This window comes from Camelina sativa, chromosome 17 (genome assembly GCF_030686135.1).
Source record: "Camelina sativa cultivar CO46 ecotype springtype chromosome 17, ASM3068613v1".
NCBI lineage: Eukaryota > Viridiplantae > Streptophyta > Magnoliopsida > Brassicales > Brassicaceae > Camelina > Camelina sativa.
In genome coordinates, this window is record NC_141896.1 from 15,172,243 (window position 1) to 15,244,331 (window position 72,089).

General features: G+C 40.5%; 2 protein-coding genes, 1 non-coding gene and 1 pseudogene across 5 annotated transcripts; 3 read left to right on the plus strand and 1 right to left on the minus strand.

The window, feature by feature from the left end:
* LOC109129926 (putative long-chain-alcohol O-fatty-acyltransferase 9 pseudogene) overlaps positions 1–5,267 on the plus strand; it is a 6,882-nt pseudogene extending 1,615 nt beyond the window's left edge.
* LOC147923779 (uncharacterized) lies at positions 1,498–3,598 on the plus strand. The gene is made up of 2 exons (XM_087494287.1): positions 1,498–3,329; positions 3,370–3,598. Exons 1-2 carry the CDS (start codon positions 1,498–1,500, stop codon positions 3,542–3,544), a joined length of 2,007 nt encoding a protein of 668 aa, XP_087350413.1. The 3' UTR covers positions 3,545–3,598.
* Positions 5,268–47,688: 42,421 nt separating the features above from the next.
* On the plus strand, positions 47,689–47,794 carry LOC147923780 (small nucleolar RNA R71). Its single transcript, XR_015587867.1, has one exon. It is a non-coding gene; the product is annotated as a small nucleolar RNA R71 (small nucleolar RNA).
* A 6,707-nt stretch (positions 47,795–54,501) lies between these two features.
* On the minus strand, positions 54,502–56,271 carry LOC104757785 (uncharacterized). Of its 3 annotated transcripts, none has more exons than XM_010480576.3 (3): positions 56,050–56,271; positions 54,966–55,792; positions 54,502–54,875 (listed from the first exon to the last, which is right to left on the minus strand). In XM_010480576.3, the coding sequence occupies exons 2-3, from the start codon at positions 55,780–55,782 to the stop codon at positions 54,796–54,798; spliced, it is 897 nt and encodes a 298-aa protein (XP_010478878.1). In that variant the 5' UTR covers positions 55,783–55,792; positions 56,050–56,271; the 3' UTR covers positions 54,502–54,795. The 3 variants fall into 3 exon arrangements, with proteins under 3 accessions (XP_010478878.1, XP_010478877.1, XP_087353485.1); XM_010480575.3 differs by having other exon boundaries at positions 54,502–54,881; XM_087497359.1 differs by lacking the exon at positions 54,502–54,875 and having other exon boundaries at positions 54,913–55,792; positions 56,050–56,229.
* Positions 56,272–72,089: the final 15,818 nt, after the last annotated feature.

Genomic DNA, 72,089 nt, shown 5'->3' on the forward strand with positions numbered 1-72,089 from the left:
GAACTCTAGAACGTGTGTAATCAGCCTATATATGCTGATCAGTTAGTCTCATTGTAAAAAACACCCTTGATCATTTTTAAAGTAATAGAAACGTTTTCTTCTTTACCAAAGTTTGAGTCTTTGTATTGCTTTGTTTCTTTAGTTCTTTGTGAGTGATTCACTTAGTGCTTCAGAATCCTGCGGATTAAGTTTGTTGAGTGATTCAACATCCTTCATTCATTCATTGATCGAGCGAGTCGATTATCCCACCGATTGAGCGAGTCAATCACCCATCTATCCATCGTACCCCCCCTTGATTCACGAGAGAGTGCTTCAGAGCCAGCTCGTGAATTCCACCTTCCGCAAGATAAGCTTGGAATCTCTTGATCCTTGTGTGATCTTAAGTTGGAGTGATTCCAATCTTATATCATCTGGTATCAGAGCTTCAAAAGCTCCTATCCCCAAGGTTGTATCTTTTCAACCTATATCATTTTAATTTTTGTTATTTATTTATTTTAATAAAACCTAAAACCAAATAAAAATTTTGTTTCTTGCTTTTTGTTCTTGTTTTATTGCTTCAGTTTCATTAAACAAAAAAAATTATTATTTGCTTTAGTTTATTATTTTGTTTTCGTATTTATTATTTTTTTTTTTAAAAAGAAAATTCTGGTTTCTATTTTGTATTTAATCTTTTTTTTTCTCCTTATTTGTTTGATTTACTTTTGATACATCTTTCTTTTGCTTGTGCAAGATTCTTCTATCACGAAGACCAGAGCAAATATGAAGTCCATTGAATTTTATTCAGATGAAGAAATCCAGAGAGAAGAGCCCTATCAAGTCACGTCGGATGAGGAAGATAACTTTGACGCTATCTCTTGGCAACGAGATGATAGTTCAGTTTCTGATTCAAGTGATGAACCAGATCGTGAAGCACCAGACCCAGAACCACCCGACTTATACAACACCAATACAGGCTATTCTAAACCATGGATTAAATTTAAAGATGATTTTTGTAGACATGGTTCAAAATCTCCACTGACCAAAATTATGTCTTTTTCAGGAAATGATAATTACATTAGGAAGGGAGACAACATGGAGTAGGATAGAGGAACAACAATGGGCTACCATTATCAATGTCTTAAAAAGAGAGAACAGAAGTCCAACCATCACATTTTTTCACACCAAGTGCCTACAACCTCACTTCAAGCAAAACCGAGAGACAAGTTATGTCGCACAAAGCCACAAGTGGTACAGGAAGTGACTCATGGAACATCAATTCGACCTAAACCACCTCCAAGTGGTAGACGTGATCCCCTATCGGAGAGAGACGCAAGGGCCACTAAGCTAAGAGGAGATGAGCTTAAACATGGCGTTAGTAGAGATCCATTGCTATCCAATCCCAACCAAACTTACAAGACCAATTTCAGGTTATCTCTAGACAATGGTTATGAATATTTTGGACCTGAATGTTTTGAGTTTGCAGGATGTAAAAGAGATTATCTACAATGGGAACTCAACATGGATAAGTATTTTAAATACTATTCCATTCCCAAAGAAGAGAGGCTTGAATACTGTCTTGAACAACTCATGGGAAACGCAAGGCTTTGGTGGAACCAAGCAGAAAAAGTTAGACGAAGGTTTAAGGAGCCAATACTCAAAACGTGGGGACAACTAAAGCTGCTTATGAGAGAGAGGTATGCACCTAAAATTCTGTCCCAGCCTAGTCAACACACTTACTCTTCAAAGGAACCAAGCCAAGAGAAAACTACACACCGGCGTGATAGTTCCAATCAAAACCCGGATCAAAATTCCGCCAAGGTAAGTGGCAAGAATATTGAGCTTAATTTTTATCAACAACTTGACCACGTGATGTACTTGCTTTCATCCAAAAGGTATGAGAAAGGTACAGGTGCAAAAGGAAAATCGGATCCCATACCTTCTCTAGAACCGCAAGACAAACCCAAGAAAGAAGAAGCCACATTGCTAGAGTTTAAACTGAATGTATCTAGCTCAAATGATTATTTATCGACATCAAGTTTAGAAATTCCCAATTCTAGATTAATGCGGTTGTCTTTGCCAAAGGTTATTGATGCAGGTCAATGTCTTAGCATGGATGACACATCTAAAGAGGTAGTCTACAAGGTAGCAACTTCAAAGGAAGTTGAGAATGACACAAGTTTTGAGGAACAACTTTTGGAAACAACATCTTCACAAGATTACCGAAATAAGGAGTATGAGCAAGCGAACCTTAAGGCACATGTGGAGATAAAACCAAGTTCAACACCATCTGATCTTGCTTCTAAGATCATCCCCATTAAGGCTAAGTTGATACCAAACAGTCTACATGGTATCCTAGTAAGTGAAACATATGATCTTGTTCGATATTGGAATAATTTGACAATTGATCGTAGCTTCAAACAACTTGTTTTAAATGATTCAACTTCAAGTATAATGCACTTGATTTTATCCTTAAGTGTCAAGCAAGATAAAGGTACCACAAACGTGTATAGTGATGAGCGAGAGACCACATCCAACATGATCTTAAGTTTTGAGCAAACAGAGAAGCTAGAAAGGCGTGATAACATGGAATCAAATCCAGAGCTTAAGTTGAGCAAGCTAGCCACTAGAGAAGATGAAGTTGACACAAACAACATCTTGTTTCAAGAAGAACCACCAGATCAATCATTAAATCAACCAACCTTGTTGATTTTGAATGATACACTCATCGATGAACTATGTCAAGTAAGTAACCCATTATTTCAATTTACTTCTATTAATTTGAATGATGTGATTATAAACTTGTTAGGACTTAAAGAGTGTGAGAAAAACATAGGTTATTTAAATAAACCTATGGAACCAATTTCTTGTATAGTAATTGATACAATTTGCAATATACTTAGTGTTACACTTTGTAGAAAAGAAATGGTTCAAACCAAAAATATTTTACATGTTTATATTGATCCCATGACTGTAGTAATGCACTTGTTCTTCGCCAAAAGTGTCAACAACATTGCAGGTACAAAAGAGGATCATAAAGGCGATTCACCGGAGATAAAGAGACCCATGAATATTCTACATCAAAACCGGGGTAAACCAGCGCCATTGGTGGTCACACCACTCAATAAGGAGACTAGGAGTGTCCCGAAATCTTGCTTAATTAAAGAGGAGCCACCGGATCTCAAAGCTCAAGCGCAGATCCAAAGAGGAGCTAAGCACGCTACACAATCAACCATGATACCGGATCAAAACCGAGGCGTGATCCTATCTTTCCTGCTCAAAGGAGAGCAACTTGATGCACCACACATCACAAAACCAAAACCATACCGAGGTAAGACCCTAAACTCCCAAAATCGAATGAAAGCTAACTTGCTTTCTCTTGGTGCAGATTGTACAGTTTCGAGGACGAAACTTTTTCAAGGGAGAGGGTATGATGCGGACATTAGAACTAAACCAAACCGGGAGCATGGCGAACCAACCAGTCCACACACCAAACCAGTCCACGAAGAGCATCTTGGAGAATCTTTTCCCAAATGGAGTTCTGATCAAGCACAAAGAGAAGGGTTAATTATTCATCATCAAATTAACCCTAAGGAGTACAATGGTTCAAGAGGGATCAAGCATCAGCAAGTCAAATCACCTCATTGTTGGAATATGACTGTTGCACTTTTTTTCCCTTGTCTAGGGTTTTTCCCACTGGGTTTACCTAGAAAGGTTTTTAATGAGGCAACACCAAGTCATCAAGGAATCACTTACCATCCATCTGATTCAAAGATGGCACAAGAAGTCATAGCTGAAGTACTTGTTGAACTACTTGCTGGACCTGCTGAACTACTCGCTGACAGACATGCTGAACTACTTCCTAATGGACTTGAACTACTCGCGGATGAATCAGACATCGTTGCAAGTTATGAAGAGTTTCGGCCTTTTGACACTTGGACCAGTCCTAGAGGGAGCCCACACACCTATTTGATTCACCACAAGTCTCCAGCCCATGGAGAACAACCCAAGAGAAGACCCAAGTCCAAGCCACCCTTTGAATCATGTCCATTGATCTACTTGGAGCCAGATAAGGAAACTTTCATTTACATTCACTTGGACGTGTCCCAAAGCTACATATGGAAACCAAGAGAACCTCTAAAGCCACCAGAGAATATTTGGAGGATATTCACAAGCAATAATAGCCATTGGATCAGGCGGATTCAATCTTATTATTACTTGCTCTTTTTGACCCGATTGTCATCAATGCACAACGACTACTTCCTAATCTAATCATGTGCATAGTCAAGTTTCCACAAGTGGCCAGAAGTTTCCAAGACGTCACAACTTCCTCCCCAAGTTAACGAGATACAAGACACATCTTCTTACCTTATTTGGATCAATTCTACACTTAATGGTCCAACGATCATATTTTCAATAATTGTTGTGATTTCTTTCTTGTTTTAGAACTCTAGTACGTGTGTAATCAGCCTATATATGCTGATCGTTAGTCTCATTGTAAAAACACCCTTGATCATTTTTAAAGTAATAGAAACGTTTTCTTCTTTACAAAGTTTGAGTCTTTGTATTGCTTTGTTCTTTAGTTCTTTGTGAGTGATTCACTTAGTGCTTCAGAATCTTGCGGATTAAGTTTGTTGAGTGATTCAACATCCTTCATTCGTTCATTGATCGAGCGAGTCGATTATCCCACCGATTGAGCGAGTCAATCACCCATCTATCCATCGTACCACCCCTTGATTCTTGAGAGAGTGCTTCAGAGCCAGCTCGTGAATTCCACCTTCCGCAAGATAAGCTTGGAATCTCTTGATCCTTGTGTGATCTTAAGTTGGAGTGATTCCAATCTTATATCACTTTGGAATCTCATGGTCTCGGCTATCCTCCGGTCAGGCGTCTACAATCCTGTGCGGTGCGCTTGACATCCCATAATGAATTCCGGTTGGGCTAGATTCATGGGGTATTTGGTAGCGTTCCTTGTCTCCGGTCTGTTTCATGAGCTTGTATACTTCTATATAACCCGTGAGACTCCTACATGGGAGGTCACTATGTTCTTTGTGTTAAATGGGGTTTGCACGGGGACGGAGGTGGCTGTTAAGAGGACAGCGTTTTTACGGCAGTGGTGGCCAGTGAAGTCGTCAGTGTCACGGCTTCTCACGATGGGCTTTGTGTTTGTCACCGGGGGTTTTCTGTTTTTCCCTCAGTTTATACGGAGTGGCATGATGGAGAGACGCGCCAATGAAACCTTGTTTTTCTTTGATTTCGTGAAGCGCAAGTTTTCCATTTTTAGGTTGTAAACTACTGATCGCAGTTCTCTCGTTTCTGCATGTGCATGTGCATTGCTAATGTCATTATTTCGTAAAATTGGGGAACAAAACTAAAAGAACCATGTAATCTTATTGTATTTTTAAACTAAAACTAAAAAAAAATGTAAATTAAAATTGTTGTTTTATCTCGTTATTAATAATATTATGTAAAAAAAAAAAAATATTATGTAAGTTCCAACTTGTAATATCAAAAGTGATGTGCAGCATATCTTTTGGTTTTAGCGTTGCATGCAAAATCATTTTTGATGTTAAAGAATCGTGCTATGTTTACCTCTAAAGCTAATTTCGGTCATTCTTCAAAGCCAAAGAGAATTGTTCATAAAGAACAACACAAAAACACAAGTTTCTTAGATAATAGTTTTTTCATATCGATTCTACAATAGACGAGATGCTTAAATACACAAAACATAAACTGACTCCTAAGAACGTGAATAGTGGGCAGAGAAACACATTCCCGCTAAATATTAAAATAACTAAATGCTTGGCCACGTCAACTTCTTCCTTGAGTTGTATTGGATCTCATCATGGTATAGATTCAAAACTGCCTAGTAATAAAACAAAGATCTTTCTTAGGTGTAATTGCATAAAACGATTAAGTTGAATCAGGGCCCCGATAATTTATGTATATTGTTACAATAAACCAAGCCAAACTGAAGATTGGTACTGATGCGATCGACGGACACGGTCGCAGTACGGACGAAAAGGTCGCTCTCAGGCCGATCGAACTAGGAGAGATTTTTCCTCGGACAAGACTCGATGAAACGAGTCTAGAGAGGAAACGAACGAGGGAAACAAGAGATGAGCGAAAACAATTGAGCGGATTGGAAGATCAGACTTTTGGCCTCGATCTGGTCGAATGGCTACGGTAGGCTGCGAGCGGCTGCAAAGGGCTACGAACGGTTACGATGCGGAACAATGGAGGTTGCGAGAGGTTGCGATACGGAACAATGGTGAACTCAAGAATTTTCGAAGGAATGATGATGGTTTGCGAAGGTGGATCGAACAACGACACGCGTGGATTGGCTCGCCACACGATACGGCCACTAGCGAACGACGAACCCGGTTCGAAGTTAGCTAGGATTCTCTCGATAGTTCAATCCCGGATTGAGACTAAAGAAAGGAGTGAGACAAGATCAAAGAATCTCTCTTTGAGGAAAAGTTTTTATTTCATTCAAGTCTAAAGGCTACAAAATGTCTAAGAGAGGGTTTAAATAGCTAGGTTAAGAGAAGGCTTAAGGACACGCGGACTCGCGATGGTCCGCACACTTGTCCTTTGACGTGTTCTCTTTGAAATAGAACACGTCGCTCTCTTTGACCAACAAACTTAACCACAAACACTCTCAACGTTCAAAAGAAGATTCTAGAGTTCAAATTAAAACGCACAGCATAAGTAAAAAAAAAAAAGAAAACCGTATTTGGCCTTGGCGTAGGAAACAACTTGGCTTTGGACGTTGTGCATTGAAGCTCCTCGCCTCGTTAAAACTTTCTCCGGTAAACCACTTGGAAAAAAGCCAGAGTGAGGAAAAAGAGCACGATTCCTCACTTGCAATGACTTGGTTGGCTTCACCCTTGGGTAAGAGTGAAGGCCATGCGAACTGTTTCTTCATTGTCTTTGGTTGGGTCGCGGTGTTGGACGAACGCTCGGACAAAGAGGTTGATCCTCTACTTGGTGGCTTTGGCGGAGCTCCTTGACCTTGTCGTGGCTCCCGGGAGGATCGCTGGAACCTTGGCCGTGCTCGGTGCTGGAGTCTCGGTTGCATTCGACGCGTTTTGGTCGCGTCCGGTGCGTCTCGGTCGTCTCGGTCGGGTTCCAGTTCTGTGCTCACATCATTCCCTCCCCCTTGAAAAGTCTTTGTCCCCAAAACTTCTTCGTCGTCACCTACATCAAATGGAACGAGGTCAGTAACGTTGAAGGAAGTAGATGTAGTATACTCACCTGGTATTTCGAGTCGGTAGGCATTGTCATTGATCTTCTCGATGACTCTGAATGGTCCGTCTCCGCATGGGCTAAGCTTGTCCTTTCTCTTCTGCTGGAACCGCTCCGGCCTCAAGTGCAACCAAACACAATTGCCTGGTGTGAACAACATCGGTTTGCGTCCGCGGTTCAAGAAGCGCGCATACTGTTCGGTCCTTCTCTTGATGTTTGCTCAAACCTCCTCGTGCAGCTTCTTGACTAACTCTGCTCTCGCGGCTCCATCTTGATTCTCGGTCTCGTCCGGTGGTAGAGGTAGGAGATCCATAGGTAAAAGCGGCTTGAATCCATAGGCAACTTCGAACGGAGACTTCTTTGTTGAAGAATGGACAGCTTGGTTGAAAGCGAATTCAATAAGGGGAATGCACTCGAGCCATGAACCCTTGTTGCTCGCGATCGCCATCCAAAGCAAGGCTCCTATTGACCGGTTCACAACCTCGGTCTAGCCGTCAGTTTGCGGATGAGCGGCAGTGGAATATAGGAGCTTGGTGCCAAGTTTCTTCCACAGTGTTTGCCAGAAGTGGCCAAGGAACTTTGGATCTCGGTCGGAGATGATAGTGCGCGGTAAGTCGTGAAGTCTGATTACTTGACTGAAAAAAAGGTTCGCCAGTTGCACAGCGTCGTTGTTCTTGTTGCAAGGTATAAAGTGCGCTATCTTCGAAAACCTGTCCACCACAACCATTATATTGTCCTTATGTGCTAAGAGAGGTAGGCCGAGGATGAAATCTATCGACAAGTCGATCCAAGGTGCTGTTGACACTGGTAGAGGCATGTAGAGGCTGTGGAGGTGAGTTGTTAACTTTGAAGCTCGACACACTAAGCAGCGTCCGCAGTGTTTCTCGACCATGCTGCGCATCTTCGGCCAATAGAAATGCTCTTGAAGTACGGCTAGCGTCTTGGTGATACCAAAGTGTCCGGACAAACCTCCACTGTGAGCTTCTCGAACTGGTAACTCGCGAATGGATCCGGTGGGGATACAAAGCCGTCGGCCTCAAAACAAGAACCCTTCATGCAAGTAGAACTCGGTGTAGATTCCTTTTCCATGGTTCTTGAAACAATCACCAAACTCCACATCATTAGCGTACGCGTCTTTAATGCTTTCGAACCCCAAAACTCGAGCGTCCATTGTAGTGATCAAGGCGTGCCTTCGTGAGAATGCGTCGGCAACAATGTTCTCCTTTCCCTTCTTGTATTTGATCACATATGGAAATGATTCAATGAACTCAAACCACTTCGCGTGTCTCCTCTTGAGGTTGGTCTGGCCGCGCAAGTGCTTCATCGCCTCGTGATCGGTGTAAATCACGAACTCTCGAGCCAACAGATAGTGCTGCCAAACCTCCATTGTGCGGACGAGGGCGTAGAGGTCCTTGTCATAGGTGGGATAGTTGAGCGTGGCGCCACTAAGCTTCTCGCTGAAGTAAGCCACCGGTTTGCCTCCTTGAGTGAGAACCGCACCGATGCCTACACCAGACGCGTCGCACTCTACTTCAAACGTCTTGTTGAAGTCAGGCATGGTAAGTAGTGGGGCTTGAGTGAGTCGCCTTTTGAGCTCCTTGAACGCTCTCTCTTGTTCTTCTCCCCATTGAAACTCCCGGTTTTTCTTGATTACTGCGGTGAGGGGCGCCACGACCGTACTGAAATCCTTCACGAGCCTCCGATAGAAGCTTGCGAGGCCATGGAATGATCGAACGTGTGAGATGCTTGTAGGCGTAGGCCACTCCTCTATGGCGCGAATCTTCTCTCCATCTACCTTGAGACCCTGCAAACTTACAACAAAATCTACAAACACTAACTCATCAGCAGCAAAGACGCACTTTTTCAAGTTGGCGTACAATTGCTCTTCGCGGAGGGTAAGTAAGACAGACTCAAGGTTCTTAACATGATCCGACAAACTAGTACTATATACGAGAACGTCATCAAAGTAAACTACCACAAACTTATTAATGAAAGCTCTTAAGACGTGATTCATAAGGCGCATAAATGTAGAAGGAGCGTTAGAAAGACCGAATGGCATTACCAACCATTCGTACAAACCATGTTTTGTCTTGAACGCTCTCTTCCATTCATCACCCTCCTTCATGCTAACCTGGTGATAACCGCTCTTAAGATCGATCTTTGAGAAGACGCTTGAGCTGCTTAGTTTGTCGAGCATATCGTCCAGCCTTGGAATGGGATGTCGATACTTGATGGTGATATTGTTGACGGCTCGACAGTCAACGCACATGCGCCATGAACCGTCCTTCTTAGGCACGAGCAAGACAGGAACTGCACACAGGCTCAAACTCTCTCGGACGTAACCCTGGGACATAAGCTCGGACACTTGGCGCTCGAGCTCTTTCACTTCCTCCGGGTTGACTCGATACGCGGGCCGGTTCAGGAGTTGAGCTCCGGACACGAGGTCGATCTGGTGTTCAATGCTTCTGATCGGTGGTAAACCTTCGGACAGTTCTTCCGGGAACACGTCAGGGAAGCGCCAAAGAACGTCTCTTATCGTGTCCGGTATGGCGTCTATCAAACCTTTGAGTCCTGCGACCAATGAGTCTCGAAAAACCATCAGTAACACTTGGTTAGAGTCCTTAAGGGACTTCCTAACAACACCATATTGAATCAAAAAGTTCTTTTTATCGTCCGAATCTTTTGACAATTTTGATTGCATTTCATGAACTTGCGTGGGGCTTAAGGGTTTCAAGCAAATACGTTTATTGTCATGGACGAAGTAATATTGGTTGATGTGGCCGCAATGAGTGGTTCTCTTATCAAACTGCCATGGTCGCCCCAATAGGAGGTAGCTAGCATGCATAGGAACCATGTTACATAGAACTTGGTCCTTATACGGACCTACACTAAACGGGACCGTGACTTATTCCTTCACATGAATCACGGTCTTGTCATTCAACCATTTTAAACGATAGGGTCGAGGGTGGTTTGTGGTTTCGAGAGATAATTTCTTGACTAGACTGGAGCTTGCGACATTAGTGCAAGATCCACCGTCTATAATCAAGCCACAAACCTTCCCACTTACAGTGCAACGGGTGTGGAAGATGTTGTCGCGCTGGCTTGCGTCGTTGGCGGTTGCTACGCTGGTGTTGAGGATGCGTTGGATCATCAGGAGCTCCCCAACGTCTGGCTCAGCTATGGCCTCTTCAAGCTGTTCCTCGACTCGATCTTTCACCTTGGCCTCTTCTCCGTCAGACTCGAGCTCCCCGAACTCGGTAATGATCATCGTGCGCGCATTTGGACACTCTCAAGCGTAGTGGCCTCTCCCTTGACATTTGAAACACATAATGTCGCGGCTCCGGACGTCAGTGGTGTTACGTCGCGGGTCTTGACGCTCGTTGGTGGCCGGCTCTCTCGGTTTGAACCTTGTGTCGAGGTTGGTCGCCTTCGGCTTTTCTTGGGGCCGGTTTGATGTTGACGCATTAGGAGACCAGTTTGGAACTCCTTGAGCTCTGGTTCGACTTGAGGCGACGTTCTTCTTCTTAATTTGTCCCTCAATTTGCACCGATAGATGCAACAACTCCTCGAAGCCTTGATAAGGCTGGCGTTCGACCTTGCGTGCGATTTGGTCTTGTAAACCGTCCAAGAATTGCGCCATGAGAGACTCTTCGGAGTCTTTGACTTGTAGACGATTGCGCAAATGTTTGAACTCCTCGAAGTACTCTTCCACCGATTGCGTGCCTTGTGTAAGCCTTCAGAACTTCTTTTGAAGCTCGCGGTGGTAGAACGGTGGAACATAACGCCTTCGCATCTCAGACTTTAAGACCTCCCAAATGGTGATTGACCGGTCTCGGTTACGGCGTTGCTCAGCTTCAAGTCAATCCCACCAGGTAAGAGCGTAGTCGGTGAATTAAGCTACAGCGTACTGGACTTTGCGCAACTCTGGGTAGTTGTGACACGAGTATAAGTGGTCCATTCGGCTCTCCCATTCAAGATAGGCCTCCGGGTCAGATTTTCCGGCGAACGTGGGCGCTATCATCTTGTGAACAGGCTCGTGATGTCTTGGAGCTTCATCATATGGGTCATTACGTCGATGACGTCGTCTAGGCCTTGGCTCATAATCCTCTTCGGACTGGTCGCTTTGCTCCGGCTCTTGGCGTTGACGCCGCATCGGTAAGAGTTCTTCCCTTGGTGGGTTTAATAACTCAAGACGGTTCATACGCTCGGCTAGTTGTTTAATGCCGTTGCGTAAAGCTGCGAGAGTGACTTCTATCTCGGGTGGAGGTAGAGGATTCGCTGTTGGTTGCTGATCGGCCATCGTACGGACGGTCAACGGTGAAGTGGAGCTTCTCACGCGGCTTGCTTGAAATTAAACCTTGACAAAACAGAAAGCGAATATCCGTGAGTATCTTAAGTTCAAAGGACCACAAAGGAGATTTTTATTTCGTCACCAAATGATTGAAGACAGCTCACAAAAATTCAAACCTATGACTAAACAAAAGCAAAAGCAAAAGTGCAAAACGACAAGAAATGCTCTATGACCAAAAACAAGACTACGTAACAAGACTCTAGCTTTATCGACTTAAAGAAACGCCTAACAACACAACACATGCACCAAATTAAACCAAATGACTAATCGGAATATGCGGAACGAGATAAAGCATACTAGACTACCAAACAAGCTCAAGATCAAAACTTTAAACAAAAGGGATGAGTTTTAAAAAGGTACAACCTTGCAGGAGCTTTTGAAGCTCTGATACCAGCTGATGCGATCGACGGACGCGGTCGCAGTATGGACGGAAAGGTCTCTCGGGCCGATCGAACTAGGAGAGACTTTCCTCAGACAAGGCTCGATGAAACGAGTCTAGAGAGGAAACGAACGAGGGAAACGAGAGATGATCAAAAACGAAGGAGCGGATTGGAAGATCGGACTTTTGGCCTCGATTTGGTCGAACGGCTACGGTAGGCTGTGAGTGGCTGCGAAGGGCTACAAACGGTTACGACGTGGAACGATGGAGGTTGCGAGAGGTTGCGATACAGAACGATGGTGAACTCGAGAAGTTGTGAAGGAACGATGATGGTTTGTGAAGGTGGATCGAACGACGACACGCGTGGATTGGCTCGCCACACAATACGGCCACTAGCGAACGACGAACCCGGTTCGAAGTTAGCTAAGTTTCTCTCGATAGTTCAATCCCGGATTGAGACTAAAGAAAGGAGTGAGACAAGATCAAAGAATCTCTCTTTGAGGAAATTTTTTTTTTTTTCATTCAAGTCTAAAGGCTACAAAATGTCTAAGAGAGGGTGTAAATAGCTAGGTTAAGAGAAGGCTTAAGGACACGCGGACTCGCGATGGTGCGCACACTTATCCTTTGACGTGTTCTCTTTGAAATAGAACACGTCGCTGTCTTTGACCAACAAACTTAACCACAAAACACTCTCAACGTTCAAAAGAAGATTCTAGAGTTCTAATTAAAATGCACAACATAAGTAAAAAAAAAAGAAAACCGTCTTTGGCCTTGGCGCGGGAAACGACTTGGCTTCGAACGTTGTGCATTGAAGCTCTTTGCCTCGTTAAAACCTCCTTCGGTAAACCACTTGGGAAAATCCCAGAGTGAGGAAAAAGAGTACGATTCCTCACTTACAATGACTTGGTTGCCTTCACCCTTGGATAAGAGTGAAGGCCATGCGAACTGTTTCTTCATGGTCTTTGGTCGGGTCGCGGTGTTGGACGAACGCTCGGACAAAGAGGTTAATCCTCTGCTTGGTGGCTTTGGCGGAGCTCCTTGACCTTGTTGTGGCTCCCGGGAGGATTGCTGGAACCTTGGCCGTGCTCGATGCTGGAGTCTCGGTCGCGTTCGCCGCGGCTTGGTCAGGCGTCTCGGTCACGACCGGTCCGTATTGGTCGTCTTGGTCGGGTTCTGGTTCTGTGCTTACATCAGGTACGGTTGCTGATTTTAGAGAACTGGAACTTGACAAAAACTCGGCTAAACTGGAAGAAACCAACTAATCTAAACCATCCACGACCAAAGAAGTCATCCTCCACCTCCTCAACTGTTCCAGATTATCGATCTCCCTGCCATTGAAAACAAACATGTTCTTTGATCCGTCAGAGGTACACATCGAATTCCTTGTAGTTTGATATGTTCTTCTATATTACTGTATATCTACGTTATGCTTACCTTGACTTTAAGGATCATATCTACGTAACTACGATATGCTCAAGTTATTTTAATTTCCGTAACCTTAACTTTATAATATGAGTTTATATTTTTCTAGGTACTTTGTTGTGGCAGTAAATTGATCTCCATGTAGTTCAACTTCTACGTGATTCTGGATGACAAACAATATATGCATGCAGAACCAACTGTGATTCCATGGAAAACGGTCAATTTCTCTATGAACTATATGTTATTTTATCGCATTTATATATGATATACACATATTTTATCCTGTTTAAGCAAAGTTTATCCTTCTCTTTTGCATTGTTTATTAGGATAGAAATTGCATGACATTTGCATGTTTGCTTGCATAAACATGTGATTTAGGACCTTTTGGAGCATGGAAATAAGCTACAAGAGAAGATAGAATATCCAGTGAAGCTGATCAAGGCCAATAAAAGGGATAAAGCAAGTGTTCAAAGTCACTCGACCAGACACACAACCGAGCAGGTAGAAGGACCCGACCAAGAGGCAACAAGAAGCAGAAGGCACTCGGCCATGCACTCGACTGAGCAAATGGTCGAGCACTTATCTAGCCACCTTTGTATTTTGTCTTGTAGTTAAGTAGGGCTACCCCTTCCTCCTATAAAAGGACATTGTACCCTATGGCTGTGAGAGAGAGAGAGTCAGACCACAAAAAGCACTAAAAAACCTAGTTTTACCTTATTTAGCATATCTTGTTCCTTTTGCATCTTTTAGTACTTTTAGCACTTTGTAATTCTCATAACTTTGGATATGTTGAGAATTTGATCTTGCTTCTTTGTATTAAGTTGTAGATCTCATCATCATCTATCTATTTATTTCTCATCATTTTCTGGGTTTATGTTCTTCATCATATCATGTGTAGATCTGAGTAGTGAACTAGGATCTTAGAGATGGGTTAGGCTGATAAAGAGTTATGATTATCTAGACTGTTCAAGCTTGTTTGTTTATAAATCTCTTCCAGATTAGGTGTTCTCTATGATATCTTTGTTCTGAGAAGTTAAGGATATATCTCAGGTTTCCTTTCATTTAAAAGATGTTTAGGATGCTAGAATAGAATACTACTGGAGATTACTGTGCTTAACCTAAGAGATTAGTTATCTAGGGTGGTTTTTGACAAATAATGATCTGGATCTTTAATGCTTGTTTATCCATGTATTAGCTAGTGAGAACTAAGTCTAAGAGTGTTTAAACCTGATTACCATTGTCATGAGAATGGATTAGTAAGTATTGGAGACCATTGTCTAGGGATATCTCTTATTGATTGAGTTTTGTTGATCAGTCTAGGTAGTTATAGCTTAATACCAACCCATGAATCCCATCTCTAGGACATGTTTTATATATTGATTGTCAGTTTTATTGCTCATATCTGCTTTCTGTCTTGTTACATTACATTCTAGGTTGTTTAATAATCTATGTTCTTCTTTCTAGCACCACTCGACCCTGTCACTCGACCACACTCTTACTTAGCTTGGTCGAGTGCTTGCTCGAGCACCATCTCGTTTACTTTGTTTATGCTTTTCATCATTCCAGTTTCATTTCCTTGCACTTGTTTCTATTTAGTGTAGTTTCTGCATTGTTCATCTTAGTTCTTATTGTATTTAGTATTGTTTAAGTAAATGCAATGCAGAATGTTAGCATCAAAACCACATTCATATTTGGCTTAAATGCAATGACATTTCTTATTGTATTTAGTACTGTTTAACAATCCTAATGACAGATATGTAAATGCAAATTAAGCCAAATATGAATGTGGTTCATTGCACTTACATATCTGTCTTTAGGATTGTTAGCATCAAAACCACATTCATATTTGGCTTAATTTGAATAAGTGTTCATATCTTGATTGTTTGCATATGAACCTTTATGGATTGACATCTCTTATATTACAACAACATAAGATAAATGAAACTCTTTGCATCCCATCTGATCATCATAGGCTAAGTCTGATTGTTTGTTATCATTCATTCATTCATAGGTTAAGATAGAAGAACTCATATCTCAATACATAAAAAATTTATGCGTTGATATTCCTCCATTAACTATGACAAGATTTGAATAATATCCTATTTGAACTATATAAATCCGGTTTAAAATGACAAATTGATAAATGGTGTTATTATTCCATTAACATGTGATGACTAGGATGTGGTTTTTGCATATTAAGATGCCACGTAATACCACGAAACGACGTCATTTCAGCAATTTAAACAAAATATATGAGAAAAAAAATAATAATAGCCATCTGGTGTCGGTCGACACCCTTCTTTCAGTTACGACGGATGATGCATGCTTTGTATATTGCCTGGCTTGTTTTATCGATTGCTGTTTGTGGCATGTAGGGATCTTATTGCTTGTGTGTATAACCCAGTAGATGAGAGGATTGCCTCACTGAGTGTTTATAAAATACTCATGCATCTCAATTCGTGTTTGTGGTGCAGGTAGAGGCAAAGTGTGATCGTGGAATGAAGGCAATGAAGAGGAGGATGTTTTAGGGACTCGATTGGTTGTTGTCTGGCATTGCTAGGTTGCTAGAGTTGGATCATTAGAAACATTGCTAGGTTGCTGGTTCTATGTATCCTGCTCATTGGTATTTGGATATTGTTATGCTATAATATTGGGTTAATATTGGATTATTAATGGATATTTATTGGATATTGGTGTTGGATATTTCTGTTGTTGATTGTGATTGTGATTAGGTGGCTAGTGGGTATGGGACCACTAGTTGTAGTTTATTTATTATTATTATTATTTATTATTTTATTATTAAAAAGAAAAAGTCGGGTCCTTTCAGTTTGGTATCAGAGCCCTTACGGTTCTAGGTTTGGGTTCACTAGGCTTTGGGCTGTAGATGTTTGGGATTTGCATGTCTTGATTGATTATGTGAGTTAGTCAAATGTGTGTGGCATGGAGTCCTAGAACATCCTCTTCGAGCCTACAGTGTGATTCCACGGTGAGTTTGTATTTTTGTGTATTTGTGTTACGAAAGAGTTTGCTTGTTAGCCTCTGTTCTTGGAAGTGCAATGGTTAAAGGTGTTTGAGTTGTTGGTCGTGGATGGGGACGTGGTCGTCGTCATGGTCGGGCGGGTCCCGAGGCTAGCAAGTGTGTGGTCCAGAGTTCCACGAGGAGATACGTCAGAGGGTCGCAAGCGTATCAGGAGGGACCAGATGGGGTTAGCCGGTGAGCGTGCCGGGGGTGCTGGGAACCCAGGTGTGGGGTTGCAGCAGGTGGAGCCCAGGGTCGAGATGATCGCTTGGTGGATCTGTTGACGTGCTGTTGGAGCGGTTACCGAGAGGGGTAATGGCGGGGTGCAGCCAAGGGCTGTGAATGTTGAGGACTTTCCTTCTTATGTTAGGAGGATGGAGCAGTTGTAGACGCCGGTGCAAGATTCTTCTCGAGAGGTATCGAGCCTAGAGAGGCGGATAGGTGGACATTTGCAGTTGGAGCAGATATTTTCTCTGTTCGGTGGGTAATCCAGTTGGATATTAGAAGTTGAGTGGGCAGGTGTAACATTGAAATGTTATACTCGGACCACAAGAAGTACTTTTGGTCGGAAGATGTTTATAGTCTTTAAGGATTGTTGCTCCTGAGAGGATGGTGGTTTCCTTGAGGGGATGAGTAGTTCACCTGATACCGAGATCTTAAGGATTGTAGTCCAAGAGTGAGACGGTATAACTCGAAGACGCTGGTCTGAGAGTGAGAACGGTTTGGGCTGAAGGTTGCGACCTAAGGGTGGAGGAGTTTGGAGCAAGCAATGCCTAGGATGTGAATATAAACATAACAACGGAATGTAGACCTCGAGAATTGAGGGTGGTCTAATCTTGGATTTTAGTTGTTTGGCCGATGTGCTTACTCGGGTTGCTGGAGGTCTAGCGGGTGCTGTGAGTGTGGTTGCAGGTTTTGCTTAGACCGAGATGACCGTAGCAGATTTGCTGACAATGCTGTTGGAGAAGATTTAATAAGATGATTAGTTCTTATGAAATCTTGATGTGGAATAGACTAAGGGATTATGTGATTATAAATATGGAAAGTGTTGAGGGAGTGATAAGCTCACATTAATCCCTAGAGCTACTCTCTCAAACAAGAGATCACTGCAGTACTTAGGGGTCGAATCCACAGAGACTCAAGATCAAACACAATAGATTATAGAGTTTTGTATATTATGCTAAACAAGTTAAGTTGAATTAAAATAAAAGCAATGCAAATATTTAAATGAAATTGTTGTGAATTCAGAAAATCAAAAGAGTTAAGCCTAGGGAATTTCTCAAGAAATTACGAAATATTAAATCAATAAAATATTTAAGGTTCAAGCAATAAAGATCAGATCTAGAACTCTAAACTTTTGGTAAATTAAATCAGTTCTCACTGCAAATAATATCCAAATTTAAAACCAGAAAATCCAAATCTCTTTGTAAAATTCTAAGTTAAAAATTAGCTTTAAGAACAGGTTTAGATAAGTTCACAGAATTATTAATTCAAATCTCTTTGTAAGAAACAATTCTGCTCATCAATGGTTTAATCAGGAAAACAATTATATTCTCATATCAATTTATTTTCCTAAGATAACAATTCTAGGTGATCAATCAAGAATTATTGTGAAGAACAACCAAGGATGAAGATCATAAAAGATTAAGAACCCTAAAAATCTCAGATCTAATAAATCATAAAAACCCTATGAAAAACCCTAAACCTAACAAGCAAATTACTCAGACATGTTGAATAAAGAACAAATCATAACTCTGAATAACATGCAATAGATATTAAAAAGTAAAAGAGGGAGTTCAAGAAATCTTCTCTCTACAAAGAATTCAGATCTATCTCTCCCAAAAGCTCTCAATATCCTTTTCTCTCAAAAACTGCTAGAAAATAACTTAAGGGTTTGTAAAAACCTAAAAATACTATATATACATCCTAAAACATGTCCAGGGGCTTATGTTGCAATTAAAGAAGACTTTGGGCAAATTTGTAAAACTTCCAATTCTTGTTCTCTCGTCGGCCAAACACGGGTGTCGATCGATGCTCATGTGGTGTCGATCGACACCATTACTCTGATCCGACTCCAACTTGATTTCCTTCGGTAAAATGCTCCAAAATGATCCAAATTGCTCCATCCGTGCCAAAATCCTAGATAACCTGTAAAGACTCAAAAACAACCTAGAAACAAATCAAAAGACTCAAAAAGCACACTTATATCATGGTTAAAAACCGTAAAAACCATGATATATCAGGGAGTTAGAGTTTTGCTATTTATGGAAAGTGTCGTTGCAAAGGAAGAACAGAAAGTTCCAGAAAAGGAAAGTTTCCATAAATAAAAAGTTCTACGAATAGTTAGGACTTGACTATTTCAGAAAGGGGATGTGAAATGACGGAGAGGCAAAATGTTTAGTGGATGACCTGAAGAGTGGTCACAGATGAGACGATCAGTTCTCAAAGATTTTTGATTGGTGATATTCAGGTGGCGGCGAGTTGATGTTGGCATATTTGATTATTAGTTTAGTAGAACTAAGGAAGTAACCAGAGGATTTGTTGAGCATGGGATTCTTTCGTCCTATAACTTCACGGTGGGGAGCGTCGGTGTTGTAAGAGTAGAAGAAGGACGAGGTATGGGTTTTATGAGTTCCTTGGTTTGGCAGGTTACTACAGGAGATTTGTGCAGGGCTTTGCGAGTAGGGCACGTCCGATGACTAAGTTGACAGGGAAGGATGTTCCTTTTGTTTGGTCACATGAGTGTGAGGAGGGCTTTGCAAGCCTTAAGGAGATGTTGACTACTACGCCAGTGTTGGCTTTGCCTGAGCAGGGAAAACCCTATGTGGTTTATACTGATGCATCTAGAGTTGGTTTGGGGTGTGTATTGATGCATCATGGGAAGGTGATTGCCTACGCTTCACGGCAGTTGCGGAAGCATGAGGGCAACTATCCTACTCATGATTTTGAGATGGCTGCTGTAGTTTTTTCCCTGAAGATTTGGAGATCTTATCTTTATGGTGCAAAGGTACAAGTGTTTACAGATCATAAGAGCCTGAGCTAAATTTGAGACAGAGGCGGTGGATGGAGCATGTGGCAGATTATGATTTGGAGATAGCTTATCACTCTGGTAAGGCTAACACGGTTGTAGATGCTCTGAGTCGGAAGAGGGTAGCTTAGGCTCAGAAGCATGAGATGGAGTCTCTGGTAGAAGAAATCAGTGCTTTGAGGTTGTGTGCTGTTTCACAGGAACCGTTGGGTTTGGAGGCGGTTGATAGAGAAGATCTTCTAAGTAGGGTGCGGTTGGCTCAAGAGAAGGATTTAAGGCTGGTGAATGCCTCAAAGGAGGTTGATTCAGAGTATCAGGTCTCAGATAATGGAACTATCTTGCTGCACGGTCGGGTTTGTGTGCCCAAGGATGAGGAGTTGAGGCAGGAGATCCTGAGAGAGGCTCATGCGAGCAAGTTTTCTATTCATCCAGGAGCGACTAAGATGTACCGTGATCTCAAGAGGTACTATCACTGGGTCTGGATGAAGAGGGATATAGCTAGTTGGGTCGTGAGGTGTGATGTGTGTCAGCTAGTGAAGGCTGAGCATCAGGTTCCTAGCGGGTTACTGAAGAGTCTACCCATTCTTGAGTGGAAGTGGGATATGATCATGATGGATTTCGTGGTAGGATTGCCAGTGTCACGGACTTTTGATGCTATTTGGTCACTGTGGACCGGTTTGACTAAGTCAGCACATTTTCTGGCCATTAAGAAGACTGATGGAGCAGCGGTCTTGGCTAAGAAGTATGTGAGAGAGATAGTCAGATTGCATGGGGGTGCCAGAGAGTATCGTTTCTGATAGGGATTCTAAGTTCACTTCGGTGTTCTGGAAGGCATTTGAGGCAGAGATGGGCACTAAGGTGCATATGAGTACAGCTTATCATCCCAGAAAAATGGACAATCAGAGAGGACGATCCAGACGCTGGAGGATTTGCTGAGGACGTGTATGTTGGATTGGGGTGGCCATTGGGCAGACCACCTGAACTTGGTAGAGTTTGCTTACAACAACAGCTATCAGGCGAGTATTAAAATGGCTCTTTATGAGGCTTTGTATGCTGGACTCAGGTGGGGGAGAGGAGCATGTTCGGGGAAGATTTTGTTCATGAGACCTCAGAGAAGATTTGGGTTCTCAAGATCAGTGAGGGTTCTCGAGAAGAGAGTCAAGGAACTTCGAAAGAAGAAGGTTCCTTTGATGAGAGTCCTTTGGGACTGTGATGGTGTGGAGGAGCAGACTTGGGATCATGAGGCGAGGATGAAGGCAAGGTTTAAGAAGTGGTATGCAAGCCGCAACTTGAGCTTGTCTAGCCTGGGTCCCATCTGTAATCTGTGACTGGAGCGAGAATGGAGTATTCCAGCCCATCTCTCTTGTTTACTTGGTCGCTTGGGATGGTTGGTTGTGCGACTCAGTAACAAGATGAGGTGGTGCTCGGGGTACAAAGTTTCCGTGAGGCGGGGTTTTTGAGGAATGTTTCCTCAGATAGAAGTTTCCAAAAGTGGAAAGTGCTAAAAATGGAAAGTTTTATGTGAGTTAGAATTTGTCCATTTTTAGTGGTTGTGAGCCTTGGTGTGCTAGTGTGGTCTTAGTGACGGACTTTTGAGTCATTGTGCCCCTGTGTGGCAGTCTTTTTGAGACATTGTGTGACCTTTGTGGCGGGCTGTTTAACCAGTTGTGTGGCCTTTGTGGCAGGCTTTTTAGCCAGAGGTGTGGCCTTTGTGACGGGCTGTTTAGCCAAATGTGTGGCCCTTTTGGCGGGCTGTTTAGCCAGATGTGTGGCCTTTGTGGCGGGCTGTTTAGCCAGAGTGCCTGTTTAGGCAGTCCTTCGGGACAGATGGTCTTTGTGACGGTCCTTCGAGACAGATGGTCTTTGTGACGGTCCTTCGGGACAGACGGTCTTTGTGACGGTCCTTCGGGACGAGTGGCCTTGGTGGCGGTCCTGTTTAGGACATTTGTTTGCAGGGGCGGACTCACGTTTAATAGAGGGGGTTGCAAGTGCACCACATAAAAATATAAAATGCTTAGTTTATGCATACTAATTAGTGATGTAAGTAGCCTAGTGGTCAATGGTGCACCCCATAATATTTGAGGTAAAGGGTTCAAATCCCCAACTGAACACTTTGGGGTTTTTTTGCACCCTCTCAAAGATTTGCTGGATCCGCCACTGTTTGTTTGGTCTTGGTGGCGGTCCTGTTGAGGACATTTGTTTGGCCTTTGTGGCAGTCCTGTTTAGGACATTTGTTTGGCCTTGGTGGCGGTCCTGTTTAGGATATTTGTTTAGCCCTTGTGGCATGTATATGATCCTTGTGTGGTCATGAGGTATTCTAGTGAGGGGATATGTGGTTGGTAGGATATTGAGATGTTTTACACGAGCCACGGGAAGAAAACTTGGATAGGGATAGGACTCAGACGTGTTCAGAATTGTTTGCTCGCGACTCTTGGGGGACTTAGGTTCTCCTAGTACTGCCATATTCTGAAACTTTGTGGCTTGGGAGTATGGTTGGTATATCGACTTCGGATGACAATCCAGGGGCGCGCTGTAGGGTGGCAACCCGAGAGACGAGTATTAGATTTTCCTTATATATATTATGGCATGCGGGTTTAGGCCCGATGAGGAGCCAACATTATGGCATGCAGACTTAGGTCTGATGAGGAGCTAATAAAAACTCAAGGTTTAGGCCTATGAGTAAAGGAAATTCCAAAAGTTGAGAGCAAATAATGCCTGGAGCGTGAGTCTATCGCCTAGAGGTGACCTTCCGTAGATCGGTCGGAGGAGTGCGGGCCGTGGAGGCGGTTGCACAGGAGTCCTTGGCTGATGGTTGTTCAAGATTCGAGGACGAATCTATGTTGGTGGGGGAGAATTGTAACACCCGTGAACCAAAACTCTGTGTTTTGGGGGTGGGTGTTGATCGACACCAAGGGTGGTGTCGGTCGACACCATTTATTTCTGGTTCGACCAGATTGAGTTACTTATCGATTTGGACCGGTTTGGTTTAAGGAAACCATTGAACCGAGTTATAAAAGGGAGAAAACGACCTAGGGTCATGTTTTGTTTTTGTCTCACGCCGTTTGGGAGAGAAAACAAAGAGAAAGAGTGTTCTTGAGCTTTTTGGTGATTTTGGGAGATTGATTGGCTGTTCTGAGAGATTTGGAGCTAGGAAGGAGCTAGAAGCTTGCTAGGAAGGTTGGATTCGTCATTGGTTGTCATATTCTTCCTGCAGAGAGGTGAGTGCATGACCATGGCTTATCTAAGCTAAGATCTCTAGTTTTTCTGTGATTTGGTGCTTATGTGGTTGTTTCTTTGAGTTCTCTATGATTATTCATGGCTTCTATGGCTTCTGGGAATGCATGGAGCGGATTGGAGAAGATTGGAGGTGAGATTCAGGGTTTTTGATCAAAGGAAATCGATGCTCGGCATCGGTGTCGATCGACACCAGTTGGGGTGTCGGTCGACACCAACTCGAGGACGGCTCGAGACTTTGGCGAGTGTCGATCGACACCATGTGGAGGTGTCGGTCGACACAAACTAGGGTTTTCGGAAGTGTTGGTCGACACCCTTCTTTCAGTTACGACGGATGATGCATGCTTTGTATATTGTCTGGTTTTTTTTATTGATTGCTGTTTGTGGCATGTAGGGATCTTATTGCTTGTGTGTATACCCCATTATATAGGAGGATTGCCTCACTGAGTATTTATAAAATACTCATGCATCTCAATTCGTGTTTGTGGTGCAGGTAGAGGCAATGTGTGATCGTGGAATCAAGGCAATGAAGACGAGGATGTTCTAGGGACTCAATTGGTTGTTGTCTGGCATTGCTAGGTTGCTAGAGTTGGATCATTAGAAACATTGCTAGGTTGCTGGTTCTATGTTTCCTGCTCATTGGTAATTGGATATTGTTATGCTATAATATTGGGTTAATATTGGATTATTAATGGATATATTTTGGATATTGGTGTTGATTATTTCTGTTGTTGAATGTGATTGTGGTTAGGTGGCTAGTGGGTATGGGACCACTAGTTGTAGTTTATTTATTATTATTATTATTTATTCTTTTATTATTAAAAAAAAAAGTCGGGTCCTCTTAATAGGGATCAACAAAAATCACATAATACTTGTATCCATCGATAGACATGACTGGAGATGTCCAGACATCAGAGAAAAGAAGTTCTAACGGCCGAGTAGAAGTGAGAGTAGAAGTGGAGAAGGGAAGCTTATGACTCTTATTAATAGCACATGAATTGCAAAATAAAGTAGAGGATACAGAGGAAGAACTTGGTAAAGAAAATTTGGTGATCATGGTACGAAGTGTTTGAGTGTTTGGATGTCCTAAACAAGAATGCCATTCCGAAGGGGATGACTTTATTGTTGAAAAAGCTGAAATAAAGGGCTTGGAAGAGGAAAGCGGCCACTCATACACTCCTTCATAGGCCTTGCCTTTGAGAAGTGTTGTCCCCGTGTGAAGGTCCTTCACCTGAAAATCATATGGACAGAGTTGGACCATAACGTTATTTGTTTTGCATAACTTGTTAACCGAAATAAGATTCTTGCGCATTTCAGGAACACACAAAACATGCTGAAGTTGAATATGTTTTAAGTGTGAGGGAAAAGAGACTAAACCAGTGTGAGTAATGGGCAAGCCTGCACCATTGCCATGATAGGGCGTTTGCAGAGGGAGATTGCTGAGATCACTAGCAATATGATGGGAGGCAGCACTGTCGAGGAGCCAGGGAGTAAGATCAGGCTGAGAGCCACTGGTGGTGTGATGAGCCTGAGGACGCAATTGTGGAGACGAAAGTGGTAGATGAGGTGCCGAAGAAGGAGCAGGACCCGCAAAACTGAGGGTACGGTGGAGCAGAGTAAGAGAACTGCGAAGCAGAGTAAGACAGGTGTGGTGGCTGCTGAAGAAATTACGGAAATCGTTTAGCACCATGACCCTGAACCCCATAGATTTGACACCGGCCAAGATACGGTCGTGAAGGATGGAATCCACCACGAGAGGAACCAAAACCTCCACGATGTGCAGGACGAAAGAGATGTGTCGCATTGGCTGTTGCAGGAACAGAGACAGTGTTTTCACCGACAGCTTGAGAGCATTTTCACGGGGTAATCAGTTTTTCATGGAACTCATCAATCAAAATTCGGTGTGTCACGCCCTTGTAACCATCTCCACAATCGCTCTGTAGTCATCATCGAGACCGCTAGTGATGTGATCAAGAAGATCTTCGTGTGGAAGAGGATCATCAAGCAGAGCAAGTTGATCGATTTTTCCAGGATGCCGCGCATGAACTCGTTAACAGACTTGGTGCCTTTTTTTGCTTGCCTTGAGTTGGTCTCGGATTTGACAAATGCGACCACGAGAGGACTTACCGAAGGTGTTGGTAAGGATTTCCAAATGTTACGGGTGGTAGAAGCACGAGCAACGATGGACTAAACCGGAAGAGAGAGAGAGCCAAGCAAGGCACTAAAAAGAAGCTTGTCTTGACGCTTCCAGGCGGCAAAATTTGGGTTTGCTTGATCGACACCAGTAGCAGCAGTGATGGTTTCTGGCGGTGCATTGGCTTCGTCAGCAATGAAGCAGTGAAGTTCATCGGCCTCAAGGAGAGAGCGAATCTAAAGACGCCAAGTAATGAAATTGTTAGGCGTGAGTTTGGTGATGTTACTCATGTTGAGGGAGATGAGTGTCTTGTGCGGTTCAGCTACGTTAAACACAGGGTTTGACTCAGAGTAGGTAGAGGAGGCATCGGAAGCCATGATGAAAGCAAGAGAAATTATGAGAGAAGAAGAAGAAAAACAGAGACGAGGAAGAAGAAGAAGAAAAGAGGAGGCACATAAAAATTAGGTTTGGATCAAATGCTTTGATACCATGTAGAATATGATACTTGATTTATTTTCATTAGCCATAGAAGGCACATATTTATACAAGGTTTTGTTAGGATCGTTCTATACAAGATAACGATACCTAAAGAAGATAGACTCTATCAAAGTTAAACTATATCAACAACAGAGATAAACTCTATCTACACTAATAGAAAATTCTGGTTCTCGATATTCTTAACTACTCAGACCTATAATGAACCTAATTCACAATTCCACAAATCAATCGGTTCAGTTTTTTCCATGAACAAGAGCATCACTTTTGAGACCTCTCTGTTCTCTAGGATATGGTTCTTATACTAACAAACATGGTATCAACACATCTTAGACATGGTATATTATTTCTTACTGACCGGTTCAATTGTCACAAAGTTTGATGACTCACATCAATGACAGCTTAAAACCGTTATATACTACCTCCACGACTAGACAAGTCACTGCATTCGAGGTGTGGCTCTATAACTAGTTTTGAAAATTATGTCTATGAAGCGGTGATCGACATAGTACATCCCCGAGCACATCACTCGGAACTCAAGCACATCGCAGAAGGTTTACAACATAAACTAAGCATAAAATGAATAGAAGAAGATACAACGGCTCTTATATTCAGCTCATCCCGTAACAGAAAACCCTCTCTTCCGTCCAGAGTCTTCCACTCAACTCAGATCCAGCTGACATGTCGCCGACTCTCGCTCCTTTGACGCATCAACTGCTGGTGTGGCTGCTGACTTCTTCCGATAGTATGCCTGATGAAATTTATCATACCATCTAAACAAGGTATAGAGGTAGCATCAAATTTCATGCATGCAAGTATGAAATAGTTACTAAATATATGTAATAGTGTAAAATTTTTTATAAACGAGTCTTATTAATTAGTATACGATATTTTCTCTCGATACACCACTAAAAGTCATGTGTCTTATTTACGATATTTTTTATTGGTCATGCTACATATATATTTGTGTGTGTTATGATAAGGTTCTATGAATCTTTTGTTGGCATCTGACTGAAATCTTTCCTTTTAGGGTAATGGTATACATTTCGTGAAAATGTATAGTTTGGTTGCTTGTTCATTAACGTTAAGAAAAGAAAACTTTATTTGATGACTACTTAAAGAAAGAATAAAGAATACATTTGACCACAAAATACATTAAAAAGTCAACCCAAAAAAAAAAAGTTAAAAGAGAGAAACCATAGGATGAGTACTTTACTTGAGTAGTACGTAGTTTAAAGAAAATGCATTACAACAGTTAAAGAATTGTTTGCATTCATTTCATAACCACGTACGCCTATAAAATATATGACACGGTGAGGCTATAAACCTAGCAACATACATTATCATTATAACCACTCTCTCTCTCTCTCTCTCTCTCTCTCTCTCTCTCTCTCTCTCTCTCTCTCTTTATAAACATACATTATCATTATAACCACTCTCTCTCTCTCTCTCTCCTCTCTCTTTATAAACATACATTATCATATAACCACTCTCTCTCTCTCTCTCTCTTTATAAACATACATTATCATTATAACCTCTCTCTCTCCTCTCTCTCTCTCCTCTCTCTCTCTCTCTCTCTCTCTCTCTTTATAAACATACATTATCATTATAACCACTCTCTCTCTCTCTCTCTCTCTCTTTATAAACATACATTATCATTATAACCACTCTCTCTCTCTCTCTCTCTCTCTCTTTATAAACATACATTATCATTATAACCACTCTCTCTCTCTCTCTCTTTATAAACATACATTATCATTATAACCTCTCTCTCTCTCTCTCTCTCTCTCTCTCTCTCTCTCTCTCTCTCTCTCTCTCTCTCTCTCTCTCTCTAAGTTATTGGGCCTCCACAGAGTACACATTCCCTTGTCTGGTTCAACAACGAAGAAGAAAACGAAGCTAAAGACAGGAGGTGCAGGTTTTTGCTTTCATCAGATATACGATGACACTGCTGGCTATTACTTACATTTTGATCAAACAGATCCTGTTTATTTCCACCAAGAGTGTATATCCAGCCGATAACAAATAATCCTTATCATCCTAAACATTTGCTCCACGTTCTCATATATTGGTATTTAAACCAAAATACAATATGTTATTGTTGTTGTCGTCGCTTGGCAGTGAATTTATATTGCTTTATATGCAAATTCTGCATTTGTAATCTATATATATTAAACCCACTTTTGGGGGTCAACTTTAATCTAACGAATGAGATTGTTTCTATTATCTCATCTAACAATTTTAAAATTATTAATAATCCTAACAGTTGCAAGTTTTTTTTTTCCAATAATCGTGTTTTTTCGTCGTACCCTCATCTTTTAAAATCACACCTACTAAACCCTTTGTTAATGATCTAAAAAATTGCAATATTTCGGTCCAACAATTGTGTTTCTTCGTTGCATCCCCAGCTTTCCATGTTGGCACCCATTAGTTTTTCACATCCTTTTGTTTTACACCTCTTTGTTTATATAAATTTGCATTGTTTTGATCAACAATTGTGTTTTTTCGTCGTACCCCTAGCTTTCAATGGTTGCACTTGTTAGTTTTCGCACCTTTTTGTTTCACACCTCTTTGTTTTCACACTCTTTATTTATATATATACTGATTTTTATTGACTGTAAAAAGAGTTTTTGTTCTTTGAGTATTATTAATGATCTTACCCTTTGTTAATGATCTCAAAGTTGCAAAGTTTTGGTCCAACAATTGTGTTTCTTCGTTGCACCCCCAGCTTTCCATGTTGGCACCCGTTAGTTTTCACATCTTTTTGTTTTACACCTCTTTGTTTATATAAAGTTGCAATGTTTTGATCCAATAATTGTGTTTCTTCGTTGTACCCCTAGCTTTCAGTGGTTGCACTTGTTAGTTTTGCACCTTTTTGTTTCACACATTTTTGTTTCACACCTCTTTGTTTTCACACTTTTTGTTTTTATATATATAGAGATTTTTATGGACTTTGGAAATAGTAGTTGTTCTTTGAGTATGATTAATGATCTCAAAAGTTGCAAAGTTTCTGTCCAACAATTGTGTTTCTTCGTTGCACCTCCAGCTTTCTATGTTGGCACCCGTTAGTTTTCACACCTTTTGTATTAGACTTCTTTGTTTATATAAAGTTGCAATGTTTTGATCCAACAATTGTGTTTCTTCGTCGTACCCCTAGCTTTCAATGGTTGCACTTGTTAGTTTTTGCACATTTTTGTTTCACACCTCTTTGTTTTTATATATATACAGATTTTTATGGATTTTGAAAAGAGTTTTTATTATTTAGGTATTATTAATGATCTCACCCTTTGTTAATGTCTCAAAGCTGCAAATTTTTGGTCCAACAATTGTGTTTCTTCGTTGCACCCCCAGTTTTCCATGTTGGCACCCGTTAGTTTTCACACTCTTTTGTTTTACACCTCTTTGTTTATATAAAGTTGCAGTGTTTTGATCCAACAATTGTGTTTCTTCGTTGTACCCCTAGCTTTCAATTGTTGCACTTGTTAGTTTTCACACATTTTTGTTTCACACCTTTTTGTTTTACACCTATTTGTTTTCACACTCTTTGTTTTTATATATATACAGATTTTATGGACTTTGAAAAGATTTTTTGTTCTTTGAGTATGATTAATGATCTCACCCTTTGTTAATGATCTCAAAAGTTGCAAAGTTTCGGTCCAACAATTGTGTTTCTTCGTTGCACCTCCAACTTTCTATGTTGACACCCGTTAGTTTTCACATCCTTTTGTTTTACACCTCTTTGTTTATATAAAATTGTAATGTTTTGATCTAACAATTGTGTTTCTTCGTCGTACCCCTAGCTTTCAATGGTTGCACTTGTTAGTTTTCACACCTTTTTGTTTCACACCTTTGTTTCACACCTTTCTTTCACACCTCTTTGTTTTCGTTCCTTTTTGTTTTACACCTCTTTGTTTATATGAAGTTGCAATGTTTTGATCCAGCAATTGTGTTTCTTCGTCGTAGCCCTAGCTTTCAATGGTTGCACTTGTTAGTTTTTGCACATTTTTGTTTCACACCTTTGTTTCACACTTTTTTGTTTTCACTCCTTTTTGTTTTTATATATATACAGATTATTATGGATTTTGAAAAGAGTTTTTGTTATTTAGGTATTATTAATGATCTCACCCTTTGTGAATAATCTCAAAAGTTTCAAAGACTCGATCCAACAATTGTGTTTCTTCATCGCACCCCCAACTTTCCATGTAGGCACCCGTTAGTTTTCACACCTTTTGTTTTACACCTCTTTATTTATATAAAGTTGCAGTGTTTTGATCCAACAATTGTGTTTCTTCGTCGTACCCCTTGATTTCAATGTTTGCACTTATTAGTTTTTGCATCTTTTTGTTTCACACCTTTTTGTTTCACACCTTTTTGTTTCACACGTCTTTATTTTCATATTTTTGCATCTCTTCATCGTACCCCCATCTTTCAAAAATCGCACCTATTAATTTTTTCACACCTCTATGTTTTACACCTTTATATTTTACACATCTTTGTTTATTATATAAAAACTTGTATGGAAAACAAAAATAAGTTTAGAATTTATTGTTTTCTGAGTATTTTTTAAACTTACAAGTTAATAAATAAAATCATAGATTTATATGTTTATATATTATAGCAAACTCACTTTTAGGGGTCAATTTAAATGTAACGGATGAGATTATTTTTATTATTTCATCTAACTATTTAGATTTGTTAATGATCTTAAAAGTTGCAATATTTTGATCCAAAAATTGTGTTTCTTCGTCGTACTCCCAGCTTTCAATGTTCATATTTGTTAGTTTTCGCACATTTTTGTTTTACACCTCTTTGTTTATATATATATATAAATATATTATTTTTTATGGACCTTGAAAAGATTTGTTATTTGACTATTGTTTAATGCCTCCAAATTTAAAAATTCTGAGAATTATTTTCTTTCAATTTATTAATCAACATTAATTCACTCATCTTTGTTAAAAAATTTGGATTGTTTTATTTATTGATTCATTCATCTAACTTTTGTTTGGTGTCGTTTTCCATCTAACTGTATTGATCATCTCTTTCAAGTATTAATTTAGGTAATTAATTGTGATTTCTAATTTTCATAGATTTATCTTTTTAGTCATTTTGGTTGGTTGCAATTGCAGCTATGAGCTCTTTCTCCCTGATTCTCTTATTATTTTTTATAAATTTTGATAGAATAATGATTTAAATTTTATTCTATGTGAATATCTTTCAAAATTGATTATCTGAGTATGATTCAGTAAACCTAAATATGTATATATATATATATCTTTAAAATTATTTTCTTATTATCATTGAATCGATTTTTCATTTTTATATATATAACAAATATTTTATTTAATTAATTTGGATAATTTATCTTAGTCATTATTTATGACTTTTCTATTATACAATTAAAAATTTACTAAAAAAATTTCAATCGAAATGTGAAATTAACAATGTTAATTATTTCAAGTTTTCACTTTCCTGTGCGGTAACGCACGGGCCGACATCCTAGTACTTGTAAAGCGAAACCACCAACACTTACAATAGACCACCAAAAAAGGCATGAACATACACTCTCTTACTTTTCGAGAGAAGCTTCCATGACATGCGATGTTTGTGCTTTGGACGAACGAAGGTATTTTCTCTATATCTGCCACCTATGCGATTTTGTAGTCCATAAGGAATGTGTTTATTCGCCATGCGTCATTAAAATATCACGTCATGAACATCGCCTCTCATTTGCTTCATCGTTTCTTCCTGGAAAATGGTTTTGCGGGGTTTGTCGCAAAAGAGTTGATGAAAGCTATGGAGTATATTCGTGCGTGAAAGGTTGCTATTTTGTTGCTCATTCTCGATGTGCATTACATGGACATATATGGGATGGAAAAGAAATTGAGAACGAACCAGAAGTTATATATGAAGAAATTGTGCCGTTTAAAGATATAGGTGCTGATGGGATTATACAACATTTTAGTCATAAACATCAACTGATACTCCACAAAGAGATTGATAAAATGATTGAGGATAACAAACATTGTCAAGCCTGCGCACTTCCTGTTTATAATGGTGGTATTTTCAGTTGCATGGAATGTGAGTTCGTTCTCCATAAAGTATGTGCAAATCTTCCACTGAAAAAAGACAACATGTAATGCATCCTCATCCCCTCTTCTTAAAAGTGGGACGTGTGTTCCTTTGTTCAGCTTGTAAACGTTCAAGCAATAGTTTCAGGTACATCTGTAAAACCGTCTCTTGTTATTTCCAATTAGACGTAAATTGTGCAGCCGTATCTGAGCCACTCAATCATATTGCCATTCACATCTTTTGTTTCTACCATCTAATTTCCAATCTACAATAATCTGTTCGATTTGCAAAAAATACACACAATCCCGTTTTGACTGTGGAGAATGTGACTTTGTTTTGTGCTTTTCCTGCGCTACTCTGCCAGTGAAATTTAGGTACAAGCATGACGAACATCTTCTCACTCTTTCGTATGACCAAGATGCGAAGGGTAAGCACTGGTGTGATGTATGTGAACAAGAATTATATCTCAAGAATGGAATTTATATGTGCGGCGAATGCGACATCGCACTTCATATTGAATGCTTACTTGGGATGGAGATGTATATGTTACCTGGCAAAGAGATTACTATATATGGTGGAGAAGAAATTGATATTCTTCCCAATAATCGTCTCACACGTTATGTATGCAGGCAATGTGATAAACGTTGTCCAAACAGTATAGTATACAAAAGATCTGACGATGCAATTTGTTGTTCTATGGAATGTGTACGTCAAAACAGTTATTACTTACGTATGAATCTACTTCGTCTAAAACAAAAAAAAAGAGTGTTAATCCAAGTGAAATATATGTTACTACAGGCATTAGCTGTTATTAGTTATCACTAGGAGTCTGCTTAATCATAGTGAAGGTTTACAACAAAATATTATTACAATCTTTTTCGTTGAGAGTGATTGTTGAAAACTATGATATGGTGGAGGAATAGAAATGAATAAGAAGAAAATTACTGGTTGCTAAAAGTTCAGATAAAATGCATCTTAGTATACCCATGTCTACATCTAGCATGGCATTGCCACATGTACAAAAATCAACTTTGAAGCCAGTTATAACGATTGAGGTAAACATAAGTGGCGTATAATTATGCATACCTGAGTTAGCTGTCTGCTTTCATGATTTCGGCGCAAAAGTGTGATATTAGCTGGATGTCTACACATTGAAATACAAATACAAGAGCGGTTTTGTTGATGTAAGCTTAAAATAGCTTGACGAGCAAACTTAGTATATTTAGGAGATATCTAAATATACATATCTAGAGATTTAGGAGGAATATAAAATATGTAATATTTCCTAAAGGTTGTTAAGCTAAATATTTACTTGTTCTCTATATAAACGCTAATGTTGAGTTGTGACATTAGACGTGAGAGAATTGGGATTTGAGAGTTTGAGAGCTTAAGTTTTTGAGTGATTTTTCTTAAGCAAATAAAGAGAGTTAATTATACTTTGTTTTTTTTTAAATTCTTAAACTTTGATTCAATATTTGGTATCAGAGCAAGTATTGAATCAAACACGTTAACTGTCTTGGATGATATTGTTCTTGCCAAGCCAAAAGAAGGTAGCTCTTCTAGTATCCAATGTCCGATGTTGAATGCTGTAAATTACACAGTATGGGCGATGCGTATGACTGTACTGCTCAAAGTGAACCAAGTTTGGGAGTCTATCGAACCTGGATCCAACAATGGAGATCAAAACGACCTGGCCAGAGCCCTTCTGTTCCAATCGATACCAGAAGCCTTGATCTTGCAGGTCGGAAACTTGAATACCTCTAAGTCTGTTTGGGAGGCTATCAAGGCACGACACGTTGGAGCTGAACGGGTGAGAGAAGCGAGGTTACAAACCTTGATGGCAGAATTCGACAGAATGAAGATGAAAGATAGCGATACCATTGATGACTTCATAGGTCGACTCTTGGAACAATCCACGAAATCTGCAACTCTAGGAGAAAACATTGAGGAGCCAAAGCTTGTTAAGAAGTTTCTCAACAGCTTACCACGGAGGAGGTATATCCATATTATTGCATCGCTTGAGCAGGTTCTTGACCTAAATACAACGAGTTTTGAAGACATCATCGGAAGGCTCAAAACCTATGAGGAGAGAACTCGTGAGGAGGAAGAAGATCAAGCCAGTGATCAAGGCAAACTCATGTATGCCAATATGGATACACAGTCTTATCAAGGAAACTACGGACACGGATGTGGAAGAGAACAAGGCGGTCGGTTTTATGGTCGTGGAAGGGGACGCGGACGGTTTGGTAACCCACAGTTCGGAGGATACAAACAAGAACGAGATAAGTCGAAGATTGTATGTTATCGGTGCGATACGTCAGGTCATTACGCTTCCGATTGTCCTGACAGGTTGTTTAAGTTGCAAGAAACCCAAGAAGCTGAGGGTGATGACACACAAAAGCATGAAGAATTGATGATGCATGAGGTGGTGTATCTCAATGAGAAGAAAGTGAAGCCAAGCGAGTTTGACACACAGTCTGAAAACATATGGTACTTGGACAATGGGGCTAGCAATCACATGTCAGGCAACCACAAGTATTTTTCAAGGTTAGATGATACGGTCACAGGAAAGGTCCGGTTCGGGGATGACTCACACATCGACATCAAAGGCAAAGGTTCTATACTGTTTGTAACAAAAGATGGAGAGAAGAAGGTGTTAGCTAATGTGTACTTCATACCATGACTAAAGAGTAACATAATCAGTCTTGGGCAAGCTACGGAGTCCGGATGCAACGTGAGGATGAGAGGAGACTACTTGTTTGCATGATCATGATGGCAGACTATTGGTCAAAGCAATTAGATCAATAAACAGACTCTATAAGGTGGTTATGGACGTAGAACCAACTCAGTGTCTACAAGCTAGAGCGATGAGTGAATCAACTAAATGGCATGCAAGATTGGGACACATTGGCACTTAAACGATGACAGCAATGGTGAAAAAGGAATTGGTCGTAGGAATGCCGTGTATCTCGGTTGAGAAGGAAACGTGTGGTTCATGTTTGCTTGGAAAAGAAGTCAGGAAGGTATTTCCCCAAGCAACGACGTTTCATGCCACACGGAGACTTGAGCTTGTACACGGAGACCTCTGTGGACCGATAACACCCTCTACATTGGCAAGAAACAGATATGTATTCGTGTTGATCGACGACTATTCTCGTTACATGTGGACTGTGCTGTTAAAAGACAAAAGTGAAGCCTTTGACAAATTTAAGAAGTTCAAACTGCAAGTTGAAAAAGAAACAGGTGATGCGATCAAGACATTTCGGACTGATAGGGGTGGAGAATTCACATCACATGAATTCAATTTGTTTTGTGAAGATACTGACATTGAGAGGCATCTGACTGCACCGTACTCTCCTCAGCAGAATGGAGTGGTAGAGAGGAGGAATAAGACATTAATGGAGATGAAGAGGAGCATGTTAAAGCATATGGATGTACCAAATTACTTGTGGGGCGAGGCTGTAAGACATGCTACATATCTTCTGAACAGAGTTGCTACAAGGGTATTGATCGAGAAAACGCCATATGAAGTTTTCAAGGGAAGGAGACCAAACATCGAACATCTTCGTGTCTTTGGTTGTATTGGGTTTGCAAAAACAGAGACACCATTTCTCAAAAAGCTGGACGATCGATCATGGCCTTTAGTACATCTTGGCACGGAACCTGGGTCGAAGGCATATCGGTTGTTAAATCCGACCACTCGAAAAATTGTAGTCAGTAGGGATGTGGTCTTTGATGAATCAAGAGGCTGGGAATGGAGTCGTGTAGTGAGTGAAGGATCCGAAAAACCAGGAACATTAAGGGTCGAGTTTGGAGAGTTTGGAAACAATGGGCTTCAAAGAGATGAAGCTACTGTCGAAAAGGGAAATTCAGAAGTAGAACCCGACTCGGAGGAGAAAGACGAGAGTGATATAGATGGTGATGAAACCGGAGATCGTGTTCCTAGACTCGAAACAGAGGATAACACTATGCAAGAACAGAGTCAGCCGCTGATGCTGAGAAGATCACAGCGACAGATCGTGAAACCGAAATATCTTGATGATTATGTCTTGATGGCTGAATTTGAGAGTGAACATCTGTGGCAAATAGTGGATGAAGAGCCGTGGGATTATAATGAATCCAAGCAGCTCAAAGCATGGAGAGATGCATGTGAGGATGAAATTGGATCGATCGAGAAGAACAACACATGGGATTTAGTTGATCTTCCTTTAGGGGTTAAGCCAAATTGATTAAAGTGGGTGTTTAAGTTGAAGAGAAACTCTGATGGAAGCATCAACAAACACAAAGATAGGCTGGTGGCTAAAGGTTATGTGCAGAGACATGGTGTTGACTTCGACAAGGTGTTTGCACCGGTAGCAAGAATTGAGACGGTTCGCCTCATCATCGCACTGGCAGCATCTCACGGATGGGAGGTTCATCATCTCGACATCAAAACCGCATTTCTTCACGGTGAGTTAAAGGAAGTGGTATACGTAACTCAGCCGGAAGGGTTTATAGTTGAGGGAGGTGAGGATAAAGTGTATAAGTTGAACAAAGCGCTTTACGGGTTAAGACAAGCACCCAGGGCTTGGAATCATAAACTCAACGAAATCCTTAAGGAGCTCAAGTTCGTCAGATGCTTGAAGGAACCGTCACTATATCATAAAAAGGAACAAGGTCATCTCCTTCTCGTTGCTGTTTATGTGGATGACCTCTTGGTCACAGGCTCAAGTTTAAGTATGATACTTGAGTTCAAAAAAGGAATAGCCTCAAAATTCGAAATGAGTGACTTGGGAAAGTTAACTTATTATCTCGGAATCAAAGTTGTTCAGTTTAAAGGTGGTATTATGCTAAAACAAGAAAAATATGCAGAGAAGATTCTTGAGGAAGTGATACTAAGATTTTTGTGTGTCTTATCCTAGCAGGTTCAATTAACCTTAAGTGTTGTAGTATTTAAGGTGTCAATCCAAATGGGATGTTGCTAGCAATCAAGATGCAATCAAGGAATCACAAGTCAAGCCAATTCAAAAAGAGTGTTCTTTCTAACAATCCTAGAATGACAAAAATGCGAACGGAAATGTGTTCTGGAACTAGAAACGAGAATGCAAGACAAGAAATGAAAATTAATAAAAACAGAAACGAGTCTAAACATGAACTAAAAAGCAAGAAGCGAAACAATCTCAGGAATATAATATCAATCAAAAGGATAAAAGTCCTAAGGATGGGAGTAATTGATTTCGGTGGAGTATCCTAGTCTGCAGAGTGTTTAACATGCCACAAGCAATCTATCCCTAAACAATGAACATCACAACTTAGCTAATCCAATCTCTTGGTAAAAGCTACTCAGACTCAATCACTTCCATACCTAGCTCTCGCTAGAGAAACGTGGTCGAGCAGGCGTGACAAACAAGTTCATTCACGTCAACAAACATCCTAGACAACTAATCTCTTAGGCTAGGAACGTAAGTCTCTGGCACTAGTTGGTCAGACATTTCATCGAACACCTTTTGGGTGTGGAAATGTCTCGAACCTAGTTCCAATTGATCAGAGAGAAACTAGTAATTCTAACTCTAGTCCAGAAGGGAATCATACAAATCAAGCTTAAACACCCTACATCCTAAGATCCTCCACCTAATCTATCCCATCCTCAAGAACTAACGCACTACTCAGATCTAGAAACCATCATCAACAATACAAACTCAGAAAACATTAAAACAAGCATTCTTAGATAGGTAAAAATAAGATAAACAAGTTTGTAGAAGAAATCAAATGCAAATACTCAATGTATCAATAGATATCTGAATACAAAGTCTGAGAACGGTTCTTGGTGGCTAGGGAAACCTTACAAAATAAAAACGAGATAAAAAACTAAGATGTTGTCGCAGAGACTTAACAAAACGTATTTATAGTAAAGACATAAAATCCCTAAAACTTAAAACGACAAGATGAAGACTCGGTTTGAGAATCTCCTGAAGCGTGTAAGATGGAACGTCTTCCTGACATGTGCGAACGAGTAGTGGCTCGAGTGAGTGATGGCGTTGGCTCAAACGGTAGTCGACGACGGAGTGATGGCGCAACTCGAGCGGATGTGTGATGACGGAATGATGGCACGACCCGAGCGGATGTGTGATGACGGAATGATGGCGCGACCCGAGCGGATGTGTGATGACGGAATGATGGCGCGACTCGAGACAGCCTGGCTCCAAAGTCTCCTAAATACCTGAAATACTCCAGAATGCACGAGGTATGCGAAGATAATGCAAGAACTACCTAAATATGAAAAGTGTACAAAAGAGAGTAGAAATTCATGCAAAACAATTAGTTATCCTAACTAGATGCGTGACAAAAACATGCTTAGCAGAGACAAAATATAGACATATCAACTCCCCCAAACTTATTCTTTGCTTGCCCTCAAGCAAACGATCAAGAACAAGGTATGGAGAAGAGGTGTGAAGATGGGGTCTCAGAACCTAAAACATGCTGAATAGAGTAGTTAGAATCAAGGTCCTTGTTTTTAGTTCTATGATGCGTGGTGAAGGAATTTCATTCGTTTGATCTACACATGCAATCCTATCAATCATCCCCTTTAACATTTATTAACAAAGAACCATGAATCAAGCTATGCAGTGTCATTGAACTCATTTGGCTAGGGTGAAAGGTTAGAGACAAATGTGGTCTCTTTCTCAAGTGGTTCCATCGATACATAACAAGGTTCTCTCATGAAAAGAGTTGAGCTTAAGAGAAGGCTAAAGGTTGAAACCAACTGATGCATACAAGAGCAGCGCCCTGTCTACCCAAAGAACATTCCAAACCGAAGTTGGACCTATCTCTACCCTTCATCAGAAACTTCATCTCAAACCCATTCTTTCATTCTTTAGATTTGGTCTTAGGAAGAGTTCACTTCTTATCGCTCTAGCGGATTGGGAAAACTCTAATATCACTATGGTTCATTCTCTTTTCTTCTGAAAACTCTAGACATCTTAAGCATTTTTACTTTCTTTTCTTTGTCTAATTTTTTTTTTAATTTCATGCCCAGAACCAATTATTCTTTTTACTTTGCTCACCCCAAATCCTTTACTAGACGTGTAAACCTTGAAAACACATCCCTTTCCTTAAGACTTTCTACCCTTTACTTTTCTGCACAAATCCAAACCCAATACCCAATGTCAAGTTCTCACCTAGTCTTACTAGTCCGGATAACGCGAACTAGAGCTACACAGGATCCTACTCTTGTCGGTTAGAACCTAACACTTTCTAACAAGCTCAACTCGGAAAAGACCTGACACTCAAGACTACAATTGGCTTGAAAGAACGGTTGGTTAAGGGTGCGGGAAACTGTTCCAAAGATGGGAATCAGCTACTTGGATTGACAAGGGTGGTAAAAATGTGAAAGACAATCCAAGTATGTATATGGTATCCATGAGTTCAACTTCAATGCATAACAAGATAATTGCAAGTCAGGATTAGGTTCAGATAGATAGGGAATGACGTCAATTCAGAACATGCTTCAATCTTACATTTTCAAATTCAATCAACATGCATCAAAGAACTAATAACAAGGGCCTTGATCCTATCCTATTGAATTCAGCATGCTACCAAGGTTACAATCATCATCAACCCCTATGCTAAATGCAACAACCCTATATGAATGACACTAGACTCAATCCTAATATGCAAGTGCAAGCTACATGAAAACTCTGTTTTTGTGGAAATTTTCAAACTTTTTCAAATTTTTTTTGGTTTTTCTATGCAAATAGATGAATACTATCTCAAACATGATATAATGCAAAAATTTGAAATAAGAATCACAGAAAACATCATCAGATACATCATCTCAAACCCTCCCCCAAACTTAAATTACACAGTCTCCTGTGTAAGAAAATTTTGCAGGAGAATTTAAGAATCGCAACAGAAACAATTCACAAATGAAATGGTATATACAAGGGAAGGTAGGAGTACCTCAGTAGTAGAAGAAGGAGTCGGAGCTCGCCCAAGGAGTTGGTGCGTGGTACTGGCTCTGTCCTTCACCGTGTTCGGGATCCGCAGGAGTGGTCCCACCGGGTTGGTCGACTTGTTGCTCAACCGACTTGTTGCTCAACCACCGGGTTGGTCGACTCGGCTGCTCGTCGCACTGCATGTCGTCGACTTTGGATTCGCCATGGTCCGAGACTACTACTACCACATCCGTAGGCTGATAATCACCTTGCTGCCCAACTTGTTGCTCAACCTCTTGCTCAGCATGAGCTGCAGAACGACGCGCTGATCGACGACTTGAGGAGGCTCCTGAACCACGCGAACCTTGACCCCTTCTCTCCCTAGATTCATGTGACGAATGGCGTGAAGGGACGGGTGTAGGCTGACGCTGCCGTGGCACATATGAAGATTGACGCGCTGGAGAGGGATTCAGGGAAGGTGTTCGCGCTAGGTTCGCGGAAGGGCGTCCTTACATTGGTCTGTTATCCTCGGGGACAAACCTGGGGACGGCGGTTGTGGAAGTCGAGCAGCTAAACAAACGCACGAGGTTCTTGACAGTCTTGGAAAGGCTGCTAAGCGCCTTGTCTCTGGCTTTCTCCCATTGTTGAAGCTTGTTGAGGTGGTCATGAGCTGCTTTGACCCCTCTGCTCATTCTCGGTTTGGTGTACTCTTCAAAGTAGAATTGCTCAGGGCAGTACTCAACTGCGTCTTCTTCCATCGGATCTTCTCCTGGTTCTGCGACGTCGACATGTTGCTCTCCGACATCAGAGTGGTATAATGCATCCGCAGGGGGAATGAACTCGACATGCTCACCCCTCAAGATTGCAGTCAGGTCGACGCAAGGGAGGAGTAATCTCGAGGGTCCGACCGCAGGATGCACAAACTTGTATAGCAATCGTCCATTCCTCAAACCCGAGTCCAAAGTGCGTGGCTGCCGCAAGTTGTTTATGTCTATCCAGCGTGGTGGGTACGGCTCGGATTGTAGAGCAACGCCTGCAGCCTCAAGAAACCAAGTCACTATACCTCCCATACACATTACTCCTGGAGTGCGGTTGCTGGTGAGTCTCAAGACCCAAGTCTTGTATGACATGATGTAGTTGAGAAGGTAGAGCGAGACGGAGGTGTTGGACATATCGCCTTGCAGCGCAGTACAATCCATGGAAGTGAACGAGAGTCCTTTAAGTGCCAGATCGATCATCTCAAGCTCGCCATAAGTAATATATCCCTTAATCTCCTTGGCATAAAAGGCATTTGCGACCGCTTTCTGGAAGTAACGCAACACCGGGCTTCTCAGTTTTGTCGCCTTTGTTTTTGATGTAGTAAATGTTGGCGTGCTTCCGATCGTTGTCCAGAGAGCAGATATCTCATTCCTGTCAAACTGCAGCATGGTGCCTGTTCTGCTGGGAAAACAAAATATCTCTTCGATGGCTCGGAATGTAAGATTGCAGAACTGGCCATGAACGCGAAAGGTAATGTAGCCCAATCCTCCATCAGACATCATGCCTGGCTCATCCGCGTACCAGTGCATCTCCAAGGTAGAAAGAAACTGAATTGTCTCCTCTCTGTATCCACTCTTGGGGGTGTTCATAATTCTCTCCAGATGACATCGCCGAAACAAGTACTGAACATCCTCGCCAATCCCTAGTAGCTCCATCGTCTCAGGATGTGGATATCTTGTTCCACTGAACTCGCACTTTTGGAACAGCTCGTAGTACTCTTTGGGAGTCAGCTTTGTCTCATATTGTCGTCGTCGTACAGATTTCCTTGGCTCTTGTGCTGGACGCGACGCAGGTTTTTCCTGTTCGTAGTCACTGCCTTCGTCTCTGGAGAGGGAAACTCTGGCCGGTCTCTTCTCGCGACTCTTGCTCTTGGAGAGCGGTTTGTCTGGTCTGCTCGAACTCGCTGGTTGTTCTGAACCCCCAACAACCTCGTCAACCATGTTTCTCATTTTCATGAAACGCTTCGCCATGGATTCTGGGGATGAACGTTCTCCAGCAACACAACCATATGCCTCTCTCATCTCGTGTATAAGCTCAGTACTTTTTCTGTTTCTCTGAAACATGTAAACTCAAAATTAAACGTTAATACGTTAGTGAGAAAATAATAAGTGCAAAGAGAGAGTGAACTGATAACGTAGTAAATCAAGTTGTGTCGTCGGCGTGACTTAGTGTTTCACTTGGAAGTCGGATATGGATCGATTGGTGAGTTCACCGTGTGGATCGAGTGGAGAAAGGGTCGACTCGAGCGGAGGCACAACGTCGGCGGGGGTCGAGTCGTGATTCTGACGGTGACTCGAGCGGAGTCGGATTCGATGTATCGAGTGGATCGAGCGGTGGCGACGGAGCGAGAAAACCTATCAAGTGAAATAGTGATGGCGCAACTCGAGGGAGAATTTGACGGCGACTCGAGCGGACGTGAGTTGAGCTGTGATGGTACGACTCGATCGAGATTTTGACGGCGAGGGTCAAGTGAAGAGCGTGGGACTCGAACGAGGTGAGTCCGGAGAGGGTCGAGTGGAGGACGACGGCTCGAGTGTACTTTGATGGTAGCTCGAGCGGGGAATAGAGTGAGCTCAAAATGTTGGCTCGAGTGATGCAGCTTCACCGCTTGGGTCATTGGTTGGGGCGGCGAGGGTTGGCGGTGGTTGAAGCGCAGTTCCCTTGCTTTTCGTGAGGATGTCTTGAAAATTAAACAAAGAGAGAGGGTGAGGTGTGAGAGAATTGTGTTTGGTTGGTGGGAGTAAAGAGTGAGGAGAGTTTTGATTAAATAATGAGGATGGTAAAGATGTTGTGCAAGTGGGAGAAGAAAGAGAGAGTGCAAGTGGAGAGGAAAAGAGAGTGGTGGTGGGATGATGTGAGAGGATGAGACATAAAGGTTGTTTGTCTAGTGGGGGGGGAACAAAGGGTGAGAGGAGGTGAAATGATGGGCACATGGGTGAGAGGAGAAGATTGATAAAACCAATAATTAAGACTCCTTCTCCATATTGTCTTCTGTTCCCTCATTAAACCAACAGTCTCTCCTTGAACTGCTTCTCCTTTATATATTTTTTATCCCCAATCTCTTCTGTAGAACTCATTATACTCGACTTCACTCTAAATTCACTCTTTTAACCGCATTTTTTTATTGTTGCTTAGACTCCCTTCTGTAGATTCCTGAACTCAAGAAAACCAAAAACAAAAATTAAAAACACAAGAGTCCTAAAAAAAAAAAATATTTACAGTGATACCTTTGGGACTTCCTCCCAAGTGAGCTTGTTTAAAGTCACTAGCTTGACTTTTCAGCTTTTTAGGCTTTTGGGGGTTCATAGAGGGGAACTGAAAACCCCTCTGGTCGGACTTGGTCAGCTAAATATTTCTTGACTCTCTGACCATTTACAGTGAATTCACTACCATCTTTGTTCAGGAGAGTGATGGCTCCGAATGGCAGAACTTCCTTGACATCAAAAGGTCCAGACCACCTAGACTTAAGCTTTCCAGGAAATAACTTAAGTTTGGAGTTGAAGAGCAAAACCTTATCCCCAGTCTTAAGCTCCTTGACAACGATTTTCTTGTCATGAAAATTCTTGGTCCTTTCTTTGTAGATCTTTGAGCTCTCATAGGCGTCAAGTCTGATTTCTTCCAACTCATGTAGATCAAGAGTCCTCTTAGCATGAGCTGCGTCAATATCCAAGTTCATCAACTTGATAGCCCAAAGTGCCTTATACTCAACCTCTACAGGGAGATGACATGCTTTACCATAGATCAACTGAAAAGGTGTTCTGCCTATTGGCGTCTTGAATGTTGTTCTGTATGCCCAGAGAGTCTCGTCCAGCTTCACAGACCAATCTTTCTTCGAAACCCCAACAATTCTTGACAAGATACCTTTAATCTGCTTATTTGAGACTTCTACCTGTCCGCTGGTCTGAGGGTGGTACGCAGTAGACACCTTGTGCTTCAACCCATATTTTCGCAGCATACTCTCAAACACCTTGTTGACAAAATGAGTACCACCATTGCTGATCACTGCTCTGGGTATCATGTATCTTGGAAAGATTATGCTTTTGAACAGCTTCAGAACAACCTTGTGATCATTGGTAGGACTGGCAATGGCTTCGACCCACTTAGAAACATAATCAACTGCCACCAAAATATAGACATTGCCATTCGATGGCTGGTTGAAAGGACCCATGAAGTCGATACCCCAAACATCAAATATCTCAACTTCTAAGATCGGGTTCTGGGGCATCTCGTTCCTCCTCGTGATGTTGCCCATCCTCTGGCAAGCATCACACTTGGTGATGAAACTGTGAGCGTCCTTGAACAAGGTTGGCCACAAGAGACCTGCTTGGAGAACCTTCTGAGCTGTCTTGAATGTGGCGAAGTGACCTCCATAGATGGAGCCGTGACAGTGCTCAAGCACTCCCTGTACTTCCCCTTCTGCTATGCATCTTCTGAACAGACCGTCAGAACCTCTCTTGTACAGATAGGGTTCATCCCAGAAGTAGTGGTTGACTTCTCTGAAAAACTTCTTCTTCCTGTAGGGATCCATGTCATAAGGAACTTCTCCACAGACCTTGTAATTCACGAAATCAGCATACCATGGCGCAGTATCCGAGGTGATCGCCATACAGTTGATTTTTAGGTTCTCAACCCCGGCGTCATGCATCTGCTCACAAACCTGGGCGACCAGAAGTTGTTCCTCAGGCATTGAGTCATCTATTGGAACAGTATCTTTGATCCTCATCCTTGACAAGTGGTCCGCAGCTCCATTTTCTATTCCTTTCTTGTCAACTATCTCCATGTCAAACTCCTGGAGAAGCAGGATCCATCTCAACAGTCTCGGTTTGGTATCCTTCTTCGAGTAGATATGTCTCAGAGCGGCATGATCGGTATACACAATGACCTTCGAACCCACAAGATAACTCCTGAATTTCTCGAATGCAAACACAACTGCCAGGAGTTCCTTCTCTGTGGTAGCATACCTTCCCTGGGTCTTGTCCAAGGTGCGACTCGCGTAGTAGATGACATGAAGCTTCTTGTCAATATGCTGTCCCAGAACTGCTCCAACTGTGAAGTCTGAAGCATCACACATGATTTCAAAAGGATGATCCCAATTCGGAGCTTGCACTATAGGTGCTGATACCAAGGCTTCTTTGATCTTGCTGAAGGCTTCCAAACATGCTGCATCAAATTCGAACTCAACCTCCTTGCACAGCAACCTTGTCAAAGGTCTTGCAATTTTTGAGAAGTCCTTGATGAATCTCTTGTAAAACCCAGAATGTCCCAGAAAACTCCTGATGTCCTTCACTGTCTTAGGCGGTTGAAGCTGAACAGTGACCTCAATCTTAGCTTTGTCAACCTCAATCCCTTTCTCAGAAATTTTGTGTCCCAGAACGATCCCTTCTTCAACCATGAAATGGCACTTCTCCCAGTTCAGCACCAGGTTCGTCTCCTCACATCGCGTCAATACCCTGCACAGATTCAACAAACAGGAGGAGAAAGTGGAACCGTATACAGAGAAGTCGTCCATAAACACTTCCATTGACTCCTCAATTAAATCCGAGAAAATTGAAGTCATACACCTCTGAAAGGTGGCAGGAGCATTGCACAAACCAAATGACATGCGTCTGTAGGCGAAAGTGCCATAAGGACAAGTAAATGTTGTCTTTTCCTTGTCATTTGGGTGGATAGGGATTTGGAAGAATCCACTATACCCATCAAGGAAACAATAATAGGGATGACTAGCTAGTCTTTCCAACATTTGATCAATGAAAGGAAGAGGGAAATGATCTTTCCTAGATACAGCATTCAACTTCCTATAATCAATGCACATCCTATGTCCTGTGATGGTCCTAGTTGGGATTAGCTCATTCTTATCATTTTTGATGACAGTAATTCCTCCCTTTTTAGGTACACAGTGTACTGGAGATACCCAAGTACTATCAGAGATAGGATAGATAACTCCAGCATCAAGTAGTTTTAGGATTTCTTTCTTAACTACCTCTTTCAGATTAGGATTCAATCTTCTTTGTGGTTCAATACTAGCATATGATTCATTTTCAAGATTGATCCTATGGGTGCAAAGACTAGGTGAAATTCCCTTGATATCACCTAAAGAATAACCAATAGCCTTTCTATACTTTTTTAGCTCAGTTACTAGCATCCCCAATTCATCATCACTCAACCTAGCATTCACTATAACAGGATAAGTTGAATTGGTTCCCAGAAAGACGTACCTGAGCCCGGAAGGAAGAGTCTTGAGTTCTACCTTTGGAGCTTTCAGTTCCGACCAGTCGTCAGCACGGGAGTCTTGAATGATTGCGGTCGAGTGAGAGGGGTGCGACTCGATCGAACGGGACAATGGTGTCTCGAGTCGGGTCTTGATGTTGGTCAAACGGTAGATATCACGTTCTGAACTCTCTGTCTCAACTGCACATACCTCCTCTGCGTCAGATATCTGCTCGAATTCGTCTGATCCATCCGTTTCTTTGTGGGAATCTAGCAGATTCTCGTAACAAGTGGTCTCCCCATGCAGAAACCCTTCTTCTCCATCCTTGGTTAGAGCGGTTTTGAGATGATCTTCTTCAGCTAGTTCCTCCAACAACTAGTCAGCCAATTTATCCATCTCTTCAATGTAGAAGACTTGTCCTCCTATCGTTGGCTTCTTCAAGGTATCCTTGATGTCAAACTTCATAGTGAAGTCGTCGCCCAGATTGAGGTCAATCTTGCCATTTCTGACATCAATGATGGCTCCAGCAGTCGCTAGGAAGGGTCTTCCTAAAATCAAAGGATCTTTAGGTTCTTCATCCATCTCCAGAACCACGAAGTCGGTTGGTACTTCCACGTCTCTTATCCTGACAGGTAAGTCCTCTAAGATACCATGTGGAAGTCTCACTGATCTATCTGCCAGGATGAGGGAAATGTCGCATCCCTTAAACCTTGTGAAACCCAACCTCTTAGCCACAGAGAATGGCATCAGATTCACTGAAGCGCCAAGACCACATAAGCACCTCTCAAAAGACATAGGTCCAATGGAGCAGGGTAGAGTGAATGATCCAGGATCTTTGAGCTTCTTGGGTACAACCTTCTTCTGGATGATTGCACTGCACTCAAGACTTAGTACAACCATGCCCTGAACTTCTTTTGATCTCTCCATCACTAAGTCCTTGAGGAATTTCTGGTAGTGAGGAACAAGTGCGAATGCATCCAGCAATGGCATCCTCAACTCAATCTCCTTAACTTGTTTTTCGAACAAGGCTTTGTATTTCTCAGTAAGCTGCTTCTTGAACCTCACTGGAAATGGTAGAGGAGGCTTGTACGGTGGAGGGATGAACCTCGCAGGTCTGTCTTCAGAAACAACAGGCTCCTTAACTGCTTCATGTTCGGACGGCGTCACTGGTTCAACCGGGTCTTTGACTGCTTCGTCTGGGTTCTCCGTCTGAGCGTCATCCTGACCAAAATCCTCCCCAGCTAATTCCTCACTGTCCTCAGTGACGTCTGGAACTCCTTGCCTTGGAGGCAACGTTTTCCCACTTCTCAGTGTGATGGCATTGGCGAACTCCTTGGGGTTCTGAACAGCTTTACCTGGGAATTGGCCAGGCTTTGGGACAGAAGTAGAAGCCGATTGGCCCTCCATGTACCTTATCTTCGAATTTAGAGTTTCGAATTTGACGTTTAGATCATTGTAGGAACATTCCATCCTCTGACTAAGGTCAGCGAACTTCTTTGCAGTATCCATGGAACCGCTAGCTTGGCCCTGAAGAATTTGTTGCATCATCTGCTTCATTTCTTGATCTGGGGTTGGTGTAGGCTGAACTGGTTGAGGGCGGAATCCTGGCGGCGGTCCTGAGGGAGCTTGGTAACCCTGCTGGAACTGTTGTTTTGGAACGAATCCCGGATTATAAGGCACAAAAGGTTTTTGTTGCCCTTGCTGTTGTTGTTGCGGCGGGTACACCTGATCTTGTGGATTAGCAACATTGGTACTTCGGTAAGACAAATTGGGGTTCGTCTTGTAGGGGTTGTAACCTTTGTTGTATCCACCCTGATTCTGAACATAGCTGATATCTTCACTCTGCTCACCCTCCCCGTCTGGAACTTGGAAAGGGTCGTCCTCAGAGACAAAGTGGATGCTCCTCTGCTGGCTCAGCAAGATACGGTCAAGCTTCTCGTTGACATTCTTGAGGTCCTTCTTGTACTTCTCTTCAGACCCAGCGTCGACACGAAATGTGCGGTCATAATCCTCGTTGTAGTTGCCGTCGGACTGAGCGAGATTCTCCACCAGTTGCCAACCTTCATCTACGTCCTTGTTTAGGAAGTTACCGTTAGAAGCGGTGTCAAGCAGCATACGTATTTTGGGAAGGACACCACGGTAGAGAGTACTCAGTAATGACTCGTTGCTGAAACCATGGTGTGGGCACTGGCTGTGGTAACCCTTGAAACGCTCCCATGCTTCACAGAATGATTCTGAGCTTTTCTGAGTGAAGCTGGAAATCTCATTCCTCAGATGTGCTGTTCTAGAGTTGGAGAAAAACTTGGCCAAGAATGCCTTCTTGCAACCATCCCAGGTGGTGATTGATCCCTTGGGAAGGTTTTTCTCCCATTGATGAGCCTTGTCTCCCAGGGAGAAAGGGAAGAGGCGCAACTTGTAACCGTCCTCACTCACGCCGTTGATCTTGGTGAGACTGCAAAGACGGTCGAACTCGTCCAAGTGGTCGAGTGGATCCTCCATAGGCAACCCGTGAAACTTTTTTCCTAGGATCATGGTGATCAGACCACTTTTGATCTCGAAGTTGTTGTTCTGCACGGCGGGAGGGACGATTCCAGCATGTTGAGTGTGAGTGTTCGGTGCATCCCCAGCACCAATGTTTCGCGGTCCCTGATGTGGTTCATGCTGTTGTTCCATAGTGACGTGTGTGGGATGATCAGTGGGTTGACGAGCTTGTCGTGGGCGTTGCAACTGATTGATTTTGTCGATAACAAGAACGAGATTCTGATGCCCTCTTGATCTGGTGTGCATGCAAGGTTGCAATCAACATGCTCCTAAGATGCAAAACAAACAAGCAGACAACCAAAACAAGTTAGTACTCAGATTGATTGTGTAACAGAACTTAATCTTGCAAAACTTGAAATCTTAAATGTAGCAAAAAGAATCCCAAATGGCAACGGCGCCAAATTGATACTAAGATTTTTGTGTGTCTTATCCTAGCAGGTTCAATTAACCTTAAGTGTTGTAGTATTTAAAGTGTCAATCCAAATGGGATGTTGCTAGCAATCAAGATGCAATCAAGGAATCACAAGTAAAGCCAATTCAAAAAGAGTGTTCTTTCTAACAATCCTAGAATGACAAAAATGCGAACGGAAATGTGTTCTGGAACTAGAAACGAGAATGCAAGACAAGAAATGAAATTAATAAAAACAGAAACGAGTCTAAACATGAACTAAAAAGCAAGAAGCGAAACAATCTCAGGAATATAATATCAATCAAAAGGATAAAAGTCCTAAGGATGGGAGTAATTGATGTCGGTGGAGTATCCTAGTCTACAGAGTGTTTAACATGCCACAAGCAATCTATCCCTAAACAATGAACATCACAACTTAGCTAATCCAATCTCTTGGTAAAAGCTACTCAGACTCAATCACTTCCATACCTAGCTCTCGCTAGAGAAATGTGGTCGAGCAGGCATGACAAACAAGTTCATTCACGTCAACAAACATCCTAGACAACTAATCTCTTAGGCTAGGAACGTAAGTCTCTGGCACTAGTTGGTCAGACATTTCATCGAACACCTTTAGGGTGTGGAAATGTCTCGAACCTAGTTCCAATTGATCAGAGAGAAACTAGTAATTCTAACTCTAGTCTAGAAGGGAATCATACAAATCAAGCTTAAACACCCTACATCCTAAGATCCTCCACCTAATCTATCCCATCCTCAAGAACTAACGCACTACTCAGATCTAGAAACCATCATCAACAATACAAACTCAGAAAACATTAAAACGAGCATTCTTAGATAGGTAAAAATAAGATAAACAAGTTTGTAGAAGAAATCAAATGCAAATACTCAATGTATCAAAAGATATCTGAATACAAAGTCTGAGAACGGTTCTTGGTGGCTAGGGAAACCTTACAAAATAAAAACGAGATAAAAAACTAAGATGTTGTCGCGGAGACTTAACAAAACGTATTTATAGTAAAGAGATAAAATCCCTAAAACTTAAAACGACAAGATGAAGACTCGGTTTGGGAATCTCCTGAAGCGTGTAAGATGGAACGTCTTCCTGACATGTGCGAACGAGTAGTGGCTCGAGTGAGTGATGGCGTTGGCTCAAACGGTAGTCGACGACGGAGTGATGGCGCGACTTGAGCGATGTGTGATGACGGAATGATGGCGCGACCCGAGCGGATGTGTGATGACGGAATGATGGCGCGACCCGAGCGGATGTGTGATGACGGAATGATGGTGCGACTCGAGACAGCCTGGCTCGAAAGTCTCCTAAATACCTGAAATACTCCAAAATGCACGAGGTATGCGAAGATAATGCAAGAACTACCTAAATATGAAAAGTGTACAAAAGAGAGTAGAAATTCATGCAAAACAATTAGTCATCCTAACTAGATGCGTGAAAAAAACATGCTTAGCAGAGACAAAATATAGACATATCAGGAAGCTGGAATGAGTAGTTGCAATTAAGTTCATATACCAATGGACTCGGGGTTGAAGCTGTCTAAAGCACCAAGAGAGGAGAGTATTGATGGAAAGGAATATAGAAGGAACATCGGGTGCTTAAGGTATTTCATACACGACCTGACCTATCTTATTCGGTTGGTGTATTAAGCAGGTATATGCAAGAGCCAAAGGTGTCACATGGAGCAGCATTGAAGCAAGTTCTTCGATACTTGCGTGGGACGCTCTCCTATGGTCTCATGTTTACTTGTGCGGATAAGACTGATCTGACTGGCTACAGTGACAGCAGTCACAATGTGGATGAGGATGATGGTAAGAGTACTACTGGTCACATTTTTTTTATCTTGGTGGATGTCCTATCACGTGGTGCATGCAGAAACAAGAGACGGTGGCATTATTTTCTTGTGAAGCAGAATTCATGGCAGCTACGGAGGCTGCAAAACAGGCGATTTGGCTACAAGACCTTCTTGGAGATTCCACTGGTACAACATGTGAAAGAGTCACTCTTCATGTAGAAAACAACTCTGCAATTGCACTTACTAAGAACCCGGTGTTCCACGGTCGGAGCAAACATATACACACGAGGTTTCATTTCATCCGTGAATGTGTCGAGAATGAGCAGATAGAGGTTGAGTATGTTCCCGGCAATGAACAAAAGGCCGATATCTTGACAAAGGCACTTGCAAGGATCAAATTCAAGGAAATGAGGAGTCTCATTGGAGTTCAAGATGTGAAGGAAAATGATTTCAAGCTTAAAGGAGGCAATGTTGATTTAAGCTTGAAATAGCTTGAAGAGCAAGCTTAGAATATTTAGGAGATATCTAAATATACATATCTAGAGATTTAGGAGGAATCTAAATTATGTAATATTTCCTAAAGGTTGTTAGGCTAAATATTTACTTGTTCCCTATATAAACGCTAATGTTGAGTTGTGACATTAGACGTGAGAGAATTGAGATTTGAGAGTTTGAGAGTTTAAGTTTTTGAGTGATTTTTCTTAAGCAAATAAAGAGAGTTATACTTTGTTTTTCTTAAATTCTTAAACCTTGATTCAATAGGTTTTATGATATACAGTGAAAAGGAAGGATGAGCAATATCATATGAAAGGGATAACAACAGGAAAATTTCTATATAAAAAACGTACGTACCTTGCTTTAAGAAGCAAAAGAATGGTGAAAACTTCAAGACTGTTGTAACCTCTATCAACGAAATCTCCCTGAGAAAATTAAAACACTATGTTTACATACTGATTTCTCTTAAGCGACTAAGCCCAAAGACAAGAGTCTATAGTCTATACCATAAATATGTAATTAGTCTCGGGAACATGACCTCCGGTCTGGAAAAGCTTCATAAGGTCATGAAACTGACCATGGATATCACCACAGACGGTGACAGGACTGTTGACAGGTTGTACATTTGAATCCTCAATAAGAATTTCTTTCACCTATAAATAATAGTCAAGACACATCTTGTGTGGTTACCACCAATCCATCTTAGCAAAGCATTTTCATGAAAAGAAGAAGAAGAAGGCAACACTCAAATGACTATTATCCTCAAATAACAAGTATTGCAAGAGCGTGTGACTTGTGCATCCGTTAAGTGTATTAAATTGGGCTATAGAAGAAGTAAAGTTATCCCTAAACCCCTAGAATTTAGAAGCGAATTTGCAAGTTGATTGAACTAAGTCAATAGAGAGAAAAAATAAAAAACCCCCTAAAATCCGTAAACTGAAGGAAACAACAGTAAGGTAAAAAGATACCAGATTCAAAGTGAAGTTCTTCTACAAAGCAAAGCTAAAGACTGAATCGGGAAAGCAAAGAATTGGGGTTTGTAGACGCATGAATCTTCGCAGAAGAGAAAGCAAGAACAACAAAAAGAAGATTATTTTTAAAAAAAAAATTTTGGCTTTCAATGTAGAGATAGTTTTTTAGCAAAAAAAAAAACATTTTTACGATGGTCTCCAGATTAATTGTTTGTGGGACATAATTTTACGAAAGGGATATGTGTGGGTTTAGTTTTCGACTTGGTCAATTGGTGATCTTAAGCTCAATAATTTCAAGTGTTTGGTTGTGGGTTTAGAAGGGTGTAAATGAGTACCAAAAGGTTGTTTGCTTTGCAGTGGCCAGTGGGTTTAAACTCTCTTTAATGACGAATGAGGTTGGAAGAATCGTTCATAACCGGAAATTTTGGTAAAACAAGAATGGAATATATATATGTTGTCTACGGTGCTAAATGTTTAGTGGACTGCTAGGAGAAAATAAATATTTGGAACTATTAAATAGTGGGACAAATTAAAAAAAAAAAAAAAAGATGAAATGTAGAGAGGGTATTCGAACTACCAACTCCGCGAAAGACAAATTTGAAATTATATCGGTCGAATAATTATTTATTATATTGAACTCATGGTCGTTTCTCATTGTCTATGATGAACTTGTATCTTGTGATGACGAAACTGTGGAAAAAATGGCTCAGAAATTTAAAGAAATTTTTTACGCAAATGGAAGCCGGATTTGGGAGATAGTGTTAATATATAATCTGCTTCTAAATAAAAGCTGAAGCAGTTGTTCACTTGTATTATTTTTACTTAGATAGATTCTTCATTCTTGGAATGTGATGATGACATTGATAAAGTCCATTAATCTTAGTGTATATCAAGAATCATGTAATTTTCTCACATGTAACTTATGCGGATGTATGTATGTGTAAATATTATTTGACAACGAAAGACTGAAATATATAGACGTTCATGTGTCCCTTGCATTTTGTAGAGGAGCTTTCACGACTTGCACTATCTGTTTTGGGAAAATTGAGGAGAGATAATATAAGCAATCAGTAGCAACTTAGCAAGTAACAAACCAAACGTTGTCGAGTTTTTCTAAGATACAACATCAAAATGAAGAGAGAAAACAAAACAAACTAAAAGAGCAAAAAAAGGCTGAAACATAAATAAAGAAAAACTAAATTGACGCTAAAGTGAACGGCTCCTGCATGATCAGATCCTCCATAATAAAACTCGTGTTGCTCGTCGTCTTGATATTGTAGTAGGTGGGATTCGTCTCTTCGACTGTGAGATCGTAGGTCGGCTGGAAATGCCGGGTGTCAACAATAATTTCCAGATCGCGCATATACGCAGCTCCGGTGGTGCTCAGAAGATACCCAGATCCCATCTGTATTGTCGTGTGCCGACTGGAGACGTAGAAAATGTAATCGGTAGATCTTTCTCATGTTTTTTAACTATATATGTAATTAGGTGGTAGCCCATGCGTTGCTTGGATTATTACATAATTGCTATTATATTTTGAAGAAGTAACATAAACTAACATGTTACTATCATTTTAGTTTTTTTACTCTATATATCAAAATATTTTACTTATATTTTGTTTATATTTTACATAGATTTTAATTTTTTTTTGTTAGTTTACTTTTTCATATTAAAAATATATGTAAAATATGAACTTGTCATATATTGGGCCATGAGCTTATGTATTTGTTAAACCGTCTTAGATTTGTTACTGTTTTAGCAATAAATCTAATATATTGCATTGATAATGATATGCATTTTAAATGTTTGACTTTTTGGGTTTTTATGGATTTTTATTATGTTTAAAAAATAAGTAGAACAATATATGGATTTAAATTACAACGTTTTAAAATATATGAATTTTAAATTATTTTAGTTTAATCTTTAAAGTAAAATGCTGGATTAATATCACTCATATACATTTTTAATATAAATCTATAAAAAAAATGAACAATAGTGTATTTGAATTTGATTTTTTTAATATATATTTGAAATTAACAAAAATAAATAATTAGAAAAATTTAATTTTAAAAATAACAAATGTCAAAAGGAAGAATAACAAGTGTATCAACTTAGAGTACGAGTTTAGAGAAAACCTTACTTAATTATGTAAGCCACATGTTAGTGCATGTATTGAATCTTATCACTTTTTATTCAGGTTGAATCTAAATGAAACAAACAAAAAAGCCAAACAATGAATCGAAACGGTGATACAACCTAAAAACTTAGAGCCAAACATTGAATCAAACAGCTTTCTCCTACAGAAGAGGAACTCATTAATTTACCTGTCAACTATTATATATACGAGGCAAGCAACAAGAATATAGAAGAAAAAAAACACACCATGCAAAGAAGGGAAAAGAAGAAACTAAACCTGAGAGAATAACGGAAAAATTATCAGAAACCGTCAAGATAACTAGAAGAAGCTCCAAGTGCAGGAGGAGACGAATCTAGTTCCAGAATTCGATTAGAGCAAAATTAAGAACCCTAAAATTTGAATGGACTCTCAGAGAGCATAATTGAGTAGAAAATTAATAATAATAACGAAGAGGCCTCTTTTATAGCTATTCTTTATTACTATAAAATAACTTTACTTTCCTTTTTTAATTTCTGACTTACATAAGAATTTATTTAATATACTGAGAAACTTTGCTTTTTTATTTTATTTTTTTAGTTCCTGATGTCAAATACTGTATGTGCATCATATGTTATTCACATGATCAAACTGACGAAATGTGTAGATTAGATACTAGATAGTAACGTCATATTTGGGTGGAATCAATCAAAGGTTCGAACCACAGAGAACAACCGAAAGAGACCATAACATTAGGAGTTAAAGGACCTAGCATTGCCTCCTCATAGATGCATACAAAATCAGTTCTCAGTTCTCAGTTCTAACACACTAACAGTCCTATAACTACGGGTTACTCGTACTTACTATTTTTCTAGAGTTAACCCAAAATAAAAGCTCACTTAAGTAGTAATCTCTCCTTGCAGTGTAAAGCTTCTCTTCAGTTTCCTCAGGAGTCTTTCATCGTCTCATCGGTGGACTTAACATGAGATGATGACAGAACAACAACTTTGACTCCCGGAGTTAAACCTGAAACTTCCAATAATAAGCGTATTTATTACCACTAGTAAGTGTATACTTTTTATCATAATGAACAAGTGCAAATACAAGATAGCTTACCAAGATTGTTGTTGTCCTCCTCTACCCCAGTATGCTTCACAAGCACGGTTTTCGTCTGTCTCAACTGTTGCTTCTTCTTCAGCTCCACTTCCACATGAGTGTTGTTCGGTGAATCCGCTTGCTCTTTCCTTGGACTTACTTCAGTTGTACAATCATCATTGACCAATGTCCTAAGCTGAACGAGTTTCTGTTCCCATGAGTTGACTTGACTCTTGACCAAATCAAGTTCTTTTCCTTTATCTTCAATGTCTTTCTCCATCAACTCAACTTCCCTAGACCTCTTCTCAAGCAACTTGCCAGATTCTTCAATCTGGTTAACAATCAGGGTCAACTCTTTCTTCTTTCCTTCTGTTTCCGCTTCCATTTCTTTCTTACGCTCTTGAATACTACGAGCCTCATTGAAACGCCTCTTAAGCTCAGCCGTAAGCTGTCCCAATTGTTTATCCTTTAACTCAAGCACACTCTGAACCCTGGTCAATGAATCCAGCTTTATTGTCAAGTCATTCCTCTTTAACCTCAGTTCTTGAGTACACTCTTCCGTTAGTTTCTTCAAATCACCAGCTTTGGACTTTTCTTCTTCAAAAGTTCGACTCTTTTTCTCAAGGTCTGAGCTCAAAATCTGCAGCTCCTTCTCCTTTAGATCTAGCTCCCGGGACCTCTTCTCAATGTTGCCTTCAACCATGCCAAAATGGTCGAGTAAGCCTTTCAATTGACGGACGCATGTTATTACTCCGGAAGCATCAGCTTTGATTTTCTCCATAGATTTTCGGAGTTTCTGTCTCTCCAAACCACCAATACCCAAGTCATCTTCAACCATAGTTTCCCTCCTGCAAACCAATCAATGTCAGAACAAAACAAAACACACAACATTGAAACAGAACTCAAAAAAATAAAAAACGAAAAATCGCAGGAACTTGATAGAACTCTTTAAGTGTCCAGTTACATCATACAACATTCTAAACAAAATCCACCACAGAGAAGTTAAACAAAAGCACTTTTTTTTTTTTGTTCAAGTCCCAAAAGAAAAAGACCAAGAAAAGCACAAAGGTGAACAAAAAGACCCTAGAACAGGCAACAAAATTACCTTACTAATACTATATCAGGAAAAATGAAGAGCGAGAGAAGTCTGAATAAGGATAATAAGATTAACGGAGAGATAAAGAAAACTTCTTTCGTGGTTCGATTCAGCTAGGGTTTTGCTATTTATCGTCTTTCCGTCTGCTCTGTTCTGCCATTGATTCTATTTCTACCTGAGATTGTTGCCGACTTGCCTGAGACAATGTGAAAGCTTACTTAACGGGCTTCTGCTGAAGACTGAGAGACCCATTGGGCTTTTATTCACTCTAAAGTCGAACACGTATATTTTCCTGACAAGTGAAAACAATTTTCTTTTACATCAAAGTGGTCAGACAAAATATTTATGTTACCAATTTACCACTTATCATAAATCACATATCCAAATTGTATATTAGTCTAACAGTAGTAAGTTTGACCTTTAATTCTGCTTAAAACATGTGTACAGACCAAGTTTTTGGGGAAAAATTTTAAAAACAAATTAATTTTGGTAACAGAATTAATCATGAATTCATATTGTCATTTAAATGTATGTGAAGTGTGAACCATTGGTGAATCTGATTTTAAAGATTTACCTTAGTGTTTCTTGATCCGAGATTCAGAGTGACAAGCACTAAGAGCATCAGTACTGGTATAATTCTTCCTTGTTTCTCAAAAAAAAAAAAATTAATATTTTATTTTGCAACTAATAGATAGGTGACAGGTGGAGAATCAAGGTGAGTATCATTCTAGGGAAAACGGCTAAAATCAACCCAAACTATTTGCGGAACGCTTTTTCATACCCAAACTATGATACGCTGCATTTATCAACCTGAACTGACTAAAAATTCAAATTTCCTATCTAAACTTTATAAATTTAGCCAATTTCAACATCTTCGTAAACGGTGTTAGTTCATCATTTAACGGTCCTGACTTAGACGCCAACGAGGCAACCACGTGGCCTATAAATATCATAACGACGTCGGTTTATAGCTCAAAGAAAAAAAAATTGCTGTATGTAGGAATCGAACCGGCGTGGCATTGAGAATAAAATAGGCTCCTTAACCACTCGCATAAATCAATACTTTTGACTATTATGAACAAATATGTATAATATTACTTTCGTCTTTCTTCTTCTTCTTCTTCCTCCTTCAGACATGGAAAGAGAACAACGATCAGAAGCAACTAAAAGCCTGACTGGTTCAAACGCTGCGGTTGCAGTTGCGGTTGCGGGAGATTGTGATAGCGGGAGATTGTGATAACTGGTTTAGCGGTTTAAAATTGGTGCGTTTGCGGAAGGTTTACGACTGGTTGACCAGCGGGTGCAATAGCGGTTGGAACATAATAAATGTGATATATAATATAAATGTTTTAAAATATAAAAAAGTTAAACTTGATTAATAATTAAAAATCATAACAAAAACTACAATAATTATTTAGAAAAACAAATAAATTTCTTAGTGAAATGTTTATTAGTTTATGCATTTGGTATATCACCAAAAATTGCATCAAGTAATGTGACAAATGGCAAAACAAGTGCTTGATACCGTGGATCTTCTGGATTATTTTTATAACTACAATAATATTTCTTCGATGAATCCAATCGATTTTTGACTTGGCTCCAAGTCAAATCAACTCCAAATTGCTCGTTAATATTCTTAAGAATATTTTCCTTTTGAATACCACTTAGAAATATTTTTGTGGGATTTTTTTCTTCTTGTTTCTCCAGGATTACCCGTTGAAGTAGAGCACACGTTGCCTCATTCGACCACATAAATCTCTGAGTCGAAGCCAAACGATCATCTTGTGAAGCCATGATTATCACCTAGATATATATAAAAACATAATCAAAGCTAAATCGAAATGATCAATAGAAAAAGAATAAGAGAATGAGGCAACGTGTGCTCTACGGCTTGATTAGGGTTGAGAAGGTGATAAACATATATAGAAGATAGAAAAAAAAAATATCGTTGGGGTTTAAAAAAAAAAAAAAAAAAGAATTCCAATCGCAATCGCCCGCAACCGCAAACGCTTGCGGGAACCAGCTTTTGGAATTCAACAGTTGGAAGCGATTGAGAACGACTGGGAGCGATTGGGAGCGTTTTGTGTAATTGGCCCCAACCGCTAGCAACCGCCCGCAAACGCAAACGCAGCGTTTGCGGAAGCTAGCGGGAGAACCAGTTAAACTCTAAATCTGGATTTCAAAATCCAAAATCGATTCGTCTATGGTTATTTATACGGTTGATTCGTCTCTCATATCACCTACGTTCTAGTTTTTATTTTGTGTCTCTTCATGAAGTTCCATGAATTTTGTAAAACCCAGATCTGGATTTCGTAATTTTTGCTCTATTTTTCATTTATTATAGAGCGTTTGCACATATAAACAAATTATGAACGAATCGATTCATTTGTTTTCAAATAATGTTGATCTCTTCAATCTATACTTTTCGATTTTGGATTTTGAAATGGAGATTGATTTGTTTTTTTTTGGTGACTTCCCCTTTTTCTCTCATGTGAATCAGACGTAGAAGATGAAAAGATACGGAAGCCAATATAGACGATATATTGTATCTTTGTTCATTTATTTCCATAACATTGATATATCCGAGTGGTTACTAATCTCATTTTATCTGTAATGTGACCCAGGTTCGAATCCTGCATGTAACATTTCTTGTTTTTGTTTTTACCTATCGATATGCCACGTGGTTGCTTTGTTGGCGTCTGAGTCAGTGCCGTTAAACGGTTAACTAACACCATTTACGAAGATGTTGAAATCGGCTAAATTTATAAAGTATAGGTAGAAAATTTGAATTTTTAGTCATTTCAAGTTGATAAATGCAGGGTATCATAGTTTGGGTATGAAAAAGCGTTCCGCAAATAGTCTGGGTTGATTTTGGCCGTTTTCCCGTATCATTCTATCCAGAGAATTTAAAGTAACGGTTCTCTCTGCTTCTCTCTTTTTTCTATTATTTTATTAATTTTTAATTAAAAAACTATGGGAGAGTAACCACCACTAATGATGGTCTAATAGTCACTTTTCTCTATCAAGCTACCATAAACATCGGCACATCGCAAATAACCCTTACATAAAACCTTCAATGACTAAAATAAAAAGCCAATATTTTTGGTCCATAGAACAAAACTTGAACAATTCTCTGTGCAAAAGAGAGATGATACTATTAATCATCATCATAAATATACGTGTAACATAAATATCTTGTCTGATCAAAATAGGTTATATAAGTAATACTTGTTTTCTGTTGCTACACATTTGTGTATATATCTTGTTGAGTTTACATACTTATTTCAGGTTATAGGGTTTTATAGAACAGGTTATGGAAAGAATGGGTTTCAATAGAAAATGGATCTGATGGATTATGCAATGTATTGTTACGGTATCCTACTCTTACCTGTTAAATGGTACTGCAAAAGGTCTAGTCAAACCTGAGAGAGGTATCAGACAGGAAGATCCCCTATCTCCCTACATTTTTATCATATGCAGCGAAGTACTCTCTGGCCTATGTACGAAAGCACAAAATGAAGGTGTTCTTGAGGGTATAAGAGTTGCAATGAAGTGTCCAAGGGTGAATCACTTACTTTTCGCAGACGACACCATGTTTTTCTGCAGATCGGATCCTCAAAGTTGCAAAGCTCTCCTGTCCATCCTGCAGCAGTACGAGTCTGCATCAGGACAGCAAATAAACTTCCAAAAATCTGCAATCACTTTTTTAGCAAAGACTCAACCCTTAGTAAAAGAGAACGCAAAAAGAATTTTGAAAATATCAAAGGAGGGAGGCCAGGGCAAATACCTGGGATTGCCGGAGTTGTTTGGCAGGAAGAAAAAGGACCTGTTCACCTTGATAATAGATAGAATCAAACAAAGAGCGTTAAATTGGTCTACAAGGTTCCTTTCAACGGCTGGGAAACTCGTCATGTTGAAGTCAGTCCTTGCAGCCATGCCAGCCTACACCATGACATACTTCAAGATCCCAATCTCCCTTTGTCACTGCATCCAATCTGCTTTGACCAGATTTTGGTGGGATAGAAAACCTGGACAAAAAAAAATGTGTTGGATTGCATGGAATAAAATGACTCAGTCAATGAAAAACGGTGGATTGGGCTTCAGGGATATCGAAAAGTTTAATGATGCCTTACTAGCAAAGCTTAGCTGGAGAATACTAACAAAACCTACCTGCCTCCTTGCCAGGATCTTGCTGGGGAAATACTGCCAAGAATCCACTTTCCTGGACAGCAAGGTACCTAACTCAGCGTCCCATGGGTGGCGCAGCATATGTATTGGGCGGGACCTTTTACGCCCTCACCTTGGAAAGCTAATCGGTAATGGTAACTCCACCTCCATTTGGAATGAACCTTGGCTATCGCTGGAAAAGCCAGTAACCCTTGTAGGACCAGCCAGTGAAAAAACTCAAAGCTTAGTAGTTTCACATCTGCTCAATGAAGAGAACTCTGAATGGGACAAGGATAAGATCAGAGATATTTTACCAAACTATGAAAATGAGATCCTTACCCTATTGCCAAGCAAACGCGGAGCCACTGATAAATGGGCATGGCTACCGACCTCCTCAGGAATTTACTCTGTTAAATCTGGTTATTATGAAGCGCTAAATGATGAGGAGACTAACCAAGAGGAAAGCTTCCCACCTGACAGATATAATTGGAAATCAAAACTGTGGGGAACCGACTGCTCTCCTAAGATAAAACTCCTCCTATGGAAGGCAGTACATAATGCTTTGCCCGTAGGAGAGAACCTTAAGCACCGGAAAGTGATCCTCAATGCAAAATGTCCTCACTGTGGCGAGGATGAAACGGTTGTAAGAGAGACATGTATATTAGGGATATAATTGTAATTAGTGTATCTCAAAACCCTTGTGTATGAGACTATATATATCTTGTAACTCATATCAATAAGAATCAAGTTGCTTCCCTAATATGGTATCAGAGCAGTAGTATCCTAAAAACCCTAAAAAATTTTTATTTTACGCCGCTCTTCTCCCTCCTTCAAATCTTTCTCTTCTTCTACCTCTTTCTTTGATCCTCTCTCTCTCTTACTTACCACCATGTCTTCTCAGAGTGAAACCATTGTCACCTCCGATCCATCACTCCTTCACAACGTTAACATGGCTAACGTCACGAAGCTCACAGCCACAAATTTCATGATGTGGAATCGCCAAGTTCATGCCTTGTTGGATGGACATGAACTGGCCGGGTATCTCGATGGATCCACCGGCTCTCCTCCTCCGGTTCTCACCTCCGATGGCATTGACAAAGTCAATCCTGCGTACAGTCACTGGAAACGACAAGACAAACTGATTTTTGCGAGTCTTCTTGGTGCTATCTCTGTCGAAGTTCAACCCTTGCTCTCCAAGGCAGCCACCTCTGCTCAGATCTGGAGTACCCTCTCCGATACATATGCTAAGCCGAGTTGGGGACATATCAAACAAATCCGGGAACAAATCAAATCGTGGAAGAAAGGTGTTCGATCGATTGATGAGTATGTTCAAGGCTTCACCACACGTTTTGATCAACTTGCGCTGCTTGGTAAGCCTCTTGAGCACGAGGATCAAGTAGACTACCTTCTTGGTGGTCTTCCGGAAGACTTCAAGCCAGTGATTGATCAGATTGATGGTCGAGATACTCCTCCCTCTTTAACGGAGATTCATGAAAAGCTGATCAATTATGACTTGAAGCTCCAAGCTCTTGCTCGCTCCGCTCCTTCCTCTGTTCCTGTCACTGCTAATGTCGTCTCGTACAAGTCCTCTGGTGGTCCACCAACAACAATCAATCTTTTCGTAACCAGAACCGTGGGTCGTCTCGTGGCCAATGGAACAACTCGCAAGGATTCTCTCGTGGGTCTCAAGGTCGAGGGTATCAGGGACGCTGTCAACTTTGTGGAGTCTACAGTCACAGTGCGCGGCGATGTTCTCAGCTCCAATCCTCTTGTCGTGGCTCATCAGGTGGTAGTTACTCGTCGTCTTCTGCACCACCATGGCAACCCCGTGCAAATGTTGCGACAGTTTCACCCTCGGCTCCCTGGATTTGTGACAGTGGTGCGACCCATCATCTCACTACCGATCTCTTCAACCTTGCTCTTCATCAGCCGTATACTGGTGGCGAGGAGGTAACCATCGCGGACGGGTCCGGTCTACCAATATCACACACGGGTTCCGCCTTACTCCCTACTCCTTCTCGCTCCCTTGCACTTAAAGATGTTTTATATGTTCCGAATGTGTGCAAAAACATTATCTCTGTTTATCGGTTATGTAACAATAATCAAGTGTCTGTCCACTTCTTTCCTGCACAATTTCAGGTGAAGGATCTGAGCACGGGGGCCCTATTACTCCAAGGCAGAACTAAGAATGAGCTGTATGAATGGCCGATGAACCGCAACACCATGTCTGTTTTCTCGGCCACACCAACCCCACGGACGGACTTATCTTCTTGGCATTTTCGACTAGGGCATCCTTCTTTATCTATTTTAAAAACTATTGTTTCTCAATTCTCTTTACCACTCTCTCCATCTCCTCATAAAGATTTTTCATGTTCTGATTGCTTACTTAATAAAAGTCAAAAATTGCCATTTTCTACAAACACTATTCTCTCCTCTCATCCCCTTGAATATATATACACTGATGTGTGGTCCTCTCCTGTCATATCCACCGAAAATCACAAATACTATCTCATCCTTGTTGATCATTTTACTCGATATTCCTGGCTCTATCCTTTGAAACAAAAGTCTCAGGTCAAAGAAGTTTTCATTGCTCTCAAAGCCTTAGTCGAAAATCGCTTTCAATGTAAGATCCGCACTCTTTACTCGGATAACGGTGGTGAATTCATCGCGTTGCGGTCGTTCCTGGTCGATCCACCACTTGTGTTTTTCTCGGGTATTCATTGACTCAAAGTGCATACTTGTGTCTCGAGATGCACACGGGTCGAATTTATGTGTCACGTCATGTTCAGTTTGTGGAGTCATCGTTCCCTTTCGCTACCAAACCAGTAGACATGACACCACCGGTGTGTACACCATCGAATACAACAACCGGGTCGACTATGACATCGGTGATACGTCTCTCATCGCCACCAGCTCATTCTCCGCCTCTGTGCTCCCTTCACCCACTGCCGGCGTCATCACCACCACCGGCTCCCGTCGTACCATCAGTCTCGCCGGGATCACCGATGTCGTCGTTTGTCTCCGATGATGTAGCTCACGAGTCACGAACAAAACATGTTCATGACACTCCTTCGGTCCACACAGCCCAACACACGAATCAGGCCCATCATCAACAGACCCAACTTCTCAAAGTCCATCGAATTCGTCTTCCTCGCGTCATCCTCAGTCCTTGTCGCCAATCTCCTCTCCGTCGTCGGTCTCATCTCCGGTTCCGACTCCATCACCAAGTCCGTCACCAGCCCCGGCTCCATCTCCCACACCGTCTGCCTCACCATCTCCACCGCCACCTAATGCTCATCCGATGAAAACACGGTCCAAAAATCAAATAACAAAGCCAAAGCAACGCTTAAATCTGGTGGCAGCGGTGACTCCAAAGATACCGACGACGGTTGCGGAAGCTCTTCGCGATCCAAATTGGCGTCACGCCATGACTGAGGAGATGAATGCTCAAATTCGCCATCACACCTTCGACTTGGTTCCCCCTGAACATGCCCACAATGTGATCACTTGTAAGTGGATATTCACTCTGAAATATAAGCCTGATGGATCCATTGACAGGTATAAAGCTCGATTGGTTGCAAGAGGTTTCAATCAAGAGTATGGTGTCGATTACTCGGAGACTTTCAGTCCTGTCATCAAATCGACGACAATCCGACTAGTTCTTGAGATTGCGGTTAAACGAGACTGGGCTCTGCATCAAGTCGACATCAACAATGCCTTCCTTCAGGGCACCTTGCAAGAGGAGGTTTATGTCACTCAACCTCCGGGTTTCATCGACCGAGACCGTCCTACTCATGTCTGTCGCTTACGAAAAGCTCTTTATGGACTCAAACAGGCACCCCGTGCCTGGTATCATGAACTGCGCCAATTTCTCCATCAATCTGGTTTCAAAACGTCCCTCGCTGATGCCTCTCTCTTCATCTGTAAGCGTGGTACCTCTAACATCTATGTTCTCGTATACGTTGATGATATTATTATTGCTGGGGATCCTTCTGCGGTGACTGTTTTCATTGCTAGTCTTGCCAAACAATTTTCACTTAAGGATCTTGGACCACTTCATTACTTTCTGGGCATTGAGGCAACCAGATCCTCCCGTGGTATTCACTTGATGCAGCGGAAATACATAACGGATTTGCTTGCCAAGACACACATGCTTGATGCCAAATCAGTCTCGACACCCATGACATCTAAACCTCTCACAATCTTCTCCGGTACAGCTCTCGCCGATGCTTCTCAGTTTCGCATGGTGGTAGGCAGTCTACAGTACTTAGCCTTCACTCGACCAGACATAGCGTTTGCGGTGAATCGCTTGTCACAGTTTATGCATAAACCCACAAATGAGCACTGGATTGCGGCTAAGAGAGTCTTATGCTATCTTGCGGGGACTACGTCTTTAGGCATCTTTCTTTCTCGTACCGGACCATCTACTCTTCATGCATTCTCTGATGTCGACTGGGGTCGTGATCGAGGTACTTGTGTCTCCACTAATGCTTATATTGTATACTTTGGTGGTAGTCCGATCTCTTGGTCGTCAAAGAAACAAAAGAGTGTCTCTCGTTCTTCTACCGAAGCGGAGTATCGTGCCGTTGCTAACACGGCCTCCGAACTCCGATGGATCTGTTCCTTGCTCACAGAGATGGGAATAACTCTTCCTCTAGCTCCGGTGATCTATTGCGACAATATCGGTGCAACGTACTTATGCGCAAATCCGGTTTTCCATACAAAGATGAAGCATGTAGCCATGGATTATCACTTTGTGAGAGAGCATATTCAATCTGGCATGTTGCGTGTTGTCCATGTCTCTACGCATGATCAGCTAGCTGATGCTCTCACTAAGCCACTCCCTGGTCCAAGGTTCGTGGAACTCAACAGCAAGATAGGAATCAAGAGGTTGCTTCCTTCTTGAGGGGGCGTGTAAGAGAGACATGTATATTAGGGATATAATTGTAATTAGTGTATCTCAAAACCCTTGTGTATGAGACTATATATATCTTGTAACTCATATCAATAAGAATCAAGTTGCTTCCCTAATAACGGTAACTCATCTGTTCTTTACTTGTAGTTTTGCTCGACAGATCTGGGAAATTCTGCCCTGTGAACAAACTCTCCAAGTGGACCGTATCACGTCATTCAGAGAAGGGTTCGACACATCCAAGCGCTTGAAAAGCTTACCTCCCCTAGGAATCGGCGAGGGACCCCTGGCTCCCTGGATCTTCTAGGCGGTGTGGCACAATCGAAATCAAAACATTTTCCAGGACCGATATTCTAGTCCTATGGAGGTCATAGCCCAAGCTATTTGCAGAGCCAAGGAATGGAATCAAGCTCAAACCAAAAGCAAAACTTGCTCTCAACTGACAAAACCAACGACTCACTCCAACCAGGCGGATCACTTTATCAGATGTATCACATATGCAGCCTGGAACTCCAACTTCCAATCGGGATTGGGATGGGCCTTCAGGGATCACCAAGGACACTAACTTGACAGCAGATCTGAGTCAATGGAGAACATACAGACCCCTCTAATGGCGGAAGCAAAAGCGGTTATCCACGCGGACAACACGCCCTCGACTTGGGCATCACCCATCTTTCACTAGCTTCAGACTCTATGATTCTTGTCAAAGCCATCAATTCGGAGATCCTTGCAAAAGAACTCCATGGGATTCATTTCGATATCCTCAACCTTTCGTTATCTTTTGTTTCAGTTAATTTTCGCTTTCTACCTCGAACAAACAATGTGGAAGCTGATACGTTGGTAAAACAAGCTCTGCTTTCTCTTGTAATGGACCAGGCCCACTAGTTTTTAATGGAAAAAACCGGTTGAACAAAAAAAAAGTTATTTCAGGTTTTGATCTCGAAGAAATAGGACTCATTTTCTTTGATTTTTTTTCCGTATTGATTTCAAGTTCTTGAAGCGGATTGACAAAAAAAAAGAACCGGATTGATGCATGATAAGACTTGACAATTTGATTTATAAAATCTGTAGGAAGTATTTGACATCAGGGACTAAAAAAATAAAATAAAAAAGCAACGTTTCTTAGTATATTAAATAAATTCTTATGTAAGTCAGAAATTAAAAAAGGAAAGTAAAGTTATTTTATAATAAAAAATAGCTACATCTTCGTCATGGATAAAGCTTTTCTATTACCCAGAAAAAAAATTAAGGGGGAGGTATTGGACAGGAGAATGTGAAAGAATTTATTAGACATTTGAATTCCAGTGTTATTGGATTAAACATTTTATCAAGTCTTTTAAATTCATCTGTTATTGGATTAAGTACTTTTAACTAGTCTTTTAAATTCATTTGAATTCCACTGTTATTCAAGTCGTTAACTTTTCATTGATATTAAATTCTGGTGTTATTTGATGTTATGTATTTTTTAATAGCAACTTGATTTAACTAGAATGTTAAAGAATTGTTAGTGCAAATTGTGAAGAAAAAAGTCTGACCTTTTAAGGTGGGATTTGGATAGTACTTTGCACGTAAAATAAAAAATGGCCAGAAAACACATGTACGCTCTTCAGTACGATTCTTACAGCGGTGGCGCGGCTGGTTTGAAGGCTTTCTCTCTATCTTTTGTATTGTTCCTCAAATAAGCTGCTGCGTTATTTCGATGGATTCTCTTCGTTTATACCATCTCGATTCCAACCATGTGTTTTTGTTTTGCTTTTGGTTGATGTCGTTGTCTCCTCTCTGCCGATGTATTGGAGAAACTTCGGTGATTTTGATCCCTTCACAAAATATTAGAAATAGAATCATGTATTGGTATGTGATTCTATTTGACGTCTTTTACTTTGATCTCCTTGCTCTGGGAACTAATTGGATATTGCGTACAGTGCATACTATTGGACCATGTTAGAAGACCTTTCCTTTATCGCTTAGAGTTACCCTTCTATAGCACATATGTAATATTCTTGTAGGGCAACATATCCCTCTATGTATATATATATTTTTTGGTGATGAATGAGGAAGATATACAATTCTCTGCAGAACCTTTGACATGGTATCAGAGCAGGCACACTAAAAAAAAAAACAGAGGAAGAAAGAAAAGAAGAAGAAAGACGAAGACACAATTGAGAGATGATGACGACAACACCAAGTGCTCGTACGACGGAAGAAGCATCTCTCTCACCACTTTACCTCCATCCTTCAGATGGTCCCGGAAACTTGATAACCACCATCCAAGTCCAACTTACCACTTTACCTCCATCCTCCATCCTTTGACACATACGTCTTTTAAACATCGAGATATTAAAAATGAGACTATTATTGTTAAATGAGAGATGTTATTAGTGTTTGTTTTAATTCAGATTGTGATTTGGTAAAAGTGTTATTGACTAAATATTCTTTATGGATATTCTAAAAGATTATTGTGTGAAGTTTGTGTATCATGCATCAGATCAGATAAATATTCTTTATTGGTATTCTAGCATGTTTGTTTTAAACTTTTTATAGATGAGAATTTTTGTTAATAGATTTTTGATACATTTTCAAATTTTAAATTACCATACGCTCTTATCAATCATATATCATAAAATCCCTAAAAAGTAGTATTTGTTACACTTACTTCTCCTATATAATATTGAAGATCCTTTCACTTCTCAAAAGCAAAACAAACAACTATCATCTCACGAAAACAATTTGAAGAAAACCATAGTCATCCTTCGTAAGTTCTTTGTTTTAATTTTATATAGTTACTTACACTCTCATGTTTATTCATTTCTTTATGTTTTTTTTTTGTTTCTTTCTCTTTAGAATGGATACCGGAGAAGGGTCGCACTCAAAAACAAAAACCAAGAAAAATCCATATAATTCTTGGACATATGAAGAGAGTCAAGAGTTGCAGGCTACATTAGTTGAAGCTATCAAACGGGGGTGGCGCGACAAAAACGGTTCAATAAGTAAAGCTACGGTAGAGACAAAGATACTACCAATGCTAAATAAAAAGCTTAAATGCAATAAGACTTACACGAATTACTTAAGTCGAATGAAGTCTTTAAGAAGGGAATATAATGTGTATTATGAACTCTTACGCTTTAGCTCTCGTTTTGGATGGCATCCCATCAGAAAACAATTTACTGCTCCAGATAATGTGTGGGCAGCCTACTTGTTGGTAAGTTTCCTTTGGTTAGCTTTCCCAAATTTAAGTATATTTTAGTCACAACTGATAAGTAATAATTGATGTATGAATTTTTTCAGGGACATCCAAGGCATGAAAACCTGAGGACCAGCACTTTTCGGGTGCTGTATCGTATGATTCCAGATATGTTTTTGAAGTTGTCTAGGATCATCAGAGACAAAACTGGTTTACAAAACACACAAAAAAATATCTGTCGAAGAGATGCTAGTTGTCTTCATGCTCACAGTTGGACAAAATGCAAGATATGGCTACGTGAAAAACACATTTCAAAGGTCCAAGTTTGAAGTGAGCACAAGATTTAATAAATTTTAAAGCTCTGCTTATTATAGCTCCAAGTCAGATGGTGAAACCAGATGGTTTAGTGCCACTGAAGATCAGAGAAAGTACACGATTTTATCCATATTTTAAGGTGCATTATTTCATCTTTTGTTTAAATTGATTCTTTTAGTTTTTTCTTCATAGAATTTGACTCTTTTTTTTGCATGTATTATAGAATTGCGTTGGAGCGATAGATGGTACACATATACCAGCAACAGTAGTTGGGCGTGAGGTGGCAAGCTATCGCAATCGAAAAGGAACAATATCTCAGAACGTTTTGGCTGTATGTAACTTTGATCTGGAGTTTATTTACATTCTGAGTAGATGGGAGGGTTCAGCCCACGATTCAAGAGTGTTAAGTGATGCGTTAACTAGAGGAACTAACAAGTTCCAAGTTGAAACAACCCAACCTTTTTTTATTTTAACAATTAAATACAATGTAAACAACTATGCAGCCTATACTACTAAATTAAACCAACCCAAACCACAACTCCTCATTAAACCAATAACAACAAGTACACACAGCGGAAACATACCAACCATACAAAACCATTACAACATCAATACAATAACAATCCTAAGCATTCTATCCATCAACCTAGCATATCTCTATCCAAGGTTCCAACAACATATCCAACAACATATCCAACAATCCAATAACACACAAACGAGACCCTATATCATCCTCCTCCTCATCGCCATGATTCCACAACACAAACCTGCACACCACAAACAATAATTGAGATGCGTAAGTATTATCACAAATACTTAGTGAGGCAATCCTCCCATCTACTAGGCTACACACACAAGCAACTGAGAAATCAATGCTTAACAAATGACAACCAAACACAAACAAACCAGGAAAATCACGAAACAAGCAACTTGGTGTCGACCGACACCAGAGAGGTGTCGATCGACACTGGCCAAACATGGTGTCGACCGACCCCTAACTGGTGACGATCGACACTCCCTTTGCAGACGCGAACTGCACGAATCCGAACGACGAACCTCCGTTTCAATCTGCCTACAATCTGTCCCAAATTCTCCCAAAAGCCTCAGGAACCTATAATAACCATAACACAACCACCACAACCAAGAAAAACACCACAAAACACAACAAATCAAGCAAACAAAGGATTCTCAGGCTTAGATAAGCCATGGTCATGCACTCACCTTATCAACTGATTATAACAACCAATACAACCAGTTGAGACCCTCCTAACGTCTGAAACAGCCCAGAAACGCCCTACAACAAGCCACACAACCAAAAACGACTTATAGCAAAACTGGACAGAAACATCAGAAATGAACAGTCTCAAAGACGAAACACTAAATTGAAAACCAACCGTTAACTACCAAATCGCTCCGGTGAAAAGCTATCCCTAGACGTCACGAAGCTTCCCACAAAATATCAGCACGATCAGGAACCAGCCGAGATCACGATCTCAATTACAATCCCCGATGGTTCCAACTCGCGTCTGAGAAAACGTGACTTACGAAACTGCCAATAACTCATCGAGTTTAAATCCAAAACTACTTCTGTAAAAAGGAGAATGACGATGAAAGACTTGGGAATAAACCTACCAAATTTCATTACCTTTGAGAACGATTTGATATGCCGAAACTGTTTCCTCCCAAACCCTAACGATTCTGCTCTTTCTCCTTTAGTCTCCTTCACACCACAATAGGCTCTCTCCTCTCTCTCTATCTCTGAAAATGGCGACCAGACACCCTAAAACCCTTAATTCATCGCTTCTCCACTTATATACTCAGTTTAGATAACTAAACCAAACCAACCAAACCAAAATCGTGAATTAAATCAAACCTGACGAACCCAGAAATAGTGGTGTCGATCGATGCCACAAGGGTGTCGATCGACACTCCTACCAAAACCGCATAATCCGGTTCGCGGATGTTACACAAGTGCCCAATGGTAAAACATCTATAAATTTCTCTATAGATCATATGTCTTATATATAGTAACATATATCATCCAAATTTCAGGAAAATTTTATCTATTTGATTGTGGATTTGCGAATCGTTTCAGTTTTTTAGCTCCATTCCGTGGTGTTAAGTATCATCTAAAGGAATTTGCTGGTCAAGATCGTGATCCTGAAACTCCATATGAGTTATTTAATCTTCGCCATGCTTCTCTGAGAAACGTGATCGAAAGGATATTTGGAATCTTTAAATCTTTTGCTATTTTTAAATCTGCATCTATTTTTCCTTACAAGAAACAAGCTGGATTAGTCTTAGCATGTGCAAGGCTGCATAACTTTCTTCGTAGAAAATGTCGATCGGACGAAGATGTGTTCCCTAATGAAAATAATGCAGTTAACAATGGAAATACTTCTGTCAATATAGATGAAAGTGATAGAGAAGAACCTCTCGAGACGCAAGAGCAAGACAGAGAAAATGCAAATAATTGGAGACAATCTATGGCCGAAGACATGTGGAAAGATGCTACGATTTAAAAGTTCATTGATAGATAGATTTTAGTTTTCAAGTTTTGCATTTAATAAAATTGCTACATCTAATAAACTATTGTAGTGTTTGTTTCTGTTGAATTTTTAACTCCTAGCCTTCGTGGATAGAGGATGAAGGAGCGAATTTATCCAAACTAATCTACTCTTTTCTACGTTAGATGGAAACTAGAAGAATTTATCCATTTTCAATTCTATTAAAATTCTATTCAAATCTAATAAAATGATACAAATTATAGTCGTTAGAATCACAAAGAAAGATTTGAAAATCTTTTACAATACAAGAAAATCTATGAATTATGTCATTAATTCTTTTTTCATAAATTCTTTCAAATTTTCCCCTCGAATACCACCCCCTAAAAAAGGGAAATAAAATTATTTTTCCCTCCTAATAATATTTCACTTCCCTTTTTGTTATTATTATTACTAGGACTCAGATCTCCCCGTGATGTCGCGGATGAAGTATTTTAGAAAAAAAAAATCAAATTTAAAATTTAAAATTATACATTATAAAATTATTTGAATGTAATAGAATAGTTTGAAACTTTGAATACATAAACATTAAAAATAATCTGTCATTAAAAACACAACCATCAAAATGAAAACTTATAACAGAAAATATTATGTAGAATAGGCGCAATTTTGCAAAACATATTGTTAAAAGTATTATAAATATAAGATATTTTTATAAAAAATTATGGTAAAGAGCTACAATTAAAAAAATTATTATGACAAAGTGATCCTAATTAAGAATATTGAACCAATGGTTGTAATTAGTAAATGTAATTTTCTATTAAATAATTATAATCAAAAATTTATTTAATAATGAGTGAAACTGTATCAAAGAAAAATTTAAATTTAAATACACAACTCTTAAAAAAAAAATTAATAGTTTTTAACGAAAAGTTACGATAAATAGATGCAACAGTAAATTCTATTTTAA

What these genes read in the sequence shown, in the direction of transcription:
- LOC147923779 (XM_087494287.1), top strand. Translation starts at nt 1,498, where the DNA reads ATGGATAAGTATTTTAAATACTATTCCATTCCCAAAGAAGAGAGGCTT. An exon ending in AAGACCCTAAACTCCCAAAA is followed by an intron (nt 3,330 to 3,369) that starts TCGAATGAAAGC and finishes GGTGCAGATTGT; the next exon opens with ACAGTTTCGAGGACGAAACT.
- LOC104757785 (XM_010480575.3), bottom strand. Translation starts at nt 55,782, where the DNA reads ATGGTTGAAGATGACTTGGGTATTGGTGGTTTGGAGAGACAGAAACTC. An exon ending in GGAGGACAACAACAATCTTG is followed by an intron (nt 54,882 to 54,965) that starts GTAAGCTATCTT and finishes TATTATTGGAAG; the next exon opens with TTTCAGGTTTAACTCCGGGA.